The sequence below is a fragment of the Vipera ursinii genome (assembly GCF_947247035.1).
Source record: "Vipera ursinii genome assembly, chromosome: Z".
Classification (NCBI taxonomy): Eukaryota; Metazoa; Chordata; class Lepidosauria; order Squamata; family Viperidae; genus Vipera; species Vipera ursinii.
In genome coordinates this window covers 19,952,709-20,024,797 of record NC_139517.1, presented here as the reverse complement: position 1 = coordinate 20,024,797, position 72,089 = coordinate 19,952,709, and the positions used below count along the sequence as shown (strand labels likewise).

The window sequence follows — 72,089 nt, the reverse complement described above, 5'->3', positions numbered from 1 at the left end:
AATACTGGAAGAAAGAGGAACTGCCTACTATAGAAGAGTGGACTTTGAAAGTTTCAAACCTGGCGGAAATGGCAAAGATTTCAGCATATTTGAAAGAACAATCGCAACAGAGATACATTCTGAAATGGAGAAGATGGATCGAATATATTCAGAATAAATATGGGACTAAAAAGTTTCATTTAGCATTTGAATAAGTATTAGCTTTATACGATGTATTATTAGTTTTATATGATGTATTATTAGTTATTTATTATTTGTTAGTAATTTAGTTATGTTTAAGGGGAGTTAAAGTGTCTTTTTTAGTTAGTTAGCATATTTTAGCTTAAGTTTGTAAAGTTTATATCCTGTATTCAGCTCTGGGAAGTCGCGGGGGGGAAGGGTAAGGGAGGGTAAGGGGGAGGGAAGGGGGAGGGAGGGAGTTTATGTTTTTAAAAATGTATTTTAAAACTTTTCAATTAAAAAAAAGTATTTAAAAAAATTAAACACTCATTTGCCACCAGCATACTCTGCAAGTTTCAGGATATTTCCTAAAATGTCAATCAGGTCATCAGATTTTACAGATTTCACATAAGTGGAACAGAGAATAACAAATAGAATGAAAACAATTTTTTCTTTGATGCCACATTCTAGATCAATTGAAAATGTGTGTGTGTATGTGTGATACACACACAAACACACATACAGTGTATGTGTGTGTATATACAGTATGTACACACACACACACATATAATACATATTATATATATATATATAATATATATATATATATATATATATATATATATATATATATATATATATATATATATATATATAAAAAATACATATATATATATATATATAAGGTAAAGGTAAAGGTTCCCCCGCACGCACATGCGTGCTAGTCGGTCCGACTCTAGGGGGCGGTGCTCATCTCCGTTTCAAAGCCGAAGAGCCAGCGCTTGTCCGAGGACGTCTCTGTGGTCATGTGGCCGGCATGACTAGATGCCAAAGGCACACGGAACACTGTTACCTTTCCCACCGTAGTGGTCCCTATTTTTCTAATTGCATTTTTACGTGCTTTCGAACTGCTAGGTTGGCAGAAGCTGGGACGAGTAACAGGCGCTCACTCTGCTACGCGGCACTCGGGATTCGACCCGCCAAACTGCTGACCTTCCAATCGACAAGTTCAGCGTCCTAACCCACTGAGCCACCGCGTCCCTTATATATATATATATATATATATATATATATATATATATATATATATATATATATATATATGCATCTTTGGTTATTCGGGTTTTTCCCCGCGTAGAACTAAAGGTGTCGGGGCGACGTTTCGACGGAATCCCATCCGTCATCATCAGGCTGGTGGCTTCTGCTTCCTTCTTCTGGGAGAAGCATGTTCCTGTTTGTTCCTCTTTTTTAAACTGCCAGAGGGGGTGTGTTCTGTGGGTGGTGTGCTCTGATTGGGTGGGGGAGTAAGTGTGTTCTGATTGGGTTGGAGTGTGTTTTAAATGGTGGGTGTGTTCTGATTGGGTGGGGGTGTGTTTTGAGTGGATGGGCTGGTCTCAGCTGCCAGCCTTAGACCTGAGCTGGTGAGTTGTGCTGCTTTTGTTCGGCTTCGTGTTTGTGGTGGTGCCATGTTTTTATAGTGGGTGTCAGTTTGCTTATTGTGTGGTTTGGAGGGGTTTAAAGTGGCTGATGTTGCAGCTGTAGTTAGGTTTCTGTTTTGTGGTTGTGCCTCGTTATCATTGTGGGTTCGGATTTGCTTTTTGAATGGTTGTGTGGTGGTGATGTCATGTGGTGTTATCATGAGTTTGGGTCTATCATTCTTGGTGGTTGGGACTCGTCTGTCAATCAAGGCTGGTTTCCAAATGGTTGGTAGGCGAGAGGTATCATCTCGTTTGTTTATGCTGTGGGGGTGTTTTTCTATCTCAATGGCTTCTCTGATTATTCTGTTGTTAAAATGTTCAATTTTGGTGATAGTTTTGGGTTTTTTAAAATCAATTTCATGTCCCGTGGCTTCAAAGTGTTGGACCAGGGATGAAGTTTGTTCTCCAACTTCAGAGCACACCACCCACAGAACACACCCCCTCTGGCAGTTTAAAAAAGAGGAACAAACAGGCACATGCTTCTCCCAGAAGAAGGAAGCAGAAGCAGATGATGACGGATGGGATTCCGTCGAAACGTCGCCCCTACACCTTTAGTTCTACGCGGGGAAAAACCCGAATAACCAAAGATGCACATACGAACACCCGCGATAACCTCAGAAAACAAATATATATATATATATATATATATATATATATATATATATATATATATATATATATATAGAGAGAGAGAGAGAGAGAGAGAGAGAGAGAGAGAGAGAGAGAGAGATTTGTATCATGATTTATATTATTTTTTTATTTAGTATCCTAGTATGTTTCTCTTCTATTGAGCTGCCTCACTATCAGCCCCCTCTACCACAAAGATCCTGCAGGAGAAGGGCAGTATGGACGTGGGATCTGGTAGGGTGAGAGCCGTCAACCACAAACACAAAGCTTTCGCTGTGTCCCTGCATAACAGATACAGTGCCGTTGCTGACATTAACAGGGATACTAAGGTGGCAGGTCAAGCTGATTGTGATGAAGATGATAACTCAAATGAGCAGGAGATTGTGGTCTGAGATGAATTCACAGATGTTCTGGATAGGAGAAAGTGTGAATCAGGTATTACACATCAGTCAGGCAAGAAGAGCAAGGCATGTAAAAAGAGAAGCCACCTTCTGGTTGTTGATTCAATTGTAAGGGAAATCAATTTAGGAAAGGATGCAGAGCTATGGTAGAATTCAGCCAGCTCGTACCAGTTCAGTAGAACTGGTAGCTATTTTTTTTGTTGCCCAGGCCCAGAATGAACTTCCGGAAGTGGTATCCACATAAAAACTGGTTATTCACATATCTGAATCCCACCACTGATGCAGAGGTTTGAAAGAGGTCACATGTCTGCCAGGTGCTTCTGCCAGCAGGGACAAGAGGCATATTTTTAAGATAGTTAAGAATGCCAGTACGGTTTGTGATATTGATGCTGTTGTACATCCTGATACAAATGATCTGTCCCAAAAAGATGTACTCTCTGTGCAGAATGATTTCCAGAGCTTGGGGCAGGAATTTAGTAGGATAGATTGTAGGCTTACTTTTTCAGAGGTTTTGCCTGTATATAAAGAAGGAAACTGCCGACTGAGCTTGTCGATCAGAAGGTCAGCAGTTTGGTGGGTCGAATCCCAACTGCCGCATAGCAAAGTGAGCGCCTGTTACTCATCCCAGCTTCTGCCAACCTAGCAGTTCAAAAGCACGTAAAAATGCAAGTAGAAAAATAGGGACCACTACGGTGGGAAGGTAACAGTGTTCCATGCGCCTTTGACCACGGAGATGTCCTCGGACAAGTGCTGGCGCTTCAGCTTTGAAACGGAGATGAGCACCGGCCCCTAGAGTTGGAAATGACTAGCACGTATGTGCAGGGGAACCTTTACCTTTACCTTAAAGAAGAAAAAGAAAAAGGCCAGTGTATAGCGGAGTTCAATGTGTGTCTAAAAGAGTGGTGTAAAGTGGAAGACTTTGGTTATATTAGTCACAATGTTTGCACCTGGTCTGTTGAAAAACTGTACAAAAGAGATAGTTTGCATCCATCAAAGAAAGGGATTGAGTTACTTGGCATTAAATTCACAGATTTTCTGGAAAAACATTTAAACTAAACAATGGGGACAGAGAGTTAATTGATACAGAATATTTCTGTCTCCAGCAATCTAAAACTAATAGAATTGTCAGTGCTTATAATGTAGATGTTTGTGAGGGTAAGAATATCAACCTTGCTGTCAAGGAAAATCAAGCTTTTGATAGTGTGCCATACCACGGGCACTAATTAAACAGGTGGTAAGGAAGTAGGGGAACTTAGGCACAAAACAGGTTATGTAGGATCAGTCAAAAAGAATTCAAATGTCTATATACCAATGTACAGAGTATGAGGAATAAACAGGGTGAATTAGAAATTCAAGTAAATGAAGGCAGATATGATATTGTTGCCATTACGGAAACTTGGTGGGTTAAACCCACAAATGGAATATACAGCTAAGGGATTTAAATTGTTTAAAAGAAATAGACCAAATAAAAGAGGAAGTGGAGTTGCACTATATATAGGAAATAACATCTCTGCACAAACAGAGCACAACAATGATGAAAACTATCTTGAATGCATTTGGGACAATATAAAAAGGGGGGGAGGAATGGCATTGCCATAGGTGTGTACTGTAAGCCACCCAAACAAACAGAGGAAATAGATGATCTTTTTGCTAGTCAGTTAACTAAGGTATATAGGAAGCACATCACAATAGTAATGTGGGACTTTAACTCCCCTAACATCAGCTGGGAGACAAACTCTGCACCAAGTAGAGGATTAAACAGTTTCCTGACAAACCTAGCAGACTACTTTGTCTCCCCAAAAGTAGAGAAGGGAACTAGGGGATCAGCCATATTGGACTTAAGTCTCACTAACAGATGAAATGATAGAAGTTGTTGAAGCTATAGGATCCTTGGGAATTGAGAGTGATCATGCAATATTGGGATTCAACATTATGCAAGCACAACAATAGAACAAAGTCAAACTAGACTTTAAGAGACCTAATTTCAATTAGCTTAGAGAGAGCTTGGGAAGGATTCCATGGATGAGAATCTTCAAGGGGAAAACAACCCAAGAAGCTTGGGAAACTTTGAAAAATGAGATTATAAAAGTCCAGTCCAGCACAATACTAATGAAGAAAAAATATAATAGCTCTCAAAAGAAACCAACATGGCTGCATAAAGAACTCTCTGATAAATTGAAAGACAAAAAAGACATGTATAAAAAATGGAAACAGGGGCACATAACTAAGGCAGAATATCAGCAAACAGCCCAAGCCTGCAAAGATGAAGTGAGGAAAGCTAAGGCTCAAAATGAACTAAGGCTTGCGACAAAATTTAAAAATAGCAAAAAAAAAAGAAAGCTTTTTCAACATGTAAAAACAAGAAAAAGATCAAGGAAATGATTGATCCATTAATGGGAGAAGGTGGCAAGATGACAAGCAACAGGGAGAAAGCAAAACTGCTTAACTTGTTTTTTGCATCCGTCTTCACACAAAAGGGAAAAAAAGTCCAACCTATCAAAACAGTACCGTAAAAAACAGATTAGGACTACAAGTTAAAATACGCAATAAAATGATAAGTGAGCACCTGTCCACCCTAGATGAGTTCAAATCACCAGGACCAGATGGATTACACCTCAAGATTTTGAAAAAACTGGCAGACATGATCTCAGAACTGCTGAAGTATATCTTTCAAAGATCCTGGAGCATCAGGGAACTACCAGAGGACTGGAAAAGAGCTGATGTAGTTTCCATCTTCAAAAAAAAAAAGGGGGGGGATCGAATAGATCCAAGAAACTACAAACCTATCAACCTGATCTGAATACCTGGGAAGATTCTGGAAAAGATAAGCAAATCAGCGAACATCTAGAGGCAAACAAAGTCATAACCAAAAAGCCTACATGGGCTTGTCATAAACAGATCATGCCAGACAAATCTTATTGGCTGCATAAAGAACTCTCTGATAAACTGAAAGATAAAAAGGACAAGTATAAGAAGTGGAAAGAGGGGCACATAACTAAGGCAGAATATCAGCAAACAGCCCGTGCCTGCAAAGATGAAGTGAGGGAAGCTAAGGCTAAAAATGAACTAAGGCTTGCGACCAAAGTCAAAAATAACAAAAAAAGCTTCTTTCAACATATAAAAAACAAGAAAAAAGTTAAGGAAATGATTGGTCCATTAGTGGGGGAAAGTGGCAAGAAGGTGACAAGCAACAGGGAGAAAGCAGAACTATTTAACTCGTTTTTGCATCTGTCTTTACACAAAGGGAAAAAACAGTCCAACCTACCAAAACCAGTGCCATAAAAAACAGAATAGAAACGCAAGTTAAGATAGGCAAGAAAATGGTAAGTGAGCACCTGTCCAGCCTAGACGAGTTCAAATCACCAGGACCAGATGGATTACACCCCAAGGTTCTCAAGGAACTGGCAGACGTGATCTCAGAACCACTAAACTATATTTTTCAAAGATCCTGGAGCACTGGGGAACTACCAGAGGACTGGAAGAGAGCTGATGTAGTTCCTATATTCAAAAAAGGGAAAAAATAGATCCAGGACACTACAGACATATCAGCCTGACCTCAATACCTGGGAAGATTCTGGAAAAGATAATCAAACAACAAATCAGCGAACACCTTGATGCGAACAAAGTTATCACTAAAAGCCAACATGGGTTTGTCAAAAACAGATCGTGCCAGACAAACCTTATTGCATTCTTTGACCAAGTGACAAAACTAGTGGACCAGAGGAATGCTGTAGATATAATTTACTTGGACTTCAGTAAGGCATTTGATAAGGTAGATCACAACCTACTACTTGATAAGATAGAAAAAATGTGGGTTAGATAGCATCATCACCAGATGGATTCGTAGCTGGCTGACAGGCCGTACTCAGCGTGTGGTCCTCAATGGAACTGCATCTACATGGAAGGAAGTGTGTAGTGGGGTGCCCCAGGGCTCTGTTCTGGGCCCAGTGCTCTTCAACATCTTCATCAATGATTTGGATGAGGGGATAGATGGGGAACTCATCAAATTTGCAGATGACACCAAGCTGGCAGGAATAACCAATACTCCAGAAGATAGGCTTAAGATACAGGAGGATCTGGACAGACTCGAACACTGGGCACTATCTAACAAAATGAAATTCAATGGTGAAAAAGTAAGGTTCTACATTTAGGCAGGAAAAATCAAATGCACAGGTATAGTATAGGTGGTACCTTGCTCGATAGTAGTAACTGTGAGAGAGATCTCGAAGTCCTAGTGGACAATCACTTAAATATGAGCCAGCAGTGTGCTGCAGCTGCCAAAAAAGCCAACACAGTGCTAGGCTGCATTAACAGAGGGATAGAATCAAGATCACATGAAGTACTAATACCACTTTACAATGCCTTGGTAAGGCCACACCTGGAATACTGCATACAGTTTTGGTCACCACGATGAAAAAAAGATGTCGAGACTCTAGAAAGAGTACAGAGAAGAGCAACAAAGATGATTGGGGGACTGGAGGCTAAAACATATAGGGAACGGTTGCTGGAATTGGGTATGTGTAGTTTAATGAAGAGAAGGGTGAGGGGTGACATGATAGCAGTGTTCCAATATCTCAGGGGCTGCCACAAAGAAGAGGGAGCCAAGCTATTCTCCAAAGCACCTGAAAGCAGGACAAGAAGCAATGGATGGAAACTAGTCAAGGAGAGAAGCAACCTAGAACTAAGGAGAAACTTCTTGACAGTTAGAACAACTAACCAGTGGAACAACCTGCCTCCAGAAGTGGTGAATGCTCCAACACTGGAAGTTTTTAAGAAAAGACTGGCCAGCCATTTGTCTGAAATGGTATAGGGTTTCCTGCCTTAGCACGGGGTTGGACTAGATGACCTCCAAGGTCCCTTCCAACTTCTTCTTCTTCTTCTTCTTCTTCTTCTTCTTCTTCTTCTTCTTCTTCTTCTTCTTCTTCTTCTTCTTCTTCTTCTTCTTGTTATTGTTGTTGTTATTATTGTTATTGTTGTTGTTGTTGTTGTTGTTATTATTATTATTATTATTATTATTATTATTATTATTATTATTATTATTATTATTATTATTATTATTATTATTATTATTATTATTGCATTCTTTGACAAAGTGACAAAATTAGTGGACCAGAGGAATACTGTGGATATAATTTACTTGGACTTCAGTAAGGCATTTAATAAAGTAGACCACAACTGACTACTTGCTAGGATAGAAAAATGTGATTATACAGCACCACGACCAGATGGATTTGCTGACTAACCACATTCAACATGTAGTTCCCAATGGAACTGCATCTACATGGAGGGAAGGATGCAGTGGGGTACCCCAAGGCTCTTTTTAGGCCCAGTACTCTTCAAAATCTTCATCAATGATTTGGATGAGAAGGTAGGTGGGAAACTCATCAAATTTGCAGATGACACCAAGCTGGTAGGAAGAACCAACACATAGGCTTAAGACACAGAAGGATCTTGATAGACTTGAATATTGGGTCCTATCTAACATAATGAAACTCACTGATGAAAAAAGTAAGGCTCTACATTTAAGCAAGAAAAACCAAATGCACAGGTACAGTATAGGTGGTACTTGTCTCAATAGTAGTAACTGTGAGAGAGACCTTGGAGTCCTAGTGGACAATCACTTAAATATGAGCCAACAGTGTGCTACAGCTGCCAAAAAAGCCAACGCAGTTCTAGGCTGCATTAACAGACGGATAGAATCAAGATCACATGAAATGTTAACACCACTTTATAATGCCTTGGTAAGACCACATTTGGAACACTGCATCCAGTTTTGTTCACAAAACATCATAAAAAGATGTTGAGTCTTTAGAAAGAGCACAGAGAAGAGCAACAAAGATGATTAGGGGACTGGAGGCTAAAACATATAAAGAACTGGGAATGTCTAGTTTAATGAAGAGAAGGACGAGGGGTGATAGCAGTGTTCCAATATCTCAGGGGTTGCCACAAAAAAGAGGGAGTCAAGCTATTCTCCAAAGCACCTGAGGGTAGGACAAGAAGCAATTGATGGAAACTAATCAAGGAGAGAAGTAACCTAGAACTAAGGAGAAATTTCCTAACTGTTAGAACAATTAATCAGTAGAACAACTTGCCTCCAGAAGTTGTGAATGCTCCAAAACTGGAAGTTTTTAACAAGAGGTTGGACAACCATTTGTCTGAAATGGTATAGGGTTTCCTGCCTGAGCAGGGGGTTGGACTAGAAGACCTCCCAAGTCCCTTCCAACTCTGTTATTTTGTTCTTTTGTATGATTTACGTTGATTGTTTTTTTTAGTATCCTATGACTATCAATGAGTGTTGTATCTTATGATTTATGATGAATGTCTTTTATGATTATGATCACAATTTATCACTTGTTGCTTGTCTGTACACTGAGAGCTTATGCACCAGAGACAAATTCCTTGTTTGTTCAATCACACTTGGCAAATAATGAATTCTAATTCTAAATAGAAGAGAGAAAAATACACATGTATACTGTTATGTCAGTAGTTTTATTGCAAAGAAGCTTCCTTTGAAGCGGGAAGCCTGGGTGCAATTATTGGCTAACGTTGTAACGGCGGGAAAGTCCAGGCTAGGGATTGGATACAGTTCAAACGGTTCGGGTATGTAAGCCGGAGTTATTTTGACAGTTGACAGTTGACTTATGTGTATTAATAAACCTTCTTGTTGTTAAACCTCACTGAGTCATTCGTCTGTCTGAACCTAACAAGTGGCGACGAGGATGGGATTGACGGCGGACTAGTGAAGGATCGGCGACAACCAGCTGAGCGTAAGGCGGTAAATTTAAAATACACAGTCAACCGCAAGCGGTCGCGGCGGAATCAACAAACCTCCGAATGGCGCAATTAGGCTCTTTAAAAGAATTTGATCCAAACTACCCAGAGGACTGGGAAGAATATGTTGGACAGGTCGAAGGGTTTTTGCTCGTGAACGGCATAACCGACGACCGTAAGAAGGCGGCTGCCTTATTAACTATCAGCGGCACACCCGTGTACCGGGTTGCCGTTGGACTCTGTCAACCGTTGCCGGTATCAAGCGTTTCGTACGCTGACTTGCTGGCCAAATTAAAAGTACATTTTACGCCGAAAAGATCAGAACTCTTTTGGAGGCGCATTTTTGAAAAACGCAATCAGAGACCGGGCGAGTCAATCACAAAATTCGTTGCTGCGGTCAGAGAAGCAGCGTTACGCTAAAAATATGACAATCTAGAAATAAGGATTCGTGATAGAGTGGTGCTGGGCTTGCGAGACGAACAGTTACAAAATTGAATCATCGCTAAGCCCACCGGCGACTTACAAGAAGTCCTTGACGAAGTTTTGACGTATGAATCTACTGGAAGCCGCGACCCCCCCCCCGAAATAGCATGGCTGCTTCATCCGAAATAAACCTAGAAAGCCGTGTGGACAGTGGGGAGGTGGATCCACAATGGGAAGCCGACATAGCCAAAGTCACCAGAAGGTTTGGAAAAATGGCGGCAAAACCATCCCGTAGCGAAGGACCAGAACCGAGTCGCCGATTCCAATCAACAGTACCACAACGACAACCGAGAGAAAATCCAACAAGACCGCGCGACAGCGACATCAGATGTGGAAGCTGCGGGGGCAACCACCCCAGAGCAACATGCAGGTTCCGCTCTGCTAAGTGCAGATTGTGCGGAAAGACCGGCCACATTCAAGCCATTTGCCGGGGACGTCCTCGCGACAATCGTCTACACGAAATCGACGTTTGGGCCGAAGGTAAGGTAACCCCTTACTATAGTGGCAATGAGACCCCTAGACCTTTGGCACAGTACCCCAACCACGGGGAGGTGGCGCGAGTCAACCACATAGGAAAGCCTAAAATAAATCATATACTAAGACCAAAATTAAAAATTTTAGTCCATCTGCAAGGAATCCCTTGCAAAATGGAAGTTGATTCCGGGGCCTCGGTATCAATAATTTCCAACGAGACCCTTAAATTTATCGAACGTAAAAGTGGCCAAAGAATTCCACTCAGTTCAACAAAAATTCAATTAGCTGATTTCCAAAAAACCCCAATAAATATTAAAGGGAAGGTCAGTTTAAAAGTTAAGTATAAAGGGTTTAATGGCTTCTTAGACTTATTAGTCACCGAAGGCCATAGAACTAGTTTAATTGGACTTAATTGGTTCCCAGCTCTGGGGATTTGGGTCGGGGGAATAAATACCATTAATAATAATAAGACCCTCAAATCTGTCTGCGATGAATTCGCAGACGTATTTGATGGATCTTTAGGGAAATATAAGGGGCCCCCAATTAACTTTAACCTAGACCCGACCGTTAAGCCCATCAGGCTTAAGGCCCGACGGGTGCCTTTCGCCCTGAAGCAAAAAATCGAGGCCGAGCTCGATAAGCTTGTAGGCCAAGGCGTATTAGAACCGGTCGAGGGTGGCTTGTGGGAAACACCAATCGTCACACCCCTAAAACCTAATGGGGATGTGAGGATTTGTGCTGATTACAAAGCCACCCTGAACCTCGGAATGAAAAAGCATGCTTACCCGGTCCCGACGGTGAAACAGGTCCTTGCCACGATCCAGGACGGCGCCATATTTGCCAAGCTCGACTTGGCGCAGGCATATTTGCAACTTACTGTTTCCAGGGAAGCTGCTGAAGCTCAAACTATTGTCACCCACAAGGGGGCGTTCCGAGTCCACAGACTGCAATTCGGTATTGCAGCAGCTCCAGGCATCTTTCAGGAGGTGATGGAGAGGACTTTAAAGGGCATACCTGGTGTATGTCCTTACTTTGATGATGTCCTAATAGCTGGAAGAAATGAAGAAATTTTAGATGAGCGTCTGGAACAGGTACTGGGGAGATTCAGGGAGGCTGGACTTAAATTAAAAAGGGAAAAGTGCTGTATTGGAGTTAAATCCACTGAATTCTTAGGATTTAGAATAGATGAAAAAGGAATTCACCCTACAGCTGAAAAAATTAAAGCAATTAAATTGGCACCTGAACCAAAGAACAAGGCTGAATTACAAGCCTTTTTAGGATTAGTCAATTTCTATCACACATTCTTGCCACATAAAGCTGCCATCGCTGAACCATTACACAGACTATTAGATAGGAAAACCCCATGGCAGTGGCAAGAAAAACATAGAGTCAGCTTTCAAACCTTAAAAGATATTCTATCTAGCCAGTCCACAGTTACTCATTTTATTGAGAACAAACCGATCTATTTAGCTTGTGATGCTTCACCTTATGGTGTGGGGGCTGTCATCAGCCACATGGATTGTCAGGGCATTCAAAAGCCAATTGCATACTATTCCAGGACGCTTACCAAAGCTGAACGGAATTATGCACAAATTGATAGAGAAGCATTAGCTATTGTGGCAGGAGTAAAAAAGTTCCATGATTACCTTTATGGTAGGAACTTTACCATACTCACTGACCACAAACCGTTACTAGGACTGTTTACCACTGATAAACAGACACCCCAAATAATGTCTCCCAGGATGCTGAGGTGGTCAATTTTCCTCTCAGCATATTCATTTTCTTTGCAACATAGACCTGGTAAGGAAATGGGCCATGCGGATGCCCTTAGCAGACTGCCTCTAGCTAACACCGAGGGGGACCCTGCCCCGGTAGGGCAAATTATGTCACTACATGAAATTCCTGAATGCCCCTTAACAGCTAGAGAAATAGCTGAGGCCACTAAAAAAGACCATATTCTCAATAGGATTATGACCTGGGTACTAGGGGGATGGCCAAGTAGTAACCCTGACTCCAAGTACACTCCATATTTTAGGAGAAAAGATGAACTATCATCCCATTTGGGGTGTATATTGTGGGGTAACCGTGTTGTCATTCCTGAACTTCACAGGAATACAATTATAACTGAACTACATGAAGGTCACCCTGGGATTGTCCGAATGAAGGCATTAGCCAGAAGTCATTTGTGGTGGCCGGGGTTAGACAAGGCTATAGAAGAATGTGTTTCAGGGTGTTATCAGTGTCAGCGATCTAGGCCTGAGCAGGCACACGCTCACACGCATAAGTGGGAATTGGCCAGGAATCCATGGTCTAGGATTCACATTGATTTTGCAGGGCCATTTCAAGGCCTAGCCTTCCTAGTTGTGGTGGAAAGCTTCTCTCGGTGGCTGGAGGTTGTGCCTGTTACTTCAATGTCATCTGGTAGAACAATACAGGTTTTAAGGGGCCTCTTTGCCACTCACGGGTTACCTGATGTGATAGTATCTGATAATGGGCCCCAATTCACCTCTGCTGAATTTCAGGGTTTCCTCAAGGCCAACTCGATTAGACATGCAACATCAGCACCCTTCCACCCTTCCACCAACGGCTTGGCTGAACGCAACGTTAGAACCACCAAAGACGCATTGAAGCGAATCATCCATGGCGACTGGCACCAAAGACTTGCAGACTTTTTGCTGACTCAACACACAACCCCTTGCACGGCTACCGGGAAAAGCCCTGCAGAAATGAGGTGGGGCAGATGGCTAACCACTAAACTGGACCGGTTACACCCTGACAGACTACCCTCTAGCGCAGAACCGGACATTCCAAACAGGTCCTTCAAGATTGGAGACTTAGTTTGGGCCAGGAACTATGGACCAGGGGACAAATGGGTTCCAGGGGTAGTCACTGACATAATGGGGCCGTTGTCTTACACCATTGAGGGGGAAGGGAATAGAGTAAGTAAAAGACATATTGATCAACTAAGGAAGAGGGTTCCCGAAAGTGTGTCAGTCAATGGGGGTCAAATTGAACACAGGGGTGATTCTGCAACTTGGCTTAATCAAAATGACTTTCCAGATAGTGGAGGAGAGGTGGAAACTCAACCCAGTATAGCTGTAGCAACTTCACAGCATTGTCAAATTGATTGGGAGTTGTTTCCTATGGACAGGCCAGCAGTACCTGAACAACAACAACAACAACAGCCACAACAGCAATCAGTTAGTAGTGAATCTTCAGAGCCAGTAACCCAAAATTCCAGACCCATAACAATCAGCCAGTCAGTTAACAATGACGTAAGTGGCAAGTCCAATAGATACCCATCTAGGGTCCATAAGCCACCCAAATACTTGAGAGATTACGTCAACAAATAACATCAACTGGGGGGGGAAGGGGTGTTATGTCAGTAGTTTTATTGCAAAGAAGCTTCCTTTGAAGCGGGAAGCCTGGGTGCAATTATTGGCTAACGTTGTAACGGCGGGAAAGTCCGGGCTAGGGATTGGATACAGTTCAAACGGTTCGGGTATATAAGCCGGAGTTATTTTGACAGTTGACAGTTGACTTATGTGTATTAATAAACCTTCTTGTTGTTAAACCTCACTGAGTCATTCGTCTGTCTGAACCTAACATATACATAAAGGTAAAAAGGTAAAGGTTCCCCTGCACATGCGTGCTAGTCGTTTCCAACTCTAGGGGCCGGTGCTCATCTCCGTTTCAAAGCCGAAGAGCCAGCACTCATCCGAGGATGTCTCCGTGGTCATGTGGCTGGCATGACTAGACACCAAAGGCGCACGGAACGCTGTTACCTTCCCACTGTAGTGGTCCCTATTTTTCTACTTGCATTTTTACATGCTTTCGAACTGCTAGGTTGGCAGAAGCTGGGACGAGTAGCAGGCACTCACTCTGCTACGCGGCACTCGGGATTTTTACTTTAACTCAAAAGATTCCTAAAATAAGTGTAAAACTGAAGCCAGGAGAGATTTAGATTTGATGGACAAAGAACTCAACAGAAAATTTGGTACTTTGTTATTATATATGTTGGCAGCAGGGAGAATCTTATATGCATCAAATGGAAAGACACAACAATTCCCACTATAGAAGAGTGGATGATGAAGGTGGTGAGGTTGGCAGAAATGGCAAAAATGATTGTTTTAATTAAAGAAAAGAACTTATCTAGTGTTGTTTCTAGTTGGAAATCTATTCTGGACTTTTTGCTCAAAACAAAAAAAATAGAATGTTGATTTTAGGTTTTGATGATTAGAATTACTTTGTAATTATAGAAATACTTGAGCTGCTGTGAAATGTAAAGCAAAAAGTTGAAGTTGTGTTATTTTTGTAATAAACTGCACTGAAGAAAAAGTCAGGGGTCATTACTTTCTTTTCTCTCTTTGCACTTTTTTCTCTCCTTTTCTTATTTTCCTAACTGTTATTTCTTCTATGTTTTATTTTATAGGTAAAGGTAAACGTTCCCCTGCACATGCGTGCTAGTCATTTCCAACTCTAGGGGCCGGTGCTCATCTCCGTTTCAAAGCTGAAGAGCCAGCGCTTGTCCGAGGACGTCTCCGTGGTCATGTGGCCAGCATGACTAGACGCCAAAGGTGCACGGAACGCTGTTACCTTCCCACCCTCGTGGTCCCTATTTTTCTACTTGCATTTTTACGTGCTTTCGAACTGCTAGGTTGGCAGAAGCTGGGACGAGTAACAGGCTCTCAGTCTGTTACACGGCACTCATGATTCGACCCGCCAAACTGCCGACCTTCTGATCGACAAGCTCAGCATCCTAACCCACTGAGCCACCGCGTCCCGTTTTATCTTATAATGAAACTTAATTTAAAAACCTTATTTTTTAAAAAAAAAAAACTTTTAACAGAACTCTATACAGTATACAAATCATGCTGATACCTATCTCTAAGTATTGATTGCTTCAGAGGAAGCTTTGTGGAGCTGTGCTGTGAAACCCAGAAGGGGGCGCAATAGAACAAAAATAGAAGTCTCCGCAGCTTTAAAGGTCTGCCATCCCTTAATCTGCACCAATCTCTATGTTGCTTCCAGGCCAGAAAAACAAGAATGATCTCTACATATCCTTCATTGAAATAGGTAATTGTTTCTAGCAGCTATTCTCTTAATGCTTTCAAAAGCAGCCTGAAACCTAGAGTTTAACAGGGTGAAACTTACTTTGCTGGTCCCTTGCCGTGCCAAATTCTGCCAATTTCAATTCTCAAGTTTCTGGCGTGGGCTCTTCAAGATGTAAACCAGATTAAAGTCTCCCTTAGCACGGAACTATTTTCTCAGAGAAACCAACCAGATATTTGCAGGGAACTCTGTATGTCCTAACTATTGCTTCTGAGCAATGTGTATTTTGGTGTGTGCCATCTTTCTGTCTGGCTCTCCTCTTCAATAAACTGCAACCTTCTTTCTAAAACAGTTTCCATTTTGATTAGTCCCGGCTTGGACTGGACCCTGATGAAGATTTTTCTTTCAACAGGTGGATGAGTTGGCAGGACTTGTACCAAATCATAAACTAACCAAATACAGGTAGTCCTTGAACTGAGCCCCAGATTTCTGTTGCTAAGTGAGAAATTTGTTAAGCAGGCTTTGCCCCATTTCACGACCTTTTTTACCACAGTTGTTACAAGAATCACTGCAGTTGTTAAGTGAATCTGGATTCTTCATTGTCTTTGCTTGACAGAAGGTTGCGAAAGGGGATCACGTGACCTCGGGACACTGCAGCCGTCATAAATATGAGTCAGTTGCCAAGTGTCTGAATTTTGATCACGTGACTGTGGGGATGCTGCAATGGTTATAAGTGTGAAAAACAGTCCTAAGTCACCTTTTTCAGTGATGTTGTAAATTTGAACGACCACTAAATGAACTGTTGTACGTTGAGGACTACCTGTACCCAACTATTGTGCTTTATCAGCTGGTTTTTCAGTCTCTTTAGTGCGACACTAAAAGCTAGATTGACTAACCCAAGAAAGGGCAATTGCTGTTCCCCAAAACCCCGTTTGTGCCCCCTGCCCCCTAGAGCTCCTCAACCACCATTACTAGAAATCAGTGGCACGACTGCTCACCGTTCTGAGACAGGGAATGTTTTAAAGCTTAATAACTTGTAATTTAGACACTAATGCAGACTTGATAAAAATAAAAACCCCTACCCCTTTACCAAACCAAACATCTGCGCCATCCCTTTGATATCCAAGCTTCACACTGTAGCTCTTGGGGGGGGGGTCTGTCCCTCCCCCACAGCCAAAGTTTGCCTACTCCCGGAGTAAACTATTGTTAAATGTTCTGTGGATAGACTTATCCATGTTACATAGTTATGTAACAAAGCGAGTGACATCTGCCACAAAATCCTGGAACACCGGGTCCGGCTTTTTCAAGTACCTGCTAGCTAGCCAGTCAGTCCTGTTTCGTTCAAAGATACAACCTATTTTATCTTCCTCAATCTGGGGCTTTTGTGCTGGAATTCATCCTCAGTAAACTCCCACTCTGCATAGCCAGTGCTGAACGTTCACAAAAGGCTAATCAAAGCTGAAGTCCAACATAACTAGCAGTGGTGGGATTCAGCCAGTTTGCACCACTTACAGTAGCTAATTTTTTGTTGCCCAGGCCCAGAATGGACTTCCAGAAGCAGCATCCACACAGAGAACCAGTTGTTCACATATTTGAATCCCACCACTGATAACTAGGGTATATGACTTTCGTTGTTTTTTATTGTTTTGTTGGTTTTTTTTTACTATTGATATAGGTAAGGGTAAAGGTTCCCCCGCACATGCGTGCTAGTCATTTCCAACTCTAGGGACCGGTGCTCCTCTCTGTTTCAAAGCCGAAGAGCCAGCGCTTGTCTGAGGACGTCTCCGTGGTCATGTGGCCAGCATGACTAGACGCCAAAGGTGCACGGAACGCTGTTACCTTCCCACCGTAGTGGTCCCTGTTTTTCTACTTGCATTTTTATGTGCTTTCGAACTGCTAGGTTGGCAGAAGCTGGGACGAGTAACAGGCGCTCACTCTCTTACGCGGCACTTGGGATTTGACCTGCGAAACTGCTGACCTTCTGATTGACAAGCTCAGTGTCCTAACCCACTGAGCCACCGCGTCCCTACTATTGATATATTTACCTTTAAAAAATAATTATTATTATGCTTTGCTTGTAAGTGTAAGCTGCCCAGAGTAGCTCAGGGAGAGATGGGTGGCAAATAAATAAATAAATAAAAGAGTTGCATTGCTTAGGCCATTCTCTCTTGCACTTCCTCTTTATCCAGGTTCTTCACATACACACAGACACACACACACACACAGACACACACAAACACACACACCACTCAAGATGGTTTCCCACATTGTTCTAAACCATAATATGGTTTATTCATAGCATGGTGTGAGTGAATCCAGCAAATGAGGGCAGCTAGTCCACAACAGTTTCCACCATGACAATGGTGTTGGTCTTTAAGGTACCACAACATCCTTTTGTTGTTTTTTTAATCAGGGACAGATTAATAAAACTACTTTTCTGCTGGTGACCATTTTTTAGGAGGAAGATTTTTGTCTATATATTCTCCAAATAAATGGTGGAGGAGGAGGAGGGCCAAGCCTCTTGTTCTCTAGTGTCACATCAACAACAGTGCTAAGGTATTTTCACAGAACTCACACCGTTTTCTTTGTATGAAAAAGGAGAATAGGGAGTGACAGCTTTATTCAACTGCAATTGTAGCCAGGGCTTTTTTTCTCATAGAACGCTCAGAACGTAGTTCCAGCACCTTTTTTGGATGGAATCTTGCAGGGTAGGCAAAGCGGGTTGTAATGACATGTGTGAGTTCCAGCACCTTTTTCTTTTACAAAAAAAGCACTGATTGTAGCACTAGCAAACTCTCCTTCTCAGAACAGGGGCTGACTACTCTCTCACCACACACTCAGAAATGCAATGGAAGAAGCCACTGGTGTGAGGAGGCTGCGAACACTTGCTTGTCAGCACTGCTGGCCAACCACAAAACCGCACAAAGGTTCTCTGAAGGATTCCAGCCAAGGAACAAGCAGTCCCTGGATGCAGATCCCATTCTGAGATAACGTGCTCTAGTGGAAAAATTAGTCTAGATCAAACACCCATGAACACATACAGCTGTCTCCCCAGAAAAGTAAATCTCAGCTAAATGACTCAAGGAATTTATTGAGTGCGTAAAGAGGACAAACTACTACTGAATTTCCATATTGTACTAGCCATAATTCATTAAAGGACTGTTGGCTGTTTCACTTAACATACTGTAGTATGTTAAACTCTCGTTTACAAGTCACAATAGCTGAATTCACACAGATATGTTATACCTAGAATCTCTTTATTTTCCCTCAAGCTGTTTGTGTGTGTGTGTGTGTGTGTGTGTGTGTGTGTGTGTGAGAGAGAGAGAGAGAGAGAGAGAGAGGGAGAGAGGGAGAGAGAGAGAGAAAACAGAAAGAAAAAGAAAAAGAGATAGAGATTGTATTATATAAAGCCCTCAAATATGACATTGTACATATCTGTAAAATATATACAGGTAGGTAATTTACACTTAGCCATGTGTTCAAACTTAAGATGGAATCCCCAAAAGATACTTATGACCCAGTTCCAACCAGCCCATAGTTACATGATGTCAGAAATAAACAATCAGATCCACAAGTGAATTCAATTAGCTATTTTATTATTCATGTCTATAACACAGGAATGTTCTCAGACTGGTGGTTTGCACTTGGGCTAGACCAGTGGTGGCGAACCTATGGCACACGTGCCAGAGGCGACACTGGGAGCCCTGTCTGTGGGCACATGCACTGTTGCCCCAGCCCCTCCTCCCACGGCCCCCTCCTCAGCAGCAGCCTCTCCAGAGGAGAGTCACCCCCGGGCGTGGCCCACACAAAGCAGCGCAGCCAAGGACATGGTAGCCAAACAGTAGGGACAAGACTCCACCCTTGCGCCCCATTGCGTGCAGATGATGCAGCAGAGGGCATGGCTGCCATGGGGCTGCTGGGCTGCCTGGGTGATCTGTGACAGGCTGTGGAGGTGGTGGGTGGCCCAGCGAGCAGGGCGGAGCAGGGACAGGGATGGGGAGAGGTTTTGGAGCACTCAGTCTTTAAAAGGTTCACTATCACTGGGCTAGAGCTAGACTATATAAGGTTCAATATGATTCAAAGATGGGGGTCAGATCTTGCCCTCTTGTGCCTACATAAACATTCCAGACTAATTCCCCACTTGACTCCTCCCACTAGCTTGCCCAGTCTCTCTCCGACACATGACTGCATATTGGGTGATCAGCAGTCAGCTCACATTTACGGCTGTTGGCAGTTATCATTTCCATACAGTATATGATAGTTTTGCCAGAAACCAGCATGTACTTCTGGTTTAGCAAAAACCAGTGTGTACTTCCTGTTTGTAGCAAAAAAACAACAACAATCACCCATAATGAGCAATGGGCTTGTTTAACAACCACCAGAAAAAAGTCATAAAATCAGGTCTGGTCATGTAAAGACTCACTTTACAACTGTTATGACTTACAACTGTAATTGCCAGGCCCAAACATGGTTGTAACTTGAGGACAACCTGTATATCTCTTTCTCTGTCAGTCTAAGATAAGATAGACTGTACATATGATTCTGCTAAATGCTATCTAGTAGATTCCTTCCTACATGTATATAGTATATAATCATCTAATGTGTCATGATCCATAAGTCCATTTTCTAACACACGTAGTCCTTGTTTAACAACTGTCCTGTTTAGCAACCAACAATGTTACAACAGCACTGGAAAAGTAACATTATGATTAGTTCTCACACTCAAGACCACCTCAGCACCCTCATGGTCATGTGATTCATGTGCTTCACAACTAACAGGTGTTTGTGTCCATTACAGCATCCCGCAGCTGATTAAAATGATTGAAATGTGGGCACTGCACAACTGGTGGGTGTTTACCACCATTGCAAAATCTCATAGCCATATAATCACCAGTCACACATTTCACAGCCAGTGTCTGGCAAGAAGAGTCAATGAAGAAGCCTGCAGTAAAATTCACAGTCACATAATATTTCACTTAACAACCATGGGTGATTGCTTAATGACTGTGGTGGAAGTGAAGTTGTAAGTTTGCCTAGCAACAGAATTGATTATCCCAATTGTAATTGTTAAGGGAGGATTAGCTGTGGAGGGCTTGAACCACATTAAATAAGATTGGGCTATGTCCATCTTATGAGTCCCACTTTAGGATTTCGTATGGCATTATGAATTTTGCGTACACAACATATTCTTTACATGCAAAGAAACTAGCAGATCTTGCATCAGCATCCAGCATATGGAATTGCTAGGGCACACAAATTCATGCTTTGGTCCAGGAGTTTGCCTGGGTGCCTGCATTATTGGAATCCTTACTATCCAGAGTGCGTCCCATTAGACTTTAATCAGCCAATACTTATACCAGAAGTCTTATAAGCTATGTTATCAAGATGCAGCTATCTGGTCATCATGCTTATTGCAAGAACTAAAAAGGCATTGAGAAAAATTCTAGCAACTATGAACATGCAGACCCAATCTATAGTAGAAATAAGGTTCAGATCTTGTGGGCTTTCATTTTGTTTTGATTTTGCCCACAGCAGATAGACTAGTGTTCTCAATAGGATAGGAGGAGAACTAATGGCCGCCTGGACATTGTTCTTGTAAGCAGATCTTTTGGGATACATGGGTCTAACCATGCCAGAAGTAGTCTCCAAATTCCCCCTCTCTCCCAGAGGATTGACTCTGTACAAATATTAACCAGAAAAGTCCAGGATCAGATGTTAGACATTGCAAGATAAACTATAGCAACTGCTGAAAGCCAACAGATTTTTGGGCAGCTTCTCCTTTTATACGTTTGCGCTGAGTTCACATGTCACCGTATTCTGTGGCCCAGTCACAGTTGGCTGGGTTTGCACAACACATTTATAGCTACGTTGTAAAGTATCATGGAGAGGCTTTACAAGTTAGAAAGCCACAATCAGGCCCTTTGCAGATCAGTGGTACCGTTTTGCACTCTCTCAACATCACAAATCCTACGTGGTGCTCAGTTAGCTGTGCTGATTGCCTGAATTCCTTCTCCCAAGGGACCACACAAAGACAGTTTTACAGCATTTCTTCTACAGTTGCGAGATGAGCAGTTCTCCATGTTAGAGTGCCCACTTGGTCTTGGTTATTCCTTTTTCCTGTAGCCAACAATGCCATGGTGCCTTGCTACCTTCCCATCATATCCCATTACATCAAGCAGTATGTATTATATACGTAAACAAGACGTTAGCAATAAGTTAAAGCCGTTTATTCTATTATTACTGTGAGGGAAAACAAATCTGACAGGAGAACACGCGGGAACTTTGACAGCTGTCAAAGTTCCCCGCCAGGGCGCAGGCGCAGCCACTGACAGCTCGCGGCTGTCAAAACACCGAGCCATGCGGAAATAAGAACTGTCAAGAGAAGACGGCGATGATTGGCTCTACTAGACGCGGCACCAAAAGGAACGATCCTGATTGGTCCTCACTGACAGCTGCTGGCTATAAAAGCCGGACAAGTTATTCTGTTTTGCCTTGCTCTAAATAAAGCCCTAGTTAAGTAACCTGTCGTCCCAAGTGGTCCTTCGGCTACTTCACTGGCGACGAGGATGGGATCGCTCCTGAGCTGAAGTCACGGCCGAGGAAGAGAGTTCCCGGCCAGAGCTGTCACTGGAAGTTTTAACTTCCGAACGGAGCGAGACCAGGACCGGACGACATGGCCAACTTCGGGCGTGTGAGGGAATTCGATACCCGCCATCCGGAGAGATGGCAATCACACCTGGGGCAAGTCGAGGGGTTCCTCCTCGTCAGCAAAATCACCGACGACAGAGCAAAGGCCGCCGCCCTCCTGTACATCAGTGGGCCCCTGGTATACGACGCTGCCGTCGGGCTGTTCAGCCCGGTACCCATCACCGAAGTCTCCTACGCAGACCTGGTAGACCAGCTCAACAAACATTATATGCCGGCCCGCTCGGAGCTGTATTGGCGAGTACAATTTGCCCAGAAGAAGCAGCGACCGGACGAGCCCGCAAACGACTTCATCGCCGGGGTCAGGCATGCTGCTCGTAACTGCTGCTTCCCCGACCTGGAAGACCGCATCCGGGACCAGGTGGTGATAGGATTGAGGGACGAGCATCTCCAGAAAAAAACTGACATCAAAACCTGACATGAGTCTACCCGAATTGACCCGAGAGATAATGGCCTACGAATATAACCACAAGAAAAAACCGACCACCACAACACCAGAAAGTCCAGCAACCGTATACCAAGAGCACGCAACCCTCAGTGACAGCGACGAGTCGGTGGACTTCACAGACGGTGAGGCCCTTCAGCGCAGGATGGAACGTCGACAACAGCAGAGAAGCGACACGTCAGATCGCCGAAGAGCCAGAAAACCCCCGCCACCACGAAATGAGCAAAGGGCCACCTGTGCCAGCTGCGGGGGCAACCATGCCCGGGGAAGCTGCCGGTTCCGGAATGCAAAATGCCACAATTGCGTAAAAACCGGCCACATCAAACCAGTGTGCCGAAGCCGGCCCCGCGACAACGTGCATGATCTGGAGGCCAATTCCCCAGGTAGGCCAACCACCCAGGCCAACATAGGAGGAACGCCAGGGGTCCTAGTGGAAACAATAGATAAGGTGCATAGCCTAAGTTCAAAAGTAAGGATCAGGGTAAAAATTCAGGGAGTCACCTGCCTCATGGAGGTGGACTCCGGGTCAGCAGTCTCCTTAATATCGTTCAAAACATATCAGGAGATCTGCCAGCGAAGCAATAGGGAAATTCCCCTTAAAAAAACCCAGGTCCATCTAGCAGATTTCCAAAAAAACCCCATTCCTCTAGAAGGGAAGGCTAAGGTCGCTGTAGAATACAAAAAATTCAAGGGACCCCTAGAAGTCTTAGTGACTCCAGGGAACCGCACCAACCTAATCGGGCTGAACTGGTTCAGCCCTCTGGGCATCGCCATTACCGGGGTAAACACAGTCCAAGCCTCTAGCCTCGAAGCCGTCTGCAACAAGTATGCAGACGTCTTTGATGGCACACTAGGGAAATACACTGGCCCTCCCATCTCCTTACAATTAAATCCAACCATCCAGCCCATAAAGATAAGGGCTAGGAGGGTTCCATTTGCCCTTAAAGAAAAAATAGAAAATGAGCTAGAACGCCTCGTAGGACTAGGGGTGCTGGAACCTACTGAAGGGGGAAGCTGGGAGACCCCAATAGTCACCCCTGTTAAACCAAACGGGGAAATTAGATTATGTGCAGACTATAAGGCGACCCTCAACCTAGCCCTCAGCCCCCATGCTTACCCGGTGCCAGCGGTGAGGGACGTCTTTGCTTCCATCCGCTCCGGTGCCATTTTCGCAAAACTTGATCTGACGCAGGCGTACTTGCAACTGCCTGTCACAAATGACACCGCGGAAGCTCAAACAATTGTCACCCACCGCGGTGCCTTTAAAGTGAAAAGACTCCAATTTGGCATATCGGCAGCCCCGGGTATCTTCCAAGGTATCATGGAGAAAACCTTAAAAGGGATACCCGGGGTCTGCCCCTATTTCAACGATGTTCTCATCGCCGGGGAAAACGAAGCAAACTTAGCTGACAGACTGTCAGCTGTGCTGAGCCGGCTCAGAGAAGCCGGTCTCAAACTAAAACGCGAAAAGTGCTCCATCGGAGTCACTTCCACAGAATTCTTAGGGTACAAAATAGACGCCAAAGGCATCCACCCCACCACAGAAAAACTAAAGGCTATTCAGACAGCTCCCAGTCCAAGGAATAAACAAGAGCTCCAAGCCTTTTTGGGGTTATTAAACTTCTACCATGCTTTCCTTCCCCACAAAGCCACGATAGCAGAGCCTCTCCATAGGCTCCTAGACAAGGGAACTGCCTGGTCCTGGACCAAAGCACATGAAAATAGCTTCCAGTCATTAAAAAAAATTATCTGTAACAGTTCAACAATCACCCTCTTCAGAGAAGACACACCAATATGCATCGCTTGCGATGCATCTCCCTATGGAATTGGGGCAGTATTAAGTCATCTATACAAGGATGGCACCCAAAGACCCATAGCTTTTTATTCACGCACCCTGTCAAAAGCTGAAAGAAACTACGCCCAAATCGATAGAGAAGCACTAGCAATAGTCGCAGGGGTAAAAAAGTTCCATGACTACCTCTATGGGAGACCCTTTACCATATTCACGGATCACAAACCCCTACTAGGAATATTCACTTGGGATAAAACAACCCCGCAGATTCTTTCACCAAGAATACTGCGTTGGTCCACTTTCTTATCAGCATATTCATACAAATTAATACATAAACCAGGGAAGGAATTGGGACACGCAGACTGCCTCAGCAGGCTGCCAATTCAAGGCACGGACCCGGACCCAGCCCCGGCTGGGCTAATTCTGGCAATATCCCAACTTCCTGACTGCCCCCTCTCTGCTAAAATTATAGCTAACAATTCAGCTAAGGACAAAATACTCAGCAGAATCCTCAGGTGGACAACAACAGGATGGCCAGCAAAAAATCCACACCCTCAATTCCAGCCATACTATAACAGGAAAAATGAAATGTCTTCACATATGGGATGCCTTTTGTGGGGAAACAGGGTAGTAATACCTGACAAAAACACAGCCCAAACATTAGACACCTTACACGAAGGACATCCAGGCATAGTCAAAATGAAAGCTCTGGCCAGAAGTTATGTCTGGTGGCCTGGCATTGATAAAGAGATAGAAAAATATGTGGGAGGGTGCTACGCCTGTCAAGCAACATGAAGCGAGCCACCCCAAGCCCCAATTCACAAATGGGAAACTACAAAAAACCCATGGTCACGCATACATCTAGATTTCGCAGGATCAATACAAGGGCAGAGTTTCCTAATAATAGTTGACAGCTATTCAAAATGGTTAGAAGTAATTCCCCTTAGAAAAACCACTTCAGGGGCCACCATACAAGCCCTTAGGAAAATATTCGCCACCCACGGCCTCCCAGACACCATGGTCTCAGACAATGGACCTCAATTCACCTCTCGTGAATTTCAGATGTTCGCTATGAAGAACTGTATTAGACTGGTCACGTCTGCACCGTTCCACCCATCGACGAACGGGATGGCTGAAATTATGGTGCGCTCAACTAAAGAAGCATTAAAAAAGTTCGTAAAAGGGAACTGGCAGCGTCGACTCAGCCAGTTCCTAATGTCACAACATACAACTCCCTGCACAACAACCAGCAAGACAGCAGCAGAACTAAGATGGGGAAGGAGACTGATAACGCGGCTCGACAGACTACATCCCGACACTTACACCGCGGAGCCAGATCACCCCCCCCCACCCCGTACATTTAAACCTGGGCAAATGATCTGGGCATGATCATACACAGCCAAAAACAAATGGGTCCAAGGGACAGTGTTACAACAAACAGGACCCATTTCTTATCTAATATACACGCCTACTGACGGCAATCTACGACGGCACATCGATCAGCTCAGGCCAAGACAACCACAACACCGCCCAGACCCTCAACCACTGGACCACCAACTTCCACCCCCCGCAGAGATGTTGCCGATACCAAATCAAGGGGAGGAGGATCAAGAGAACTTACCACCACCAGAGCCAGACATCGTACCACCCCCAAGGCGCTCAAACAGGAACAGAAGAGCCCCAGTATAATTAAAAGACTACCAATGGGCCGGCTCCAACAACCAACAAGGGGGAGGGAATGCTCCAGGGGAGGGGTAAGGGGTGTATTATATACGAAAACAAGACGTTAGCAATAAGTTAAAGCCATTTATTCTATTATTACTGTGAGGGAAAACAAATCTGACAGGAGAACACGCGGGAACTTTGACAGCTGTCAAAGTTCCCCACCAGGGCGCAGGCGCAGCCACTGACAGCTCGCGGCTGTCAAAACACCGAGCCATGCGGAAATAAGAACTGTCAAGAGAAGACGGCGATGATTGGCTCTACTAGACGCGGCGCCAAAAGGAACGATCCTGATTGGTCCTCACTGACAGCTGCTGGCTATAAAAGCCGGACAAGTTATTCTGTTTTGCCTTGCTCTAAATAAAGCCCTAGTTAAGTAACCTGTCGTCCCGAGTGGTCCTTCGGCTACTTCACAGTAATTCTGCATAATTTAGTAAGTATGCAAGTATTGATTCTTTATTGAAAAAAGTGAAAGCAGTTTTCTAAGAACAAGACTGTGGTGTTGTCTGGCTGCTAGTTTAGTCCATTCCTACTAGCAGCTCCATGGGAGGAGGGGAAGGTGAGTGGACCACATCACTGAAATGCTGCTGTGGATGTGAGGGGCAAAGCCAGTGGCTGTGTAAAAGGGGCCTCAAACACACTGCATTGTGGTAAAGTGTGCTTTGTGAATCCAATCAAGATCAACCAGGTCACAAAAATACATATCTTAGCATCTTTAGACTAGTACTCTAGTTCTATATTGAATGAACCAAAAATACGAGGGCAATTTGGAAATAAACCTCCCTTTGGTTATCAATGACAGACACTCACGGATACAGAACTTTTGTTATACACATTAGAAAACTACATCACATTACTTTTCAATCTAATCACCATTCATATTGAGGCACTTGTCATAACGTCTTACAATGTTTGAAATTCCTTAGTAGTAGTCGCTCAGTGCCAAATCTGGGCTATCGAGGTGTATATGTGATCAAAAACATCCCAATGGAATTGCTTCAAAAGTTCTTGGGTGCGTCTAGCGGCGTGCAGGCGAGCATTATTATAAATCAACATCACACCGGAAGTGGTGCCATAGAAAATCCTGCCAAATGTGAAGATGCCAAAGGAGTACTGCTAGTGAAGTTTATGGAGCGTGGTTCGACCACCAATTTAGAAGTCTACTGTGAAACATTATGAAAACTCATATGAGCCATCCACAACAAGCGTTGGGCATGCTGATTTTGGTGTGGTGTTGGTTCATGATAATGCTCACCCGCACACCACTAGATGCACCCAAGAACCTTTGAAGCAGTTCCGGTGGAATGTTTTTGATCACACACCCCCATAGCCCAGATTTGGCACCCAGAGACTACTACTAAGGAATTTCAAAATTGTAAGACATTATGACAAGTGCCTCAATTTGAATGGCAATTATGTCAAAAAGTAATGTAATGTTGTGGTTTTCTAATGTGTATAATAAAAGTTCTGTATCTGCGACTGTCTGTCATTGATAATCAGACGTTTATTTCTGAATTGCCCTTATATCTAGTGTCATATTGGGAAGAAAAATTGCCAGAATCAATGGTTTAAGCAATCGTTTGCCTTCACACGTTCTGTTCAAAGGTAACTGAGATGAAGACAATCACTTCTCCTTTCCTTAGTCTACAACTTTCTCAGTTTCTGCTACATTCCTTTTTGGACAGACAAAATACATATCCATGTAGCTTGATGATGTATATAAATCAGCCATTTCCATAGTTTCTCAAGCTTCCGATGACTCTGAGAACAAACATGTTACAAACTTGGTTCCTCGATCCTTAGGTTTGACTCAGCTCCAAATACTGACTCACACTGTGCTCTCAGTTGATAGTGATTCAGCCAAGTTGTATTTTTCTCTCCTTTCAGGTTTTTAAAAAAATATCTTAGAGTAATTACATGGATTTGCCAATGTATTTGTGGTATAGATGTCATCTTTTTGTCAGAAACGGGAGGCAAATGGACTCATAAGAATCTGAATAAATATAAAATCCGTGTCTAAATAAAGAGAAAAATTAAAAATAATTTTTAAACAATAAACACACATCAGTGAAAAGAAACCTAGATCCAATAAAAAAAATACTTAGCAACTACAGTAAAACAAAGAACCCTGTCAAAACAGAAAAAGATATTTTTCTATGGACAAAAAGATAACAGAAAGAAGAAAATGTCATGCTCACCTTTTCAGCTGCTCAAGTTGCCAAATTTAAGTTATAAAAAGGGATCTTAGAAGATATATAGTCCAATGAATGAAACTACAATATGCCTGACAGATAGTCCTTCAGTCTCTACCTCAATATCTTCTGGAAATAAACCACCCACCAGTTCTTGATGCTATCTGATCCTCTTTCAAAATATTGAGAAAGTTTTCAGTAATAATTTCCTCCAAATTCTCTTTCTTGCAGTTTTCAGAAATATGCTTGGTGCTCAGACAAATCAGCCATCAATAGACCCACAGAGATAAACAACATTTATGCCCCATTCAAAAGAGACAATAAAAAAGTTAAGAAGAAAACAAGCAGACCAGAACACATCCTGTCCAGCAGCCTTCACCTAGATAAGCAATGATTAACACCAGATGAACAATCAAGTAGAAAACAATACCTCAGTCAAGGAACTACCATGGAGGAAATGACATCCCCACCAACACTGGTGGGCAAGCTACTGTACATAAACAAGGAGCAAACCCTATATCCACTGTGTTGATGTTGGGTAATGAAATGTCTGCAAGCAAACAACCCAGCTCAGCGAGCGAGCAATGCCTGCACAGTTCACACCTGGGCTACCTACATGCTCTTCTATTAAAATTAGGTATGGCAAATGTACCCTCCTTTCATCTGTCAAAATTAGGGATATGATTTGCCAGATCAAACCCAAACATGACAGAGAAGAAAGTACACACACACACACACGTATGTATATCAGTGAACTTTATTTCTAATTTTTTAGAGTGGCCACTATAACCAGAAAAGGATTGGCTTGACTTATTTTTGTGGTTTTAGTAGACATTCTGATATGCAGAAACTAACAGATGCTTTTCATGAAAAGAAGATAAGCAGAATGATCACCTACAAATGCCTAGGACAGACCTAAGTGACAAACTGTGGTCCAAAGTTAAAATATTGGGAATCCGATCAGAAATATTCAGGAATAGAGGAGGTAGATCATCATTTCAAAATTTCCTCAGGAAGTTTCCCACAAGCTACTGTCCCTCAGTTGTGTTGGATTTCAGCTCCAATTGTTTTTTCCAGAATGCATATTAATGGATGACGCTGGGAATCTGAAGTAAAAATAACCTTGTGGAGAACAGATTAGTAAAAGAATAATGAGCTTTGTTGTTGTATTATCCGCCTTGCTCTGGTTCACACATGCCCATTCATGTCACTTTCAATAATCTGATCCAATTCAGAAAAACTATGGCTTGTTTAATGTATTAAATAAGCTGAAACTGGTGGGTTTTGTACAACTGACAATTAAACGTATAGTGCAAGACTGCCCATGATGTGGGTTCCTTAGAAGATCTGCATGAACCAACACCAGAGGCAACAGCCTGGACAGCTGAATTGGACATCCAGTTATAAGACCACTGCTGTATCCTCATAGAAATTACAGATATAATTACGTGGATTGTGTGCATACGTTTACTTCTCTTTGTCAAAATCTCACCATACACTAAATAAATAATACAACTCACTATTTTTTTAAACATGGTTTAGGGCACGGGTGTCAAACTCGCCATATCACGTTACGTGTCGTGACGTATCGTGACTCTTTTTGCATTGCTGGCAATGGGGTGGGTGCGGCTTCGGTATGATGAAACCGGCCCGCGGGCCAGCAGTTTGACACCCCTGGTTTAGGGTGACTGGCTTTCCCCCCACATATTTAAGGAAACAAAGCACATCATTGCTTAAGAATGTTTTGTGAAGCTATCCTATATTTTATATGGTTGCTTACGTCTGGTTTAGCATATTGTGCAATAGCCACCACAGTAATTTGTATTTGATTTAATTGTAGGTGTGTTACCAGATCATAAAGAACAAATTTGCCACCAACCATAATTAATGAATGAGATAAGCAGTGTGTGTGTTCATGTTAACCAGCCAGAGTGCTTACTGTGATGTCAAACCTTGAGGAACCAAATCTATGAAGGGCAACTGGAGATAATTTTTATTTTATTTTAATCACATTTATATCCCGCCCTTCTCCGAAGACTCAGGGCAGCTTACAATCTAAAGCACAAATCAATGTGCTTAGCAATAGCCTTCATTCTATGCATATGCCTGCTTATTAGGGCTTTCGGGGGGCCCCCAAGCGGCATTATTACAAAGTCAGCTTATTGCCCCCAACAAGCTGGGTCCTCATTTTACCTACCTCGGAAGGATGGAAGGCTGAGTCAACCTTGAGCCTGGTGGGACGCGAACCTGCACTAATTGCAGGCAGCTGGTGTTACTAAGGAGGCATTAGCCCACTGCTCCACCAAGGCTCTTGGTGCTCCACCAAGGCTCTATCTAGAGGCTCAAGAGGAGAGGGTATAAGAGAGACTGTAACTTGAAATATCCAAGATGAAGAAATACAAATATTCCTGGATTTACAGAATTGCTCAACTAGTCTGATCTACTATCCAGTTCTTGGTTGAAAATTTGTATTTCTCAAAGGACTGGATTTACTCTAGAGCAGACACAGATTTCTCATCTCTGCTGTTCTTCTCAAGTGGTCTTCTATAGGACTCTGTTACAGGTAGTCCTCGACTTATGACCAAAATTGACCCAACATTTTGGTTGCTAAGTGAGACATTTGTTAAGTGAGTTTTGCCCCATTTTACGACCTTTCTTGCCACAGTTGTTAAGTGAATCACTGCAATTGTTAAGTTAGTAACATGGTTGTTAAGTGACTCTGGTTTCCCTATTAATTTGGGGCACAGTAACCATCCTAAATGAGTCAGTTGCCAAGTGTCTGAATTTTAATCACCTAACTACGGGGATGCTGCAACGGTTGTAAGTGTGAAAAATGGCCCTAATGGTCACTTTTATCAGTGTCGTCGTAACTTCAAATGGCCACTAAATGAACTCTTGTAAGTTGAGGACTACCTGTACTAAAGGACACGAATTAACCTGTGAAATGAAAGAGAGCTATGCTGTGTGTCTATGAAATGAAGAGGAGGAGAAAGGATGTAATTAGTGTGGTGTCCTTGTGTGAAAAAAAGGTTGAGGGATGCAGGCATGAAAGTGAAGTTGTATTTTTCATTATAAATTAAAGAGTTAAAATAGTTTTATATATCAGGGGTCTCCAACCCCCAGTCCATGGACAGGCACCAGTCCGTGCCATGCCAGCAAGCAGACAGCACAAACAAGCAAAGCTCCATCCTCAGGATACCTGCAGTATTGAAAATCGCTCCCCCTCTGGCCTGCAGAAAAACTTTTCTCCATGGCACTGGTCTCTGATACCCAAAAGGTTGGGAACCTCTGTTGTAGATTGTTTTCAATATTAATGAAAGTAGGAATTAACTGATGGCTGATGGTTTCCTGTTGTGCTGTACGCAGACATGTCAAACACAAGGCCCGGGGGCCAGATCCGGCCCGCGAAGTGGTTTCATGCGGCCCGCGAAGCCATCCTCGAAACAGTGAGGGAACGGCCCCCACTGCCTTGGCCCTGGCCCAGAGACCCTCCTTCTGCCAGAAACCCCCAGATCTGCCCCACTCCTGCCCAGGCCCCCATAGGCACCCTTGAGGCGAACGATGTAGAGCTGGCCACGCCCAGGCCATACGCAGTCTAGCCACGCCCACCCAGTAGGCCATACGCAGTCTAGCCATGCCCACCCAGTAGGCCACACCCACCCAGGCCACACCCACCCGGCCCCCTGAGGGCAACCGCAATGCTGATGCGGCCCTCAATCAAATTGAGTTTGACACCCCTGTGCTGTAGGGTAGGGGCCCTAAACCCACGGTTCATCCAGAACCTCTCATTGCAGAAAATCTAATTATGCTTTTTGATTAATTTTCCACATATGCTTATGAATGGGCTCATGCTTAAATGGAATATTTGAAATAGATCTTTTCCTAAACAGAGGCCCTTCAAACAAATATCATTCTTGATCACTTTTTGTATTCTTTCATCTTGTTCTCGCTGATCCATTCGTATCATGTAACTGAAGGTTTCCTCCCCAGCAATCACCTTGTATGTTTTTGTCTTCAGACTGATTCCTGGTTCTTCTGTTATTACCTTTCCCTAAAGCAGCGGCCTGCAAACTTTGCGGCCTGGCAACCTGGCTGGGGCAGGGAGAGGGAAAGTGGGCCACATGAGCAGCACTCGTGCGAGTGGTGGACCTGCTGCTTGTGCGACCCAGATTGTTGGGGGCGATATACAAACAATGCTTACATTGTAAACCACCTTGAGATTGCTATAAAGCTCTATGGGGCAACATATAAGTCTAAATGCTATTGTTATAGAGAAAAGGGTGGAGCTTAAATGGTGAAGCCATACCCAGCATCTTGCAGATTTGGATCCCCACTTGAAGATGCCACTTAATCACAAAGCAAAGATACGAGTAGCTCAGGATGAAGGGGAAGACTAGCAAGAACATTGTCTGAAGGGAGTTTAAAGAATAAAAGGCATTCTATGAGGAGCATAGAGATGTGACGAAAGCAAACATGATTTGCAAGAATAGAAAAGGCCTGATGAGATACAATGGTGCTACTGTTTACTATTTCCCTTTCTTTTACTTATCTCATGCCTCTAGTTCCTTAGGCATACTTTTTATTGCTACTTCTGCTTATTACTACGTTTGCTTATCCCCCCAAAACAGTGCATTGTACATGGAACCTTGGTACTCATCGTCAATTGGTTCCAGGAGACACAATGAGTATCAAAAACAATGAGTGAAAAACTATTTTTTTCCCTTAAGGAATAATGTAGTTTAGCTTGTGTATCAACTACCAAACAAATGATGAGTACCAGGACAAAAATTTGGTTTCAAAATGCATTGAGCTCTAAATTCAATGAGTTTCAAAGCAGTTGAGTATCAAGGTATCACTGCATTTATCTTGTGTGTTTGTATAATTTAGATAGCACTTGATATTAGTTTATTTATTTAACTCTGATTACCAGTTATACAAATTACTTTAAGTTTGCTGTGTTTGTAAGTGCTTAATTAGGATGGAAATACATTGCTTAAATGATAACAAGAACTTAGTATTACAATATTATAATACCCTTTAACTGCATGGTGGCAATATTTTTCATTAACATTCCAATTAAAAACAAAATGATGACATTATAATAGCACACCCATCACAGAATGTTTTGAATAGTGGTCAGCTCATCTGCCCCATATGTTTAGGACTGTGTACTTTTAAAAACTGAGAACAGCATTCAGGATATCTATGTCTAAAGAAATTGCACTGTTTTGAGATGTTTGCAAGCAAGTAAGAGTTCATCGGCATGAAAAAAAACACAGAGAAGAATGACAGATACACAAATTGTGGGTAAAGGTAAATAATCCAGGTAAAGTAATTCCATATTTTAAAATATAATAGCATACAACAGGGGTTTCAGGCTGCTGAATCTGATACAGATAGTACTTGACTTATGTCCATAATGCAGCCTGTCAATTACAGTCATGAGTCATAAAGGTCCTAAAACAGGTCACCAAGTAAATGCCAATTTCCAGCAAAAATGTCATAAACTGTAATCACGTGACCATGGGTACTGCAAATGGCTATAAATTACAGGGGCGGGGGGGGAGGGGTGACATTGGAACTTTGGAACTGGGTCCTAAGTAGTTTTTTGGGGTCTGTTGTAATCTCTAAAGATTGCTAAGCAACTTTAGACTACCTATAGTTTTTTTTTTTAAAAAAACTGCAGATCCCCTGACCTCTAGAGCAGTTTTTCTCAACTTTGGCAACTTGAAGGTGTGTGGACTTTCATCTTCATTCTGGCTGGGGGATTCTGGGAGCTGAAGTCCATCCATCTTCAAGTTGCCAAGGTTTAAAAAATACCACCTCTCTAGGGATAAAAAATTGTTTGCCTTTGAGTGAACTTTTTTTTTTGCCCTTATTCTCTCACAGAACCCATCAAATTTGTTTTCAGTTTTATGAAAACCAGTTTGAAAAACCCTGGGGTAGAAAGCTATTGTGAAGAAAGGATTTGGGTCAGCATTTCATGACCACCAACCTGGTCAGTTTTCCAGGGAACCCTCCCCGAGGGATCATGATGGCTTTGTTTGTGATGCAAACTCAGGGGTATTATTTTTGCTATGGCAATTAATATGGACACATTCCACATGACCTTTTCTTCACAAACAAAATTGGATGTACTTAAAATCTTGCCACAAAACAGAAAATAAAACTTGGTCTCAGGAACAATAGAAAAGCTGAAGTTAGCTACAGTATACCACAGTTCATGAGAAAAACAAAGTGTAGAGTTAAGGCAATGAACAGTTTAGGACTAACAACACATTACAAAAGAACATAATTCTCCTGTCATCTTTTATTACCCTTGATGGTGAACTATGAAAAAAATGCAAGTTATTTCAGTATCCTGAGCAACTTTAGTTGGTTTTTACCATTGCCCAAACGTACTGTGGGTGTTAGGAAATTTCCCTTTGTTGATTTTCTTTAGGATGCTGTTGTTAAACCACCAGATATACCACAGCTCATTCTCTGAACAGCTTTCACTTTTCTGTTCCTCCTCCTCCTCCCTTTTCGCATCCCAGAAATGAAAGGGCAGGATCTCTTAGATGTATCCATTTGCAGCATCCATTGTCATGCCCCCAAAGGGGGCAGTTTTACACCCACCAGGGGGTTATTCAACTCCTCTGTGTGCATGCATGCTCTTGTGTATGCATGTGCACACTTATATGCACCCTTCCTTGTTCTTCAGATATCTAACCTCAAGAAACTGACAGACTGGCTTGCATCCCGATCAAAGCCACAGTGCTACCTTTAACAAACCTAACTTGACCACAGATACCACAAATAAATTCATAAATAAAGGATCCAGTGTTGAATCAACATAACATTAAGACAGGATTTGCACATTCATTCCATGCTAAAGCCAAACAAAACCACGTTGTGGTTCAGCCGAATGAGGAAGCACAATCACAATTGGTACCCCTAAAGTCCTTAGGCACTTCTCAAAGGAAGGGATACGTAATGTCACTCCCACGTCAAGAAAAGGAGCTTCACGTATGCTCAAAAGCATTTGAGTCATCAAGTGTCCATGTGTGTTTTAACCTGCATATAACTCCTTGATCTGTTGTTTGTTCCTCCCGAAAAGGATTTGGACTCCCAGCCCCCAACCTTCTTGTTCACTTCCTTGTTGTCCCAGAAACTCAGGAATGTAGATCTCCAGTGGTCTCCAGGTTAACTCCTCTTTGTGTTCCTAAGCACACTTGAAGAATGAAGTCCCTTTGCAGTTCAAAAGAGCAAACTGCTGGGGACACAGCTATAGGATTGCTCTCATATTTTCAGAATCTGCTGCCTCAAATGAAGGCTTTACCTGCTTTGATGCCTTCTAAAGTTGGGGGGGCGGGGAGGCTTCCAGCTACTTAAGGTAAAACTCCAGGTTTGAAGATAGCAGAACTTCTAAGCACAAGTTTTTTTAGGAACTATGGAGCCTTCCGGAAGAGCTTGATTGGCCATGGATGTTGGGTCAGATGGATTTTTGCCTGGTTTGGCAGAAGTTGTTTTTAGGTTCTTATAAAAGAGAAGTCGGAAGGGAAATTTCTTTCTCCCCCCCCCCCAGAGGTTGCATTCCTTTGTGCAAACCTACGGAAAATGGCATACCAATAGGAGGGAGGAGTTACTGACACTGACCATTCACTTACCCCTTCATACTTCAGCACACATCCAGGCAAGACCTGCAAAAGATATTTTGCTGCCTGAAGCAAAAGCAAAGCACCCACTCACCCAACTCATACATAAAAGCTGACACCAACAGTCAAACCTTACTTTGACATAACAAGTGGGCTGCCCACGAGAAATCAGCTGGCTACCTGAGGGGACATTGAGAGGGCACAGGAGAGGCAGGCTACATTGCTTTGTCCCCCAATTTCTTATTCCAGGTCCCTGAACCCCCATTACAGGCAGTCCTCAACTTACGACAGTTCATTTACTGACTGTTCAAAGTTGCGACGACACTGAAGAAAGGTGACTTAGGAGCATTTTCCACAGTTACGACACTTGCAGCATCCCCGTGGTCATGTGACCCAAATTCAGATGCTTGGCAACGGGCTCATATTTATGACCATGGCTGTGTCCCAAGGTCATGGGATCAACTTTTGCGACCTTCTGACAAGCAGAGTCAGTGGGGAAGCCAGATTCACTTAACAGCTGGGAGACTAACTTCTCAACTGCAAGTGATTCACTTAACACCTGTGGCAAGAGAAAGTTGTAAAACCGGGCAAAACCCACTTAGCAAATGTCTCACTCAACAACAGAAATGCTGGGCTTAGTTGTGGTCGTAAGTTGAGGACCACCTGTATCGGTCAGTAAAAATAACTGTCCCACTTTGTCCAATGGTAAGGCCGGCACTGATGACTTTCATGCAAACATTGTTTATTATAGAGAGTTTGAATTTGAAACACAAATCCATACCGTTGAAAACCGCCCCCCGCCCCCCCCGGCAACTCTCATATATACCTCTGTTCAGTCCTACCATGACTGAATAACAGTTCCTCTGAGCGCATGAAGAGAACAGGAACTATTAGAAATGCTGAATTCCAAATCTTTTCTGTGCGATGTTAACCTGAGATACGGCAGTAGCAATAATGTAGTGCCATTTCTGGGCAGGAGTTGCTGGAGCCTTCAGATTAATTTTTGAGTCTGGGCAACTGCCTGGACAAAACTCTGCAGTTTTTCTTGGCAAGGCTTTTCGGAAGGGTTTCCCACTGGCTCCTTCCTAAATCTGAGAGAGATTGACTGGTCCAATGTCATCTCACTGGTTTTCTACTTAAGGCAGGACTTGAACTCACAGTCCCCCAGTTTCTATATCCTGATGTCTTAACTACTACATCAGTGATGGTGAACCTTTTAGAGACCCAGTGCCCAAACTGCAACCCAAAACCCACTTATTTATCACCGGGTGCCAGGTGGGTGTGGCCACGGTGGTTATGGCAGACTGGGTGGGCGGGGCCAGGACGGCGGAGACCAGTCCCTCGCCATCTCCAGGACATGGCATGCATGCCCACAGAGAGGGCTCTGAGTGCCACCTCTGGCACACATGCCATAGGTTCGCCACCACTGTACTACATCAAACTAGCTCTCTCCTTTTCTTTAATTCTTCTTTCTATATGTTCTATCTGCATTATCAAGGTTTTTTTGTTTTTTTCCCCCCACAACCAGGGCTTTTTTTCTCATAGAACGCTCAGAACGGAGTTCCGGCACCTTTTTTGGATGAAACCTTGTAGGGTAGGCAAGGCGAGTTGTATGACATGTGTGAGTTCCGGCACCTTTTTCTTTTACAAAAAAAGCACTGCCCACAACCATCCTGTAAAACAGGCCAATACTAGTACCCTCATACCGCAGAATGGAGAAACTGAAGCTGGAACAGTGACTTGCTTGTCTGTGTATTCAGGAACCTAATTTGAAGCCTTGGATAAGGGGGCAGAAGTCCTTCTCTCATCAGGTGTAGAAAGCAGTTTACCAAAACTCAATCCAAGGTCCTCTGACTGAAGGTCTCTTTGTCACTTTGTAAAAAAAATACAGAAAGCTTTGCAAATAAATCAATGAAATAACAGGACAAAGTCCTGAGTGCCATTTATGGAATGAGTAAGGAGGAGAGGCATGTTAGTCTATGGTGACAAAAAGACAAAAAATATCAGGAGGTGCCAGTAGTACTTTTTTTTCCAGCCAATAAACTTTATTAAGAGGTATAAGGTATTATAAGGGACACGGTGGCTCAGTGGGTTAGGACGCTGAGCTTGTCGATCAGAAGATCGGCAGTTTGGCGGGTCGAATCCCAAGTGCCGCGTAGCAGAGTGAGTGCCTGTTACTCGTCCCAGCTTCTGCCCACCTAGCAGTTTGAAAGTACGTAAAAATGCAAGTAGAAAAATAGGGACCACTACGGTGGGAAGGTAACAGCATTCTTTGCGCCTTTGGCATCTCGTCATGCCGGCCACATGACCACGGAGACGTCCTCGGACAAGCGCTGGCTTCTTCGGCTTTGAAACGGAGATGAGCACCAGCCCCTAGAGTCGGAAACGACTAGCACGCACGTGCGGGGGAACCTTTACCTTTACCTTATAAGGTATTATGAGCTGCAATTCACAAAAAGCTATACCTTTTATTAGCCTTTGCTAGTTAGAAAAGGTGCTGCCGGACTTCTGATTTTATGGAGAGAAACACCCCTTCTGATTTAATGGGTAGATGATTAGATAGGTAGGTAGGTAGGTAGATAGATAGATATGGGATGGGATGGGATGGGATAGACCGATGGCTGGGGTTGGATGGACGGATGGACAGAAAGACAAATAAAGAGCAGAGGTCATCTCAAAGGAAGAGGAGCACTCCAAACCATTTTTAAATTTGTTGTTGTTGTTACTTGCGAAGTTGTGTCCGACCCATGGCGACCCCATGGACAACGTTCCTCCAGGCCTTCCTGTCCTCTACCATCTTCTGGAGTCCATTGAAGCTCCCGCCTACTGCTTCAGTGACTCCATCCAGCCCCCTCATTTTCTGTCGTCCCCTTCTTCCCTTGCCCTCAATCTTTCCCATTTTTAAATGAGGACCATCAGAACCCCGGATCTTCAGAGTGGCCATATTAACCTCGTGCGTCCAGTCGTGGTTTGCTTAACCTCAGCTTATAAATAAAGGGAACTCCCTATGTTCCTGCAAAGAAAACAGAGGAAGTTCTGATTCAAGTGCGGATCCAGTTCCTAGAAACGTCCCTGCTGACTATTCACTTCTCCCTTTTAAATCTCTTCCTGCTAGGTTTGGACAAGTCACACTGAAACCCGGGATCTCGTCCTTCGACCCCAGTCAACATGAGAAAGCGCAATATTAGTCAAAGCGTGTTTGGATCTGGTTTCTCTCCAAACTGCCGATCCTTCCCCCCCCCCCGCTCGCTTTGGGGTCTTTTTTTTCTCCTCCCGCGTCCTGTCCCAAGTCGCCAGTTTCACCTGTCGGTGACGTCATCACGGGATGGGAGGGGTGTGGTCTGGGGAGGGATGAGGGGGACGAGAGGGATATATAGCCGGCCCCATATGGAAAACTGCGTGCCTTTTGTCCTTTGCAGCGTCGTATCCGGCTGTGGAAGCGAACCTGCAAGTTTACCTCCAACTGAACAGGTAAGAGTCGGGTCTTGATGAGGGAGACGGAATACTTGGCTTTTATGGTATAAACGGATGTATATGTATACACACACACACACACACATACATATATATGAATGCATATATATATATATATTGCAGCGTTGAGGATCATCTAGCGATATCAAAGCTGAGTTTTATCAGTCTTGGAAACTTGTGGATCGGGGTGGTGTGTGTGTGTGTGTGTGTAGAAGTGGCGCCAAGACGTCTCTGCCGTGTCCTCAAATTTAAGCGGCTTTAGAGGAGACGGATGAGACTCGAACCCGACACCTGGTTTTTTGTTCTAGCTCAGACGAGCCTCGTGTTGCTAGCGGAGCGTTTGGAACAACCTGCTGTTTTCAGAGCCAGGGAGCGCTCAGGCGCACCGGCGCCTAATGGACCTGGGTTGGTTTCTACGGATCCCAAATCTACTTTGCGGGATGGGGGGGGCGGATTTAGCCGCAACTTCTAACCAGCTGTACTGATTACAGTGATCGTTGATCTGCATTTATTTATTTGCTTCGTTGTCTATTGGATTTATACGGCCTCCCACCCACCTCTTAATTCCTGACTTTGGGCGGCTAGCAATATTCAAGATAATAAAAAGTCTGCCGTAAAAAAAAAAAACACGCAGCCGCCGAGATTCGGGAATTGAAACTTGAAAGCGCTCTTCCTTCTATAGGGGGGGGGGGAACCACACCCGGTTTTAATCCCACCTACTGGATTTCGGACAACAGATCCCGATTATTATTATTTTTTTTTCCTCTCTCCTATGCTTGGGTTCCTTTTCTTTCTTTTTCTTTTTTCTTTTTTTCTTTTAAGCGGAACCTACCATAGCGTGGGAATAACGCTAGGAAGAAGAAGAAAACCTTTTCTTTTCTTTTTTTGCCCCCTTTCCTTTTTTCCTTCCCGAGTAAGAAACGGCAGGTGTACAATATATTTAATGGATAAGCCTTGAGACAGGCCAATACAGGAATGAAAGAGTTAATTAGCAAGGTGCTTTCAAAAAGCCTTGACAAATACATATATTTGCCTTGCTTTCTAGCTAATAAAAAGAGAGAGAGAGAGCCTGTGGCTCAGCAAGTTAAAAACAACTGCCTAAGATACAATCAGCCCAGGTTCGAATCTCAGATAAAAGGTATGACTGACTGATGAGAACATAAAGAGTTCGAAATGGCCATCTCAGCCTCCCAAAATTCTTTATTAGCAATTTGAATAATTTGCACAAAATAATGAGCTGTCATATATATCCTGTGGATAAGCCTTGAGACAGGCCAATACAGGAATGAAAGAGTTAATTAGCAAGGTGCTAATATATATATATATATATATATTTTCCCACTTGGGAACCATGCGGTGGGCAATTGTGTTTAGCCCTGTTCTCAAGCTCTCTTCTCTTTCCTTTCTTGATGCGGGAAAGATTGGGTGGCGCCCTGAAGTTTTGACGGCGCGCGTTAGTTTTTGCAGGAACCCCCCCCCCCTCTCCCCTTTCGCCCTAGAGATGGGGAGGAGGCGGGCGAGTTTCGGTTGAAGGGCACGGGGGGGGGGGAGAAAGCCCGCAGGGTGTCCCCGCCCTCTTGCCGTCACCTCCACCTAAGCCCAGCCCGAAATCGTGCGTGAATCACAGGGGAAAAAAAAAACCCTTTTGTTCTCTGGAGCGTAGCCGCTCGGTGACCGCGTGGTCCCTTTTGCCTGGAAAGTTGGGTTAGAAGATGAACTGGTGAGATCGGGGGGACGGTTGGCGAAGGTTCCCTTCCCTCCCTAAAAACAAAAGGGAAAAAAAATGATGCCTAAAGCTAAGGATGAAATTTGAAGTGTTCCTTTTAGTTGCCTCCACACCACACAAGGCGCCAACAGGCACTCATTCTCATTCTCTTATTCTCATAACTTATTCCGAGTAAGACTATTCTGAGTAAGCAAATCAGCTCAATCAGCTACCTGCTGTAGTTGCACAACCTATTGGGGAAACCATGTCAGGTAGTTTGTTTGTTTGTTTGTTTGTTTGTTTAAAAAAAGGGGGGGGTGTTTGTTTAATTGAGTGAATTCTGGCTAAATGCGTCTTGCAACTGCGCTCCCCCAGGGCCTGTTTCAAGGGAACTTAAAACATTCCTTTTCCATCAGGCTGACCTGGACTGACGATAGGGATTTTTAAAATCTTTTTAAATTTTAATTTATTAATTTTAATTATTTCATTGGGGCTGTTAGTTTAATTCTTTTTAACTTTTGCATTGCTGTATTTTTATTGTTGTTAGCCGCCCTGAGTCCTTCGGGAGATAGGGCGGCATATAAGTCCCATAAATAAATAAATAAATAAATAGAACTGTAGACCTGGCTTCAGAAAGTGAATGTCTTTCTGAGACAAGTTGGGGAGGAGCGCAAACTGAAACTCCAGGGAACAAATATTTCAGGCTCCTAATCAAAGAATCCAGAGATGTGTTTTGCAGTTATTTATTTATTTAGCGGCTGGCAGATCATACATGGACTAAGCAGTGTATGTTAACCTCTCATCTAGATTAATAAAAACTTTTTTGTCTGTTTTGCAGTTTCTCTGGTTCCTAGAGGGATTAGAAAAGAGAGGAGGCATAAGCTCTTATATGCTATTCAGAAAAATTGCAACAGGTGAATTCCTATACATTCGTAGCTTTAAGCAATGGCACACCTGTCTGAATAGCCATCCTGCCTCTGAACCCTTAGCTAGATGGAAGACTTGGCCCAGGGCAGTAACTGTATAGCAGTAATGGTCTTCCCATCAGAAATATCATAGCCCCTCCTAACTGAACTACACTTTCTTCTTGGATAAAGAATGGTGACCATCTCTCTTTGTTACAAGCAATGGCTACGAAGATGATTCTGACCAGGACTAGTTAAAACCAACTGAGATGGTTTCATCTGTTGAATGAGCTTTAGCCAATGAATGATATCCCATTCTACTTTTGAATTTTATCTTTTGAATTTTTTAACAATTGACCTTCCTCATAGATACAATGTGGAACTGATCCTGCTACCATGATGTAGAATGATATAATCTTGTAGCCTTAACTGAATTTTGCATTGACTATTAATTTGGCTTCCTGAACTTGAGACACAATATGAATCAGCGATTAAGGGACTGGTCCATGGTTCAAGTCTCCATTTAAACACTAATCACTGAATAACTAGTATGGCTAAGAAAAAGGTCGGGTATAAATATAATACAGTGGCAAAAGCAGTGATTGTGTTGACACAACACACTGAGGCACAAATTAGCCAACCACTTTGTAGCATAGTATGTTGTGCAAATTGAAACCCATGTGATTAGTTTATGGCACAGTTCATGAATTCAAAAATGAGATTAATTTTGCCTAAATCATTGTTCAGTTAATTGTGAGTATAAGCATATTGTGAGAATACAGCCAGTGAGGAAGCTATCATCTTCTGGATGGACAGTATTCAGTCTCTTCTCAGATTAATAATGGGGAGCCATTTTGAACTCTATAACTTGATGTCTGCTTGCCTTTATACTTCTGTCTCATTTTCCATCTTCTTCGAAGACTACCTGTACATGAATACACAAATATAATTACTAGGAGGAACCACTTCAGTATATAAGCAGCCTGAACAGAAAGCAGAGCACAGTTAAGCAGCAGCATTAGCTGTGCTTAGGACTTGGATGGGGCTGTTAAGTAAACAGAAAAGCTCCTGGAAGAAAACTGAGGCAAATCGCTTTTGTATCATTGCCCAGAAAACTGCATTTGCATTGCTGTCACATAGTTGAGCTTGATCAGAGAAAAAAACTTGACGATATCTTAATATATAAGAAACTTGTCTCCAGCTTAAATTATTTTACAGATTTTAAGGGCTGCTTATGTGCATGGAAGCCTATAAACACTTCAGACCCTTATAGTCAGACCAAAGTATGCAGAAATTGGGAGGAAGGGTTGTGTGGACTTCAACTTTTTCGAAATTCTCCAGCCAGCCATGAATTCTGAGAGTTGAATTCCATACATCTTCAAGCCCCCAAGGTTGAGAAATGCTGATCTGGTAAATAAGCAATAACACTGAAATAATGAAACAGTGCTGTTATTGGTCTTTTCACCCAGGGACTAAAAGCTTCAGTGGGAGCATGAGCCTTCAACGAGGCAATCCATTTGTGTTCTTTTTCTTTACCTCATAAAAACAAACAAACCCTGTTTTTAAAAAAGTCATTCCGCCCGTTGATTTGAGGCAACCTGATCTTGGAGTGCTGTTTGTCCTGCCTATGGATTGCAAAGCCTTGGAACAAAGAAAACAATGAGGAAAATCACCCAAACTAAAAAAAAAAAACAGGTGATTTTGCTCTAATAAAACATAAACATAGCCTGCTATACAGGGATGAAACAAATGGAATTGACAATGTAGACGTTTGTTGCTGATAAAGGAGAATATTTGTAGTTTGTTGGTTTTAACATTTCAGGGTTCAAGGATGTCTTATCTGTAGGCTTTCTTTAAATATGTACTGTTTGTCTTCATCCTACAGGAGTTTTATAAAAACAAAAAAGGTGATAACAGGTGGACATTTTAAGGTGGGAGTTATTTTTGTTTTCCAGCCTAAATCTCTTTTTTTTCTGATTTCTCCACCTCACCTGATACTAATTTTACTGCCAAATGAATTAGGAGAACTACAGAAAGTGCTTCAAGCCCAGAATTAACTTGCTTGGATGGGGATGGGGAGCTTCTAGAAACCAACCCCATCCTGGTTCTTTTGCAATTTTATTATTTTAAGCATATGAAGAGTGTACTGTTCCAGATACAGTCCAACATGGCAGCTTTAAAGTAAAATAAAAATCTTCAGTGCTCCACTTCTGGGACCCTCTGTTCTGGACACTTGGACCAATACATTTCTAGGGATGTCATTTGCATAGGTTACCAGGAAGAATTTGCTTGTTATCCACTCTTAATCCCAGAAAATTCATCCATGTCTCTGTGTATTGTTTTCATAAAATCTTGGGTGAGTTTTTTGTTGCACAGGGAAGGGCTTTTGACTTGCAGGATCTTTTTTCTTATTTCTCTACATCCCTGATACCAATGTCAAAAGCAAAGCAAAACTCACAACAGCCAACGTGGAGAAGCAGAACAAAAGTGTTCGGAGAACAAGCTCAGCCTTAATCAGGTTTTCCTTCACTTAGTGTCATCCTGAAATGTTCAGGATGATCTTAAGAATTACACCAAACATACACACCTTAAAGAGGTTAGAGGAATTATTCCCTGAAAATTCATATTTCTATATGAAAAATTAAAACCTGAGGCAAATCTAATTCTTTGTCTTCCCCTGCTCTTTGGTCTAGGTTTCAGCAGCCTGCAGTAGGGCAATTTGCCTGGGATTGATGAGGCTGGAGGTTCACACGTTGGGCTAAGCCTTGCTTTGTTTAACATTAGTTTTTGAATAAGCCCCCCAGTTGCCTGGATTCACAGTAATTACAGGCCCATCAGCCTGATTGACATTGTAGCAAAAATATATGCTAGGTACCTTTTGAACAGAATTGAAATCTGGGTAGAGGAAAACAATATCCTCACAGAAGAACAAGCAGGTTTTAGACAAAACAGATCTACTATTGATAACTGCTTTGTCTTGAACCATCTAATTGCCAAATATGCCTATAAGAGGAGACCCCTATTTGCTGCTTTCATAGACCTTACAGGAGCATTTGATATGGTAAATAGAGAAGTACTATGGAGTAAATTGACATCTCTTAAAATAGAACCCAGACTCCTGGCTTTGTTTAAAGCCCTTTACACAAGTACCTGTTTGAGGGTGCAGTATGGGGTTAATGGGGCCCTGACTAACAGGATTCACACAAATAAAGGGATAAGGCAAGGGTGTATCCTGGCCCCATTATTATTTAATTTATACATCAATGACTTGCCAGGGTTAATGAAGGATACCATGGTACACCTGCCGATGATCCTAAATACTTACTGTAACAGTTTGCTTTATGCTGATATGATTTTATTATCATACTCACAAGTAGGATTACATAGGCTATTAAGAAGATTCAGCTCTTATTGCCAGGATAACTCCCTAATCATTAGCAAATCTAAATCAAAAATAATGGTGTATGGAAGAAACCATCAGAGACATAAGTGGCAATTAGATGGTGAACCAATTGAACAGGTTAACACCTTTGTATATTTGGGCATAACTTTTTCCAAGACTGGATCTTGGGCCTGCCATCATCAATGGAGTACATTTAGAGCAAAAGCCCATTTGAATTTACTGCTCAAACTAAAGAACCATAGTTACCCAGGGTCCCTAGCCCCATTAATCAAGGTTTATAAGGCTAAGGTTACCACAATGCTCTTGTATGGAGCAGAAATTTGGGGTCTTTATTCAACCACAGTCCTAGAACAAACACAGTCCCAGCATTTGAGATGTATTTTGGGTGTAGATTCAAGAACATCTGCTGCAGCAGTTACAGCTGAATTGGGAATTCATACAATTCATGTATTATCTAAAATTAGAGCTTATAACTACTGGTAAAAAAATTAATGAAATGGAGACTGATAGACTCCCCAAGTTATGCCTACTAGAGCAAATAAAACTACAATCACAAATCTCCTGGATCACCAAACTAACAAATTTTGTAAGAAGCTGTGGCCTTCCTGTCTCTTGCATAACAGGAGAACAATCCAAAAAAGAGCTGCCTAAAGAATTATGGATATAGAAGCACAAAATGATATAGCTATCCTTGGTAAGGTGGGTAACTTGAAATGGCTGAGTAAATACAAACGTACTTTTCAAGTAGACAGTTATTTGAAGTTACAACTGCCAAAACATCTTAGGGAGATATTTACGTGAGTGAGATTCGAACAGCTTGACACAATGGTCAGATATGGGAGATTTCATGCTATACGCTACAATGAGCATCTCTGCATTTGCAGAGTGGCAGAGGTAGAAGACCTGGTTCACATCCTATTTGACTGTTGCCTGTATAAGAGGGTGAGAGACAAGTATCTTGGTCTATATACCAAATTAATGACCCATTGGGATCCCCATATCAAAACAACTTACCTTATGTCCGGCCAGAACTTGAAAATAACATTTAACATAGCACAGTACTTAAACAAAATGGCTTGGTTGAGATCTGCATATGTGGGACTGATTGGGGTAGATTGCAAGGGCGACTCCAAAATATAATTTTATCAGATTTTATATCTTAAATCATTGTACACTACTACAATTTCATTTTAGATTGTATTTTATTCCCATTTCATTTTAAATTGTATTTTATTCTAATTCCATTTTAAATTGTATTTTATCAAATTCCATTTTAAATTGCTTTTATCAAATTTTAGTAACAATTTGTTGCTGGCACTTTGCACTTTGATATGGCCCAAGGGCTAATCATTAAAGACTTATTATTAGTAGTAGTACACTAAACCCAAACCAAGCCAATTATATATCAGGACATTTGGGTGAAAGAGGTTTTAGGGTTGAGGGAGCAGTTTGGAAGTCAAGGGCCAAACTTAAGCAGGATTGACTATTTTTAGGAAAGGAAATGGAGAAAGCTCCCGGCTGGGTGTGTCTCTCTTGTCTAATAGCCAGTTCAACAGTTGACAAATACCTGTTATTTCCTCTGCTTAATGTTGCCAACGAACTCCAGATGACTCCCATACAGCCCTGGGGGCAAGGGATGATGCAGTTACTGAGACAACTCACAATGCAACTATCTTTGACCTGTTGCATACAAAATGTATACAGGGAAAGAAGCTAATTGCACAAGAGCCATTTATATAGATACCTGACTAATTGGAGGAAGATTTGAAAAGCTCCTATTCAAGATGAGATAAAGGGGAAAAAAGTGACTGGTCTGGTCTTGGAACAATTGTATGAGTGATGAGTGGGGGTAAACCTTGTATTTGAAGCCAAACCACTTCTTTCGCTTCCACCCTTAACCTGAGTCAGGCTTAGGCTGATTTTTTTCTGAGTCAAATGTCAACATCATTTTAAAAAAAACAACAAATTTTCCTCCTTCAGGAAAAAGAAAGATTCAGCCACCTGACTATCTTCCCTGCCTATGTAAATAAATTATTCCAAGTTTGTTTGGCTTTTGTTTCCTATCACGTATGACTTGTCATGGTGATTTATATCATAAACTTAAAAGAAGTCACAATTTGTGTGTAATCCTAGTGATCTCTCCATTTTCTTCCATTAACAATTGCAGCAAGTGTTAATTACTATTTCCCACTTGGTCAGTAATAATAGTAAAATATCCAAATGTCCTATCTCAAATATTTAATTCTTCCTTTGCAGCAAACCTATGACCTACATAATTTGAGATCCTAATACTGTAGTGAAAAAAAACATTCCTTTCTGAATTACAATTGACCATGGTCTAGAATGTTGAAATTCTTATATCTAAGGAATTACAATTAATAAAGATGCTGGAGCAGGAGCAGAAAAACCTGAATCCTAATTCTCCCACGGGACGAAACTAATTGTGCAACTATGGGCCAATCACTCTTTGAGCCCTAGGAGGAAGATGATTGGAAACCACTTCTTAGCCAAAAAAAAACATCATCAGATAGTGGGTGGACTTGAAAGACTAGTAAAAAACAGCAAAAATAACTTCTAAGCTCAATCAAAATTAGTAAAAGAAAGTGCATAAGAGAAAGATATTTTACTTTTCCAAAAGAATTCATCGAGCAGGACGTTTCTGAAAATCAGGAGATTCTAAACTCTTGAAAGTATACTTACAGCTATTTGGTAATTTGGACATCATTCTGAGACAGTATGATTCATGGGGAAAGTGTGAGCATAGCCTTGAGGAATTTAACAGATACTTGGCAAAATGACAAAATTAGCTTTTCAAATCATCAGCTGTAGGACATAATGCCAATTCAGAGAAAGGAGAATGATACTGTGATGGGAAACCCTTATATTCACATAACACCCTAAGTCCTTTCACGATCTGGCTTTTAAACACATTTTAGTTTGCAATTGGCCTGGCTGGGTGGTGGAAGAATTTTTAAAAAGCAGCATTTGTGGCTAGGGTGCAATTACAGATTCATTTGCAAATTAAAGAGGAGGTGAATTGTTAAATTGGAGCACAGGGTTTGCTCAAAGAATGGTAGAACAATCACTTTGCATGGCATGTGATCAACCCAACCCCCCCAAATTTTGCAGTCTTACTGTAGAGTGAAAAGTCTAAGCCTTAATTAGTAGTGGTTAAAATGTTGACCTTTAACTGGGAAAACTAAGTTCAAATCCCACTTGACTCAGCCATTAATCTCTGCCATTGTTAGATTTACTTTTGGATCGAGGGCCACAGGAGGTGTCTGTTAAATTTTCAGGAATTTTGAGAGCAGTAATTCTGAGCCACAAAGCCTAGAGTGCCAGTCAGCTGTTTGGTGACTTGCAGCCTAGTGGTGGCAATGGAGCCCACTGAGCCAGCTGTTATACGTTTCTTAGCACACCACTGTTCATATCCCTCCTTTCCTTTGGCAGCACAAGCAGCATTATGCATAGTGTGCCCTCCCCCAATTTTCTGCATAACAACAACCCAGTGAGGTAGGTTGGGCTGAGTGATGGAGTGAATTTCCATGCTGAGGTGGGAGAACTTGAACCTGGGACTTTCTAATCCATGGTTTGCGAATGCCATTGTGGCTTTATGTGGCTAAGACTATTTATTTACAGTTGCTACCCGAGTGACTCCAGGTGGTATACTGTACACATCTAACCCCAAGCCCCAATAACACAATTAACATAAATAAACACCCAGAAACAATGATGAATCACATGCACAACTAACAACATGGGGGTCGAATGCAGCCGCTGGATATTCCAACATGGTCTTGTCTCACTTAACATCTTTTCTTAAGTTGCAGATGCCAGAAACTGCATCTTGAGGTCTTTTACATATAAAATGTACTCCCTGTGAATGAGAATGGTTCCTCTCTCGAGGGCATATTGTTCGAATGGGACTTCTTCTACTAATGCTGAGAAAAATTCATTTAATGGTTCTGTTGCCATAGAAAAGTTTATCAAGTATGTTTTCCAGGCTTGCTAAATGCCTACATTTAGGCATTTAAAAGCTATCCAGCTTTTATTTATTATTTATTTATTTATTGATGGGATTTATATCCCGCCCTATCTCCTGAAGGACTCAGGGCGGCTCACAATAAAACATATAATAGGTACATAAATCAAGATAAAATGAAAATTGAGAACATCAGTGCAATAAAAAATTAGAGAATTTTAAAATGAATTAAAAATACTAAATATAAATTAATTAAAATGCCTGTCAGTCTAGGTCAGCTTGGTGGAACAGGTGTGTTTTGAGGCCGCGGCGAAAGGATTGGAGGTTTTGGGCTATCCGAAGCTCAGGGGGGAGCTGATTCCATAGGGTTGGTGCTCCCACAGAGAAGGCCCTCCCCCTGGGGGTCGCCAGCCGACATTGCCTAGCTGACGGTACCCTGAGGAGGCCTTCTCTGTGTGAGCGTACTGGACGATGGGAATTTGTTCCCGGCAGCAGATGGTCCTGCAAGTATCCCGGACCTAAGCCATGTAGGGCTTTAAAGGTAAGTACCAGCACCTTAAATCTCACCCGGAGGGCAACTGGTAGCCAATGCAGCTCACGCAGGAGGGGTGTAATATGGGAGTATCGGGAAGCTCCCATCACAACCCGTGCAGCTGCATTCTGCACCAGCTGAAGCCTCCGGGTGGTCTTCAAGGGCAGCCCCATGTAGAGAGCATTACAGTAATCAATACGGGAGGTAACGAGTGCGTGGGTGACTGTACGTAGGGCATCTCGGTCCAAAAAGGGGCGCAATTGGTATATAAGACGAATCTGGGCAAATGCCCCCCTAGCCACGGTTCCAATGTGATCTTCAAAACTGAGTCGTGAATCTAGGAGGACGCCCAGATTGCGTGCTTTATCAATGGGAGGTAACATCTCTCCTCCTATAGTCAGAGATGGAACCTCTTGGACTAAACGAGATGACGGTATGTACAGCCACTCAGTCTTGGCCGGGTTGAGTCGGAGCCTGTTTTCTCCCATCCAAATCTGTACCGCTTCCAGACAACGGGACATCACATCAAGGGCATCACTGGGTTGGTTCGGGGTGGAGATGAATAGCTGGGTATCATCAGCATATTGATGATATTTCACCCCGAAGCTACGGATGATCTCTCCCAGCGGCTTCATATAGATGTTGAACAGGAGGGGCGAGAGCACCGAACAGTAAGATACCATGGTCGATGGTATCAAAAGCCGCTGATAGATCTAATAGGACCAGGACAGAAGAATAACCTCTATCTCGGGCCCGCCAGAGATCATTCACCAGCACGACCAATGCCGTCTCCGTGCTGTGCCCCGGTCTGAAACCCGATTGGTACGGATCTAGATATTCAGCTTCCTCCAGGTTCAAGGGGAGCTGTCGCGCCACCACACTCTCAACGACCTTCGCAAGGAAGCGAAGGTTGGAGACAGGACGGAAGTTGTTTAAAACAGCTGGGTCCAGTGCCGGTTTCTTGAGGAGGGGCCTTACCACCGCCTCTTTCAAGGCAGCAGGGAAGTACCCTTCACTCAGTGAGGCATTGATAACTGCTAGGAGCCAGCCTCGTGTAACCTCCCGAGAAGCATAGACTAGCCAGGAGGGACACGGGTCCAACAAACATGTGGCGGCACTTAGTTTCCCCATGATCTTGTCCACTTCATCCGGAGTCACAGGATCAAACTCTTCCCAGATGTACTTGGCCAACTTCATCGATTTCCTCTCGTTAGATACTGCCCAGTCAGAGTCCAGACCAGCCCGAATCTGAGCAATTTTGTCCACCAGATATTTACTAAATTCCTCAGCCCGTCCATGTAGGGGGTCCTCTCCCGTCTCTTGACTTAAAAGGGAGCGGACCACTCTAAATAGGGCGGCCGGGCGATTATCTGCGGACGCAATGAGGGTGGTGAAGTAGGCGCGCTTTGCCACCCTCATTGCCACAAGATAGGATCTAGAAAAGGATCTTAACTGTGTTCGGTCAGACTCAGACCGACTGGCTCTCCAAATGCTCTCTAGGCCCCTTCTCTGGCGCTTCATCTCCCGCAGGTCCTTGGAGAACCAAGGAGCGAGTCGGGACTTGCGCCGGGTCAGAGGCCGCAAAGGGACAACGCGGTCGAGCGCCTCCGAAGCAGCCTGTTGCCAGGCATTAACTAAGGACTCGACCGGGTTGTGGGAGAGGGAGGTGGGAATCGGTCCAAGCGCCATCTGGAATTTATCTGGGTCCATCAGGCGCCTGGGGCGGAACCACCTGGTCGGTTCCGCTTCCTGACATCGGGGGGTGACGTGACGGAGGCCCAACCGCAGGAGGTAGTGGTCTGTCCATGAAAGGGGTTGTGATGTTGGAGTAACCCCACCCAGCCCATTTAGCCACTGCCCAGAGACAAAAATTAGATCCGGCATGTTTCCTCCTTCGTGAGTTGGGTCCTGAGTAATTTGAGTAAGGTCCATGGCCGTCATGGAGGCCATGAACTCTCGGGCCACTTCTGATGCACTGCCCAGGGAAGGTAGATTAAAGTCTCCCAGTACCATAAGCTTTGGAAATTCGACCGCCAATCCTGAGATGGCGTCAGGTAGCTTGGGTAGAACCGTTGCTGTGCAGCTTGGAGAGAGGTATACCAGAAGTAGGCCCAACTGACCACCAGGACCCCACCTTAAGAGGAGGGATTCACATCCGTCTATCTGAGGGGCAGTGGCCTCCCGCGGATGGAGGGTCTCTCTGATAACGATCGCCACGCCACCTCCCCTACCCTGAGCTCGAGGTTGATGTAGCACACGGAAACCTGGAGGGGATAAATCAGTCAGAGGGACCCCTCCCTCTGGGCCCAGCCAGGTTTCCGTGATGCATGCCAGGTCTGCGCCTTCCTCCTCGATCAAGTCATGGATGAGGGGAGCTTTATTCACAACAGACCTGGCATTAAAATAGATCAGCCTGAGCTCAGGAGTCAGACCTCCCTCTTCCCCAGGGCAGCAAGCGGGAGCCAGAGGGTCAGAGCGCGCCACAGCAAGAAGATAGCGTGGGCGTGATCTCAGAATACGATATGACCCTCTGCTCCTCCATCTGCTGCCATTCCCAATTACTGTGGGGATCGGTATCCCTGTCCCATCCCCCTGGTTTACAAGACTCTCCTTGGCCCTCATATTGCCGCGACCATTGGCCAACTTAGGCTGAGACAGGTCCGGTGGGATCTTCCCCTCGATTTGCTGGGCCTGACCCTCCCCCCTCCCTAACCCTTCAAAAAATTTTAAAAGAAAACCCAAGAGCCTCTTCTTGGCGCCATGCCACCTCTCGGGGTCCCAGGACCTGTCATTAAGGAAACGGCGGCGTAGGTCTGATGGCCATCTCTGAGAGAGTGGGGAAGCTCTCAGGGCAAGTAGCTCACTTCTGGTGTAAGCCATCAGAGGTGGAAATAGGAGTAAAGGACGAGCTGGTAGGAACAACTGCATATCACGACCACAGAGCTGAAGTAGTGGCTCCTGAGAACATGGTCACCCTCTCACAGTGATCAGGATCTCAGGGGGTCATCATCCAGCTCCGGGTAGGTCGCAGGAGGAGAGAGAGTCCGGTGAATGCTAGCATAGTCTGTTGGTGGATAACTTCGTAGCTCCGGTGATGAGCGATGGTAGTTCATCTATCTCCATGCCTAAGATGTCATCGCGACCGAGGGGCTGTAGTCAGTCTCCGGTGAAAAACCAGAAGTGACTGGATCTTGAGTTGATCTCCAGAGAGCAAGGCAAGAACTCTCCAGTTCCTTATTTAATTTAGATGTCCTATTCCACAGGAGGAAAAACCAATCTGCAATTTGGTGAACAAAATGCAATCTGAAATTTGGTGAATACAGGTAGTCCTCAGCTTACAACAGTTCATTTAATGACCATTGTTACAACGGCACTGAAAAAAAAGTGACCTATGACCATTTTACACATGTATGACCATTGCAGTCACGTGACTTGCATTCGGATGCTTGACAACCGGTTCATATTTATGACCGATGCAGTGTCCCAAAGTCACGTGATCATCATTTGCAGCCTTCTGACAAGCAAAATCAGTAGGGAAGGCCAGATTCACTTCACAACCGTTATTACGTGGTTCACTCAACAAATGTGGCAAGAAAGGTGGTAAAATGGGACAAGACTCACTTAACAAATTTCTCACTTAGCAACATAAATTCCGGGCTCAGTTGTGGTTGTAAGTTGAGGACAACCTGTAAATACTATTTTTTTTTAAAAAAAAAGAGAGAGTGCCTCCCCCTCCCTCTAATTACTTAAGCCCCTGTCAAGGGTAAGCAACGGGATGAGTGAGAGATTCTTAGTTTGCTTGGGAAACAGGTTATATAATGCACCCAGCTAATCCTTAACCAACTGGGGGTGGGGGCTTGGCCAGGGAAAACCTGCTCTGCAAGAGGGAGCCTGTAACCTCAGCACAATGGGCTCTGTAAGTTCCACACTGGTTGGCTCTGATGATCTCATCTGTACCTTTTTGTTTGTCTGTTGTCTGTTCGTGTTTGCTTCCATTCGAGGACGTGTATTGACAGTCTGAAGTATAGATTTGCTGTCTTCAGTTTTACTATGTTTGTATAGAGCAGTGTTTTTCAACCTCAGCCATTTTAAAATTAGGTGGACTTCACCTCCCAGAAACCACCACCACCACCCCAGCATACATTTATTTATTTATTTATTTAATTAGTTTTATATACCGCCCTATTCCCGAAGGACTCAGGGCGGTTTACAGGGCAAAATTTAAAAGACAATATAAAAGTTAAAATAGAGATAGAATTAAAATGAATTAAATTAATTAATAGCCCAACGAATTAAAACAAAGTTTAAAAACTTAAGTCCAGGCCAGATAGATAAAAAAACCAGGTTTTCAGGTCCCGGCGAAACGAACGAAGGTCGGGGGCGGTCCGGAATTCCACAGGCAGATCATTCCATAGGGCAGGCATGCCCACAGAGAACGCCCTCCCTCTGGGGATCACCCGCTGGCACTCCCTGACCGGCGGCACCCTAAGGAGGCCCTCCCTATGGGAGCACACAGGACGATGGGAAGTTGATGCTGGCAGCAGGTGCTCCCTAAGATAATCCGGGCCCATGCCATTTAGGGCTTTATAGGTCATCACCAGCACCTTGAATCTCATCCTGGGGAATAGAATAAAGTAGAGCTGGAAGGGGCCCCTACTCAAGCAGGAGACCCTATACCATTTCAGACAAATTATTGTCCAGTCCTGTCTTAAAAACCTCCAGTGATGAATCACCCATAATGTCTCAAGGCAAGTTGTTCCACTGGTTAACTGTCCTCACTGTCAGCAAGTTTCTCTTTTAATTCCAGGTGGCTTCTCTCCTTGATTAGTTTCCATCCATTGTTTCTTGTCTTGCCTTTTGGTGCTTTGGAAAGTAGGTTTACCCCCTCCTCTTTGTGGCAGCCCCTCAGATACTGGAATACTGGTGTCATGTCCCCCCCTAGTCCTTCTTTTCTCTAGACTGGCGAAACCCAAATCCTGCAACCATTCTTTATATGTTTTGGTCTCCAGGCCTTTAATCATCATAGTTGCTCTTCTTTGCACTTTTTCCAAAGTCTCAACATCTTTTTTATAATGTAGCGACCAAAACTGGATGCAGTATTCCAGATATGGTCTTTGTTGTTGTTAGCTGCGAAGTCGTGTCCGACCCATCGCGACCCTATGGACAACGTTCCTCCAGGCCTTCCTGTCCTCTACCATCTTCTGGAGTCCATTTAAGCTCACACCTACTGCTTCAGTGACTCCATCCAGCCATCTCATTCTCTGTCGTCCCCTTCTTCTCTTGCCCTCAATCTTTCCCAGCATTAGGCTCTTCTCCAGTGAGTCCTTTCTTATTAGATGGCCAAAGTATTTGAGTTTTAGCTTCAGGATCTCGCCTTCTAAAGAGCAGTTAGGGTTGATCTCCTCTAGGACTGACCGGTTTGATCGCCTTGCAGTCCAAGGGACTCGCAGGAGTCTTCTACAGCACCATAGTTCAAAGGCTTCAATTCTTTGGCGCTCAGCCTTTCTTATGGTCCAGCTTTCACTGCCATACATTGCACCTAGGAAGACCATAGCCTTGACTATACGCACTTTTGTTGACAGGGTGATGTCTCTGCTTTTTAGTGTGCTGTCTAGATTTGCCATGGCTTTCCTCCCCAGGAGCAAGCGTCTTTTAATTTCTTGACTACAGTCCCCATCTGTAGTGATTTTGGAGCCCAGGAAAATAAAATCTGTCACTACCTCCATTTCTTCCCCATCTATTTGCCAGGAATTGAGAGGGCCAGATGCCATGATCTTGGTTTTCTTAATGTTTACTTTCAACCCAAGTTTTGCACTCTCCTTCTTCACCCGCAACAAGAGGCTCTTTAGTTCCTCTTCACTTTCTGCCATTAGAGTGGTATCATCTGCATATCTTAGGTTGTTGATGTTTCTTAATTCCAGCTTTTGATTCATCTAGCCCTGCCTTTCTCATGATGTGTTCTGCATATAAATTAAATAGGCAAGGCGACAGTATACAGCCTTGCCGGACTCCTTTCCCAATTTTGAACCAATCAGTGGTTCCGTGTCCAGTTCTCACTGTTGCTTCTTGACCCGCATATAGGTTTCTCAAGAGACAAATAAGATGGTCTGGTATGCCCATCTCTTTAAGGACTTGCCACAGTTTGTTATGATCCACACAATCAAAGGCTTTAGCATAGTCAATGAAGCAGAAGTAGATGTTTTTCTGGAACTCTTTAGCTTTCTCCATGATCCAGCGTATGTTAGCAATTTGATCTCTAGTTCCTCTGCCTCTTCGAAATCCTGCCTGTACTTCTGGTAGTTCTCGATCCACATACTGCTGGAGTCTAGCTTGTAGAATTTTAAGCATAACTTTACTAGCATGAGAAATGAGTGCAATAGTGCGATAGTTTGAACATTCTTTGGCACTGCCTTTCTTACTGAGGCTTTATAATAATATAATATAATAAATATAATATAATATAATATAATATAATATAATATAATATAATATAATATAATATAATATAATATAATATAATATAATATAATATAATATAATATAATATAATATAATATAATATATAATATAATATAATATAATATAATATTATAATATAATATAATATAATATAATATAATATAATATAATATAATATAATATAATAATATACAATACAATAATATAATATACAATACAATACAATACAATACAATACAATACTTTACTCTCCTACCATCGGGCAGGAGATACAGGAGTGTAGCCAGCCGTACCAACAGGCTGAAGAACAGCTTTTATCCACGGGCTGTCAGGCTCTTGAACGGGAAATAATTTTATAAACTTTATGTATGATTGACTTGCGAGGCCAGTGTGTTGTGCAATTAGCTCACACAGTGTAACAAGATGGTGGGTTTGTTGTCACTGTGAGTTGTGGTATGGGGGGTCATGAAGGGAGGCTCAGCCAATCTCAATGTATATATACATGATTGTACTTTGACAATAAAGGTTCATTCATTTTAATACAATACAATACAATAAATACTGTGAGATGGTCCACCTATCTTAAACCTTCTTAACCTTCACAATTGAGAAACACTACTCTAGCCTCTCAAAGGTTTGCCACAAAGAAACTTTAATGGATTAGAACAAGGATTTATTTATTTTTTTAACCTGGATTTAGGTCTGCCTCCTCTTATCTCATGTCCTCCAAATATATCTAGAAGCCAAATCCTCCTTTCTCTCTAGCAGCAAAAAAAAGTGGAACTGTCCTCCTGCTTAACACAAAGTTTTGGTCTTACCTCTTGCAGTTCATAGTAATTGTGGACTTGGATCCTCAGATGAATCCATGCTAACTTGCATTATTCTGACCTTTGACCCTGCTGCTGGGAAGTATAGTAATGGGAGTTACTGTATACTCCAGTAACGCCTGTTACAGGATTACTTGATCTAATCCCCCTCCAAAACTCTTGCTAAATTAGCATCCATCAGCAAATCTGGGATTTTTTTTAATTAAATCAGGTACTGTATAGAGAAATCTGTAGGTACCAAAGGAAATGTGTCTTGGTCTCTACAGCAGAACTAAATGACTTTTTATGGGGGCTAACACTTAACAAACTACAAGAGGCAATGACCACAAATAACAGCACTTCCAGACTGGGAAAGTCAGTGACATTAAAATGACAGGTTTGACTGGGCCACTGAAACACAACCCTTGCACTAGATGCAAAATAGGTGGGTTACATTCTGAAAATAAATTTGAACAAGTTTTCTTGTGTTTTTTTTTCACCCTTTGTTTGCCTAAGATTATTTTGGATTCCTGTTAAGGGCTTTATGTGTTTCCTGTTTCAAAATGGCAGGAAATCAATCGATAGTTCTGGCTGCATCCTTGGCAAATATCAAATGTAGTGATCTGATGCACTGTTACATTAGAATAACTTTTCACAAAATTCTAATCCCACACTGTTATTTCTCTCCAGGACTGCCTACCCTGAAACATGGTCTCCGTTGCTTTTCAAATCATGGGCATGGCCCTGTCTCTAGTGGGATGGATTGGGGCCATCATCACATGTGCCTTGCCTATGTGGAAAGTGACAGCTTTCATTGGTAACAACATTGTGACAGCCCAGATCACCTGGGAGGGGCTGTGGATGAGCTGTGTGGTGCAGAGCACTGGCCAGATGCAATGCAAGGTCTATGACTCCATGCTGGCTCTGCCTCAGGATATACAAACTGCCCGGGCTCTCATGGTCATCTCCGTGCTTCTGGCTCTCTTAGGCCTGATGGTTGGCACTGTGGGTGCCAAATGCACCAACTGTGTGGAGGAGGAAGACGTCAAGGCACGTATTGTCATTGTCGCCGGGGCCATCTTTGTGGTATCAGGAATTCTTTGCCTCATCCCAGTCTGTTGGACAGCCAACACTACAATCCGGGAGTTCTACAGCCCATTAGTTGTGGAGGCTCAGAAGAGAGAGCTGGGCTCATCCCTCTACATTGGCTGGGCAGCGGCTGCTTTGATGATCCTTGGAGGAGCATTGCTGTGTTGCACTTGCCCCAAGAAAGAGAGCAACAACTACAGTGCTCGATACACAGCTGCTGTCTCTCAACCCCGCAGCGATTACCCCAGCAAGAACTATGTTTAAGCGAATCACATCGTGATGATGCTGTTGCCATCCTGAAAGCTCATTACTGGTGGAGTCCCTGAGAGCAGCAGAACTGTATAATGAACATCCCTATGGAGAGCATCCTGCTCCACCACAACTTCTCAACATTTCTGGCCCATCAGTATTTTTTCTCACTATTACCACTAGATAGATTTATTCTTACCTGTTTCAGCTCTTCTTTTGAAGAGAATCCTTGATTTGTGGTAGAAGAATTCAGTATAGGTAGATAGGTATTGAATCAATGTCCTATTTTCAAGTGGTTTGTGATAAATGCCTTTGTGTGTTCTTGCCCTCTCCTCTCCATTACACAATCCCATAATAGCCCGTAATGGCTCAGAGATCACATCCTGTTCAATGGGATGATGTGGGGTGGGGGTGGAAATAGTTACTCTACATTTTTGAAGCTGTGATATGTTGTACAGTATTTTATGAAGAAAGGGGATGTGGCCTTTTAGACCTGTTGTCGTTTTTAATTATTTTGCAATTGCTCTTGCATGCATTTCATACTGGAAGCCAGTTTTTTCCTCTCTTTTTTTTTTTAAAAAAATATAACCTGAATAAAATGAATGCTTTTGTATATAGCAGCTTGCCTTAGTCGTTTGTGTACGTGTGTCTGTAACTGTGGTGTTAACCTGAGAATCTACTACTGGGGGGAAAAAGTCTTTTTTCGGGGTCATGGACTCAAAGCTTTCATCGTGTAGTTCTTTCTATTTTATTGAAGCTGAATGCAAGGGTGGATGGTTTTTCACAATAGGGCATTCCCAAAGTAGCAAGACATGCACAGCAGAAGGGCAGAATAGAAAGAATGATCTGTGTGGGAGGATTACACTCATAATAACTACATTTCTTTGTAGAAAAGAAGGCAGGAAACCATGATGGTGAATGGTTGAATGGGGACACCCCCCCACACACAAACTTTGTTGTGGTTATTATTGCTGGGTTCATAGATAAGTCATAATGTAATTTACAGGGTTTCGATTTAGAACAATATTCCTCAACCGTGACAACTTAGGTTGCCAGGGCTGACTAGGGAATTCTGCAATCCACATATCTAAGTTGCCAAGGTTGAGAAACACTGATCTAGAGTGTTGTAGGAACTTATGATAGCTGAAGCTTATTCACTCACCATCCCAGCCCAGTTAGGTGCAGCACCCAACCAACTTCAGTTTAGCTCAAAGAGCTAAATGAGATTGATTCTGATCAGTAGAACTCTACACTAGATTGGAATGAGTTTCTCTACTATGGTCAATAAAAGAACTAGTGGTTTATGAATATACCCCGAGCTCAGACTAGCATAACCTTTACAGTATGTGCCTAGTCTTCCTCAAATCTGGGGTTATTTAGAAATGGTGATTCGAACTCCCAGAATTTGTTAAGCAATATGGCCATTCCTGAGAATTATGGGAATTTTAAATCCATAATATGGAGGGTGCTCAAATGGGAGATAGCTGCAATATATCATAAGTAGGCAAGCTGTTACTACTACATATGAACCCGGTTTGAATCTGTTTATATGTTTATCCATTGCTTGTTTACTCAGTAAACTACAACTAACTAGGTTCATATCTGCTGTACTCTGTGCTGAGTTTGCACAACACATTGCCACAAAGCCAAATAAACCACCATGATGCTAAAATACCGATGTGTAATGATATTGTTGTGAAAATGTATATTTTACATTAGATATCACGTATGGTATTTGCCTTTCTTTATTCCCTTGAACTCATTCATGACCATGGATGTCTACAAAGTGGCATCCCATTCATCATGATATTAACCAAGCAATTCAAATTGTAGAATTTGTGGGGTGGCACTGTGATGCCATGGCATCATCGTCTCTTCTACCAGTTTGCCCATGGCTACAGCTCTACTCATCCAGCACAATCATTGAAGGTCTGGAGGTGATGGAAAGTATATAATGAAGACCCACTGTGTTGGAGAAAGACATTTGTAGGTTACATTATCAGCTCTGACTGAAAGATGCATTTTTTTGTAAAGGTAAATGTTTCTGCTGTCCAGTCTTTTCTGACTCTAGTGGGCAGTGCTCATCTCTGTTTTTTAGCTGAGGGAGCCAGCATTGTCCAAAGATACTTCCATGGTCACGTGGCCAGCATGGCTACATGCCGAGGTGCACAGAATGCTATTATCTTCCCACCAAAGTGATACCTATTTATTTACTTGGATTTGTATGCTTTTGAACTGTTAGCTATGCAGGAGCTAGGACCAGTAATGGGTGGTCACCTCATCATGCAGCACTTCGATCTCAAACCTGGACAATGAACTTTCCAACCGACAAGACCAGCCTCTTTAACTGCTGAGTCCTCGCACCCTCTTTTTTTCGTAGGTGGCACCCATTTTTTGTTCTGTCTCCATCAAAGTAATATTGGGTTTTCAGAACTTTTTACAAAACTCCTTCCAGAATAGCTAAATATTATCTATCAGGGGCATCTAGAGAGATTCAGGTTGAAAAAGGCTGATGGAGACTCCAAATGAGGCAAAGCTTCTCTTGTGCTTCAATCCCAAGTCTCATCTCTCTGCAAGAGAAATGGGATGAGCAAAAATCTGTTCTAAACTGTATAACATGAGTTTTCAACCTTTTGGCTTGCCTGGGCTACATTGAGTAAAGAGCATCATATTGCTAAAGTATGGAAACATCTCTAAAAATCACAGAGCAATGTTAAAGGTTTACAATCTTGTAAAGCATTAAAAGCTGCCCAGGGCGCAGGCAGACCATGGGCCATGGGCTGGATATGTCTGCTGTATAACTTAGGATATCTGAAAATCATCATGTTGCAGGAAGTTGAATTACAGTAGTGGCCAAAATTGTGGAAAACTTTTGGGAAAAGTGTACAATAGAAATGCCACCTTTGGTTAAGTTTCCACCAATTTTTCTTCTAATTTCTTTATAACTGTAGCCTTGTTCACTTAATAATACTATTTTACATCACTTTCTGGGCAACCAGTCAGGTGTTTGCACCATTACTTTAATTTTATTACGTTTTACAAGCTCACTAAATGAAAGAGAGAAAAAAAAACCAACCAACTTGATAGCGATCACATAACACACTGACAAATGTCCTCCTCTCATCTTCAATATGATGACATCAATAACTGAATCCTACTGCGATCTGATTGGCTCATTGCCAAAACAAGATGACACCTGATTGGCTCTCTAAACACTCATGCTCATTGGCTACAATCAGTTGAAGGAAAGCTACCTGATATCATCAACCTCAGCAAGTTATGCTTCCTTTTTCTGGTTATTTGGCTATAACTTTTCATAGAATAAAAAGGGACACTGTCAGAATCCATTTATATCACATTCATAAATGTATGTTTAAAACATTATTCCCCCCCCTATGGATTCTGCCATCTCCTGAGGAAGGAGGAGCGCATGTGGATTCAGCCTGCCTTAGGTTATTTCAAAGGCCAAGGGAACCTTTTGAACTGGGGGGATCAAAAGGGAGGGGGAGAGGAAGAAGGCAATAACCAGAAAGATTTGAAGTTCCTTTCCCCCCCCCCCACGAAAGGGTTGACACAAAGTAGAAGGATGGGGGCTGACCAAATGGGGTTGAGGGAAGGGGGGTTGAACCAGGTACCCTTTATAAAATTTCAATTTGTAAAACAATACTAAGTCCTGTCTTGTATTCCCACAACCAAGCATGTCCTAGTAAAGATTCCTTTTGGACTAGAACTGACTCCAAGAGTTTTTGTTTTCCTAAGACATGGATTGGGGTGGGTCCTGACAGGCACAGTGGCTCAGTGGGTTAGGATGCTGAACTTGTCGATCAGAAGGTCAGCAGTTTGGCAGGTTGAATCCCGAGTGCCGCGTAACAGAGTGAGCGCCTGTTACTCATCCCAGCTTCTGCCAACCTAGCAGTTCAAAAGCACGTAAAAAATGCAAGTAGAAGAATAGGGACCACTATGGTGGGAAGGTAACAGCATTCCATCCACCTTTGGCATCTAGTCATGCTGGCCACATGACCACGGAGATGTCCTCGGACAAGCGCTGGCTCTTTGTCTTTGAAACGGAGATGAGCACCGGCCCCTAGAGTCGGAAACGACTAGCACGCATGTGCGGGGGAACCTTTACCTATACCTTTTTCATAAAATACAGTACAGACAATTGAACAAACTATGTTGCATTACATTCTTGATTAAATTATCTTTTCATTGATATATAATTTTATGGTACTACTGCAAAAAAAGTGGTGTTATTAGCTATCAAACCTCAGAAACACACTTTTCCCAAAATGTTTCCACAATTTTGGCCACTACTGTAAGTATTTTTTTTTAGTTCCGTCCACTAGTTTTAATGGAAGGAGCTTGCAAATTAGTAGAATAGATCCTAGGGCTGGGAATTGTCCAGAATCAATTCCCTGGATAATTGTGGTTTAATTAATTATTTAATAATTAATTATTAATGAATGAATGAATTTTGATTAAACAGTTATATACTAGGACAGGATGTTAACCCAAGAGAGCTTGGGTTTGGTGTAGTGGTTAACTCAGCAGGTTAGAAACAAGAGATTGTGAGTTCTAGTTTTGCCAAAGGCATGAAATCAACTATATGATCCTGGGACAGTCACTCTCTCTCAACCCTAGGAAGGAGGCAATGGCAAAACCACCTCCAAAAAATCTTGCTGTGGAAGCTGCAGAGAGTAGTTCAGGCAGTCAGCAGGAATCAACACTGCCTTGTAGGCACAATTCAAAAAAAAAATTAACCCAATCATTGTGTACAAGCTTTGGGCAACAAGGAGTCATGGCCGGGTTGCTTACATGAAAAGAAGATCTTTATCTTTATGCTTCAAACATTCAAGTTTAGGGTAATGATTCCATTTCTCCTCCCATCTGCCCCAGGCTAAGAATTTGGAAAGCAATTTTTTGAAACAGTAAACAAGGTCTCCACACAAGGGAATAAGAGAAGGGCAAATTTGGAAAAGGATACATAAGAGTTACACTTGTACGCTCAGTCAACATGAAATCACCTGCCCAATATTTTATTTTCCATCCGGTAACTTCTAAACTTTTTCTCTCAGATCCATTGACAAATTCCCAAGTTTACTGGTCTTTCCTTTATCTTGCAAAACAGTCCCATAGCGTTAATACTAGACTCCCCAAGGAGATATCCTTACTTCTTATTCTTTAATTCTCAGCAATCAATATCCCAAGGAGATATTGTTCTATAGAAGAAGGCGTTACTCTTTAAATTCTCAGCATGTGGTGATGGAGATAGTAAAGCCCTTTACACATATTCTGAAGTTCCTGTGGTATAGGTTTGGGTTCAAATGAAGCTGTGCACAGCATCTCACCCAGATGTTTCATTCAACAAGCCTTTCTCAAAGAGATAATTCTACCAATTAGGGCTTCAGAACTGTAGTATGGAGGAAGCAGGAGCAAAAGAAGATAAGCAATCACATTGCCCCAAGGAACTATGTACATTCCTAATTAAGATACTAAAGTACAGTATGTACCAAAACCACAGGAATCCATTGCCTGGAGGCAAGGCTAGTTCTTGGAAGAATTTAGGTTTTCCCCCAACATATTTTCACTAAAGTCATACTACTGACCAAGCAGAGGTACCAGCATAAAGTGATGATACGCAGGAATAGCAATAGAGCTAGCATGCACAAAATAGTTTGATTCTCAGGAAATTGCTGGTCCTGCAAGTGCAAAGCAAATTCAAGGAGCAAAGTCAAGCTAGAGAACTAGGAATTGGCTAAAGTTGAGGATAGGCAGGAAGGGACACAGCAGAAGCAACTTGAAGGAAAGAAGTTGGCAACAGTGATGGGGTTAAAGTAGGAACTTAAGTGTTGAAGACAGCAGTCCTGCACATAGATATCACAGAACTGGGTGATTGCTGAGAGAAGATGAGAGAAAGATTAAATACCGAGAAAAGGAAAATATAGTACAGAACTGAATAGTTGGGGGCTTGTGGGGAGAGATTTTAAGCCATGCTAAAACTACCACTAATGCAGCAGTTTTAAGCAACTGATTTTAGATGCCAAGAAAGGGCAGCACACGGTTAATTGTTTAACTAGCGGTTGTGTTTTTACTGCCAGGGAAGTGAAGCACTTAGAGATTTCTTGCCTCAAATCCCACAATGCCACAAGTGCTACACACTTGAATTAGTAGAGATTGAATTTTCTAGTCTGCTTCCAGCAATAAAATGACTTGGTCTAACCCCATGCTTTGGAATTGGAGAAGATAAAGAAAATGGCTTTTAACTTTTGACGTGAACCTTCTCTTCTGCCAAAAAATGTGAGGTTCAGTGCCTCTCGTTTTATCCTCAAAGAAATGCTATAAAGTAGATGAGGCTGAAAGAGAGATCTTGCCAGGTTGCCCAGTAGGTTGGGTGGAGTTACAGACTTGGGATGTTCAAATACTTCATTGTTGTTGTGCTTTCGAGTCAGTCTGACTCCTGGCGACCGCCTGGACGGGTCCCTGCTGTTTTCTTGGCAAGATTTCAGAAGCAGTTTGCCATTGCCTCCTTCCTTGGGCTCAGCGAGTGAGCAATTGGCTCAAAGTCACCCAGCTGCTTTCATGCCTAAGGTGGGACTGGAGCTCACAATCTCCCAATTTCTAGCCTGATACCTTAACCCAGGGGTAGGCAACCTCAGCTCATTTATGACTCATGGACTTCAACTCCCAGAATTCCTGAGCCTGCTGGCTCAGGAATTCTGGGAGTTGAAGTCCATGAGTCATAAAAGAGCCGAGGTTGCCTACCTCTGCCTTAACCACTACACCAAACTGGGTCTCAGGCTAACATTGAGCATTGTTGCCATTGCCCATCATGAGAAAATTGTTTGGGTTTCAGCAGGTAAATTTAGGATGTAAATGTGACAAACGTCTTAGCCCAGCACTCCCAACCTGAGCACTCTCCAGAATGTGGACTTGAACTCCCAGAATAAGCAGCAGCTGGGGATACACAAGTACAGGTACTCCTTGACTTAGGACCACAGTTGAGCACAAAACTTCTGTTGCTAAGTGAAACATTTTTAAAGCGAATTTTGCCTCGCTTTATGGCCCTTCTTGCCACAGTTCTTAAGTGAATCACTGCACTTGTTCAATTAGTAACAAGGTTGTGAAGTGAATTTGGCTTCCCCATTGTGAGAAGGCTGCAAGAGCTGATCGCCTGGCCCTGGGACACTGTGACCGTCATAAATATGAGTCAGTTGCCGAGCCTCTGAATTTTGACCATGAGGATGCTGCAATAGCTGTAAGCGTGGAAAATGGTCATAAATCGCTTTTTTTCAATGACTTTGTAACTTTGAACGGTCACTTAATGAACTGTTGTAAGTGGAGGACTACCTGTATTAGTCTTGGGATTTGGCAAGCATAGGAGGTTTTCAACCTGCTACTACGTGCGGGACTTAGCGTAGCAGAAGAGGAAGACGGAATTAGAGGCTGTAATCCAACCATTGGTGTCTTGGGTGTAAACAACTAAGATGACATGGGATTTGCATTCCATCCCTCCCCCCCTGCCACCCTCCCCCCACAATTGTTTCTTGCTAGAGTTCCTCCCCTGGCAGTACCTTGTGCCTCAGAAACCAACGTAGATGGAGGAAGCTGTACTTCATGCCAGGGGGGCTGGCTTGTCCCTGACTGTGGAAAGCTCAGCCTGGCACTGGAATGTACTGGTACCACTCCAAGAAGCCAGGCAGGGATCTCGTCTTAAAAGGGTCGACTTCTGGGCCCACAGCCAAGAAACCTGAAGTATTCTGGCAGGGAGGGGGGGAGCAAAACTATAGGTCTGCACTCCTGCATTCTGCTTAAAGCAAAGAGAAGCCAGTTAGCCAGGTTTTCTCCTCACGGCCCGGATTCCTAGCATTTGAGTTTCTTTGGCAGAAATACTTCCAACTTCCCATCCCGAGGACAGGTTTGAGCAGGAGAATGTTTGGTAGAAAAGAACCAGTCATTTGAACTGTGGTATGGTTGGATCTGGTTCTTCCTTGTATGATTCTATTGCTTTCTCTACATTAGCTTTTTTTCATTTTGCCAACAAAGTGGAGGAGGAAATGGATCAAACTTTATAGGTAGCCCACGACTTAGGGGCCACAACCGAACCTATTTTTTTTTTGTTGCTAAGCAAGGCAGTTGTTCAGTTGAGTTTTGCTTCATTTGATGACTTTTTTGCCACAGTTGTTAAACGAATCACTGCAGTTGCTACATGAATCATGTGGTCACTAAGCGAATCTGGCTTCCCTCATTGACATTGTTTGTTGGAAGCCATTTGGGAATGTTACAAATGGTGATCACACCATCCCGGGACAGTGGAACTGTCATGAATATATCCCAGTTGACAAATGCCAGAATTTTGATCAGGTGACCATGGGGATATTGTAATGGTCGCTTGTTGAAAAACAGTCATAAGACACTTTTTCCAATGCCAATTGTAACTTCAGACAGTCACTAAACGAATGGTTATAAGTCGAGGACTACCCATACTTATTTACTTCAGGAACCATAACCTGACTTGCTGTTTGTTTGGTCGTATGTCCTTTATTACAACAAAAAGGAAAAGGGTGAGGTGGAAGGCTAGGGAATTCTGGGAAGTGAAGTCCATACATTTTAAAGCTGTTGAAGCTGAGAAACACTGTTTTAACTAAGGGATAAGTCTCATTTCTCAGTCCTGGCAATGGAAACTGAAGAAAAAATTCAGTCCTGATTTGTGGGAAATGCAAATGCTCCTATAATTTACCACACTCTCCCTCCAGGATTTGAGGCTTACAAGATTTAGTTCAGACTCTATTTAGATTCCCATGTTGTGTGCTCTATACTCCAACTTGCTTGGTTTGGTTTAGACCATATGAACCACCCCTGTGTAAGTTAGTCATCCAACCAGGATTATACAAACCATGGCTAAGAGTGATGGAAAACCTGGCCACTCCCTATAAAGGAAACATTGCATTCTTTCATGCACATTTAATTTTTGATACTAGATTTAAATCTTTTTTTTTACGAAGAACACAGGAGTTTGGCTGGATTTTCTCTCAATGAGGAAAACTATAGATGGATTCTTTTCCCTCTGTCATATAGCAGGGAAATCCTTGGAATTCCCCAGTGTCTGATGCTAAAGAATAGGGTCTGCTTGTACCCCGGCTACTGGATGTATGAGAAAGCCATATAGAGACCAAGAGGCTTTGTGCCCCTTGGGAATTTGTGGAACAGGGAAGAGGTCGCTAACTGTCTACAAGTAATCTTCACTTAATGACTGGTCACTTAGCAACCATTCAAAGTTACAACGGACCCTGCCAAAAGTTAGTTATGACCTGGTTCTAGAGTTCTGATGGCTGCATTCCCCCACAGTTCAATGAGCACACGTTGAGTGCTTGGCAACCAGTTCACCTTTATAGCTGGTTGCATCATTCCACAGTCACACGTCCATAATTTACAACATTATTTTGCCAGTTTATGGCCTTTTCAGATAGTTTTCAGCAAAAAAAAATCCCATAGGAATACATCGATTCTCTTAACAGTCACAAAATGTCATAAAATGGTGTTAGGTCATGTAGGTGGCTTGACTTACGACTGTCATGAGTTACAATAGAAATTACAGGCTCCCTTATGGCTGTACTGTAAGTTGTGGGGTAGGAAATGGCAAGATAAATGCTTTGATCTTAATTGCTGTGCCTTAGAACCAGCTTCAAATTTGAGCAAAATGCCTTTTGGTGAGCTCTTACCTCTGTTAACCCGTGCTATCAAATGTGACAAGCATCAGTTATGGTCTACACAATGCCCTGTGGCTCCTTGGTAAGTACCTGCACACATACACACATATACACTCCATTATAATTTTCTATAATTATAATATAAGAGGACTCTCTTTTCAGGATTGTAGGGAACTGAAAGAGATGGAAAAGAAAGTGAAACATCCTAGGTAAGTATTAATGGGCAATTTTGTTTGAGGGGGTCATTGACAGCTATTCCAGTTGTTATTTATGGTATATCATATATGGACTAGCAACATATATTAATATTTCACCTAGATTAGTAAAACATAATAAAAATATACATTTTAAAAAGATCTATATTCAAATCCAATGGCTAGGTCATCTAACCATTGAAGCACAGCATCATTTATGTGAAAATAAAAATCAGATACTAAACCGGTACATGCCCTCAGCTTACACAGCCAATTATGATGTGATCTACAGTTTAATATAAAAAGGTAAAGGTTCCCCCGCACATGCGTGCTAGTCGTTTCCAACTCTAGGGGCCAGTGCTCATCTCCGTTTCAAAACCGAAGAGCCAGCGCTGGCTTGTGCAAGGATGTCTCCATGGTCATGTGGCCGGCATGACTAGACGCCAAAGGTGCACGGAACGCTGTTACCTTCCCACCGGAGTGGTCCCTATTTTTCTACTTGCATTTTTACGAGCTTTCAAACTGCTAGGTTGGCAGAAGCTGGGATGAGTAACAGGCGCTCACTCTGTTACGCGGCACTCGGGGTTCGACCCGCCAAATTGCCAACCTTCTGATCGACAAGCTCAGCGTCCTAACCCACTGAGCCACCGCATCCCTATACAGTTTGATATAGGAGCCCGCAATCACACTGAGGGGAAGATACTATGCCCCATTTATTCAGAGAGTCCCTGAAGACTCCATGTGAGGTGAGAATCCTATTCAGGATTGCCCATTGCTGACGTGGTAGTTCAAAGCCTGGCACCTTTTTTGTGGAGTCATTTATATGTCCTCGTATGTCTGGGCATTCAGCAACCCATTTGGCTTTCCATTGGAAATCAATGTTAAAGTTGTTGGGCAGATGTTGTGCATGTGCCAGCAGGGCCTTCCTGGATTCGAGTCTATTTGAGCTATTCCAATATGGCCATTCTGATGCCATCCATGACTTATTGAGGTGCTCTTGTGAAGGACCAACTGGGAACACCACACACTTCACACTGTATATCTTTTGCCTGTATTTTACACCTTGAACACACATGTAATTTGAGCTGGGGCTCAATCTCAAAAACCTGATATTTGATTAGCTCTACCACCCTTTTCCTTTGATAGCAGGGCTTTGGGCCAAAATATGTAAAGAATCAAAACGAATGAAGTGTGCCTAAGTATGCTTGAAATGTATACCTGCATTTTCCCCAAACTACCAGCCTCACTTTCTCTCTGTGGAATATAATATTTCTGTCTCCCTTTGCACCTGGGACCTTCGTCCCCCTCAAAGCACATGCTGGGAAGAAATGTGTTAGTTTTCAGGTGCCAAGGTTCTCCAGGTGCCTCACACTACCTACTCTGTACTTTCCCTCCTATATGCCAACTGAGAAGGATACTATTCTCTGCACTCGCACAGTTTGGTTTGGACAAATTGCTTGCATATTTTTGTATATCACAGAGTGCAATCAATAATCTTGGCAATTTGATATCCTCTCATTATGATGCTTAATTTGAGGCTTGTTGCATTCTCTCTCTCTCTCTCCCTTATGATCAAGGAGCGTGTTTTTTTCTCCCCCTTTTTAACACTTTCAATTCAGCTGAAAAGAAGAGTGCTTCTGCGTAGCTCCAGACTGGATCCAATTCTACTGAACAGTTTCAACAGATTCAGGATTAAGAATAGAGCCAGTTTCAAAACCAGCCACAAACTCCTGTATCTCTGTTGTTTTTAAAACACTTAAATGATTTTTACTTCCGATTACAAATGTGCAATTGCATTAGTGCATTAGCCTTACTGTACATCTCTGTTTTGACTCAAAACATTTGAGGTTGAAACTGTAGGAGAGCTTAACTGTAGATCCATTGTAGATACTCAAGATCAGGAACTACTGAGTCAAACAAGATTTGCCATGAAATAGTATTGTATTCTTATCAGTTGCACAACATCAGTTCTGTGTAAATGAAACACTGGAGAAAATTCTTAACATTGGATGATGCACTGCATTCTCATGACATACCTATGTCAAATATAGCCTTAAGGAGTTGCGTTGCCCAACATGTAATACTTGGCTAAATTTAATCTTGTTTTATTTTGTTTTGCTGTGGCTATCTTGTGCAGACTGGCCCATTTGACTCAATGACCTACTGTATGTGACTCTTAAACATGAGCTGATATAAGTTAGCAAAATTAAGTGTATTCTGCAAAGACTACCCTCCCCCCAACCTTTGACAGTTAGACATTTCCATTGATACTGCTTTTCAGAAATCCTTTACTCTCCTTCCCCACTTCAAAAAAAAAAAGTCAGGCACAAATCAGGTTACAGTTTTTTAAAAATTATCCGAATAACATAGTTGTCAGTTAACACTATACAAAACTCTGAGTGGGAGACCATGAAAAGGATCCCCACGATGTTACTTCCAGCTTAAGGGAATTACAATAGTTCAGGACATCTTTGAAAAACAAAACACAGAGAGCAAAACAAAAGAGAAATAAGAATCTTTTTTTCCAGGGAAAAGTCAAATAGATTTACAAGCCAGAATATCTCTGTAAAAGGAATGGGGCTTAATGCATTTGTTCAAAGTCCTATTTCTTTCTGATGAATTTCTTTCTATCCCTGTCTGAGGCAGGTGGTTGTAATAGGTAAAGATCAATGGTCAGGGAAGAAACAGACCCCTTTGTTTACCCAGGCCCCTGAGAATAGCCAAAACCTCCACTAATTATTAACCAGAGAGCAAATAGCTCCAGTCCAAGGCAATTGTAGGGTCAGGATTCGTTCCCACCCCCACCCCCCATCCACTCCAAACAACTTTTTTTTTACTAAATCCAAACTTGCTTCTTTGCTCCCTTCAGACTTTTTTCCCCCCTGCATTATATTTGCAGGTAATTCTGGCCTTTGTCCAATATTCACATCTTTCTATAAATCATGTGTTATTTATGCAGGTTTGGGTTGGTTACCTTTTCTCTTTCCAAGTCTCCTTCCATTCATTAAGTCCCCAATTTTTTCAGTCAGACATGCATTCCATTCCTCTTGCGTTCCTTGCAGAACGAAATTCACCTCTTTCTTTTTTTTTCCAACTCTGTCTCTCTCTCCTTATTCTGTAAGTTCAGATTTTGACCAAAAAAATGGCTTTCGTTTCAGAGGAGCCGAAAGGATTTATACAACAGCCAGTTCTCTGTGCCATTTTTTGTTCCTCTCATTATTTAATTTGTCTGCTTCTTGGTCTATTCTCATAGCCCCCTGCTCTTGGTACATTTGCTGATTGAGATAAAGGATGTTAGTTAGTTAGTTTGTTTGTTTATATAAGGGGGACGTCTGAGCAGTTTACTTTTTTTTTTAAAAAAAAGAAAACCATATAACAAAAAATAACCATGTACATTCAGGAAAAAAAAAATACGAGGAAACAACTGTTGGGGCTCCACACCCATCCTGCCCCAAAGACTTCGAAATATTTTGGAACCTCATCAGAATGAGAGCCTTTATCCCAAAGGTGCTTTTTTCACGAGACAACTGGGCTTTATTGTTTTTCTTGCAAATGACCAGCTGTCTTCAAGAAGTATAAATCCTGCCATCCAGTCAGAGCTGAAGAAGCTTCTTGGATGAGAAGCCAACCGTCTTCAAAGAAAAAC

The 72,089-nt window shown here is 42.7% G+C and overlaps 1 protein-coding gene across 1 annotated transcript; it reads left to right on the top strand.

Moving 5' to 3' along the window:
- The first annotated feature begins 39,286 nt into the window (after positions 1 to 39,286).
- Positions 39,287 to 59,153, top strand: LOC310650232 (claudin-4-like). The gene is made up of 2 exons (XM_083379066.1): positions 39,287 to 39,409; positions 57,895 to 59,153. Exon 2 carries the CDS (start codon positions 57,913 to 57,915, stop codon positions 58,555 to 58,557), a length of 645 nt encoding a protein of 214 aa, XP_083235192.1. The 5' UTR covers positions 39,287 to 39,409; positions 57,895 to 57,912; the 3' UTR covers positions 58,558 to 59,153.
- The last annotated feature ends 12,936 nt before the right edge of the window (positions 59,154 to 72,089 follow it).

Bases quoted from the DNA above. Each gene is read 5' to 3' on its own strand.
- LOC310650232 (XM_083379066.1), top strand. From the start codon at position 57,913: ATGGTCTCCGTTGCTTTTCAAATCATGGGCATGGCCCTGTCTCTAGTG.